The sequence below is a fragment of the Sphaeramia orbicularis genome, chromosome 2 (assembly GCF_902148855.1).
Source record: "Sphaeramia orbicularis chromosome 2, fSphaOr1.1, whole genome shotgun sequence".
Classification (NCBI taxonomy): Eukaryota; Metazoa; Chordata; class Actinopteri; order Kurtiformes; family Apogonidae; genus Sphaeramia; species Sphaeramia orbicularis.
Window position 1 is genome coordinate 19442249 of NC_043958.1, and position 72089 is coordinate 19514337.

Here is a 72089-nt window from a genome sequence, read left to right on the forward strand (position 1 = left end):
CAAAACATTGTTCAATAAAACCGAAAATGTATCCCCCAACACTCATTAGCATATGTGAAATCTCACTGCATTTTCTGCTGGGCTTAGTCGGCGCAAATCTCATCAGCTGACGACAGCAAGGGGGAGGACTCGGGGATTTGGAAGGCGAGATTTTAGGGGGAAAAAAAAGCTCAGTGTCCAGCTGAGTGGACATTTTTATAACCCCATGAAAAATAGTTTGATGAAAAAAATTAAATTGCATTGTTTTCTGTTTTTTTTTGTTTTTTTCATGCCTAAAGAGGAATAAAAACACACAGGAAAAAAAAAAAAATCATGATTAAGGTTCTCATAAATTGTGCATGAAAGGGTTAAATTGACCAAAAATGAGTATAACATCCTTGATTGTGAATATCTTCAGTGTCATTTTTGCATTTCACAAATTCATCCCACGGGCCAGTTTTGGCCCCTGGCCTCATGTTTGACACCTGTGGTCTAGATCAGGGGTGTCAAACTCATATTCGTTCAGGGGCCACATTCGGCCACTTTGCTCTCAAGTGGGCCGAACCAGTAGAATAAGAGCATAATAACCTATAAATAATGACAACTCCAAACTTTTCTCTTTGTTTTAGTGCAAAAAAATAACATTAAAATAATGAAAATATGTATTTTTACAAACTACCCAAACAAAAAAAGACTAAAATAACCTGAAAAAACTGAAATTTCTTTCGAAAACTAAGTGCAATTTTACAAATTTTATGCCTCATTGTATCATTTATACATTCACAAAGACACAAAACATTTAGTAAAAAGCAGAATATTGTTAAAATTGCCCACAATTTTCTTAAGAAATTTCAGTTTTTTCAGGTTATTGTCATCTTTTTTGTTTGGGTAGTATGTAAAACTAAATATTTTCATGATTTAATGTTTTTTGTTTTTTTTTTTTCACTAAAACAAAACAAATATTTGGTGTAATATTTATAGGCGTATTGTAAAATTTTGGTTTTTCACATTAAACCAAGAAGGATATTTGGAGTCATAGGTTATTTTCCTATTATCTTACTGGAGATCATATTGGTCAGTGTGTGGCCCCTGAACTAAAACGAGTTCGACATAATTGGTTGTTCATATCTTCAGTGTCACTTTTGCACTTTGCAAATTCATCCCGCGGGCCGGATTGGACCCTTTGGCGGGCCGATTTTGGCCCCCGGGCCACATGTTTGACACCTGTGGTCTAGATGGTTCCATTTTCAGGTCTAAAGATGCAAAACATTGTTCAATAAAACCGAAAATGTATCCCCCAACACTCATTAGCATATGTGAAATCTCACTGCATTTTCTGCTGGGCTTAGTCGGCGCAAATCTCATCAGCTGACGACAGCAAGGGGGAGGACTCGGGGATTTGGAAGGCGAGATTTTAGGGGGAAAAAAAAAGCTCAGTGTCCAGCTGAGTGGACATTTTTATAACCCCATGAAAAATAGTTTGATGAAAAAAATTAAATTGCATTGTTTTCTGGTTTTTTTGTTTTTTTCATGCCTAAAGAGGAATAAAAACACACAGGAAAAAAAAAAAAAATCATGATTAAGGTTCTCATAAATTGTGCATGAAAGGGTTAAATTGACCAAAAATTAGTATAACATCCTTGATTGTGAATATCTTCAGTGTCATTTTTGCATTTCACAAATTCATCCCACGGGCCAGTTTTGGCCCCTGGCCTCATGTTTGACACCTGTGGTCTAGATCAGGGGTGTCAAACTCATATTCGTTCAGGGGCCACATTCGGCCACTTTGCTCTCAAGTGGGCCGAACCAGTAGAATAAGAGCATAATAACCTATAAATAATGACAACTCCAAACTTTTCTCTTTGTTTTAGTGCAAAAAAATAACATTAAAATAATGAAAATATGTATTTTTACAAACTACCCAAACAAAAAAAAGACTAAAATAACCTGAAAAAACTGAAATTTCTTTCGAAAACTAAGTGCAATTTTACAAATTTTATGCCTCATTGTATCATTTATACATTCACAAAGACACAAAACATTTAGTAAAAAGCAGAATATTGTTAAAATTGCCCATAATTTTCTTAAGAAATTTCAGTTTTTTCAGGTTATTGTCATCTTTTTTGTTTGGGTAGTATGTAAAACTAAATATTTTCATGATTTAATGTTTTTTGTTTTTTTTTTTTTTCACTAAAACAAAACAAATATTTGGTGTAATATTTATAGGCGTATTGTAAAATTTTGGTTTTTCACATTAAACCAAGAAGGATATTTGGAGTCATAGGTTATTTTCCTATTATCTTACTGGAGATCATATTGGTCAGTGTGTGGCCCCTGAACTAAAACGAGTTCGACATAATTGGTTGTTCATATCTTCAGTGTCACTTTTGCACTTTGCAAATTCATCCCGCGGGCCGGATTGGACCCTTTGGCGGGCCGATTTTGGCCCCCGGGCCACATGTTTGACACCTGTGGTCGAGATGGTTCCATTTTCAAGTCTAAAGATGCAAAACATTGTTCAATAAAACCGAAAATGTATCCCCCAACACTCATTAGCATATGTGAAATCTCACTGCATTTTCTGCTGGGCTTAGTCGGCGCAAATGTCATCAGTAAGGGGGAGGACTCGGGGATTTGGAAGGCAAGATTTTCAGGGGGAAAAAAAAAAAAAAAAAAAAAAAAAAAAAAAGCTCTGGCTGGTGTGAAAACAACAGACGTGGGAAACACAACATGTGCCCCCTGGTCCCATCTGTAAGCAGTGTGGTCTGCAGAGTAATTTGAGATGATGCACTCAGCGGTGAGTGCACATTTTACATTTATCATGGGCCCAGTAATGCAATAACACACAGAGAGTTATTATTATTATTATTATTATTATTATTATTAGAAGGGAGAGGGGTAGGGATGAGACAGCCCATCCGGTGAATACGCTGCTGGGGATGAATCTGAATCTGAGGAGGTGAATGGAAGTGCAAGTATCAAATCTACAAGTGTCATTGAATGCGAGTTGACAGCTGTATAAACACCCGGCTTTATCAGATGATTTATACGAGCACACAAGAGGGCAGTGGCGACGGTAAAACCATCTTATAGCAATTCATAATATCTGCTACTCTGTCACAATCAATCAGCTCCCAGAGTCACTTCACTCTTTTACTAGCGCACACACACATATACACAAAGTCAATGGGCGAATTAAAGGAGATAACGCCGCAAAACTTCGAGGCAAGATGCTATTTTTTTTTTTTTTTTGTTAAATCCGAGTTCGACTGCGTAGCCGAAAACATCTTTGACCTGATGTTTCTCTCCCAGCTTGACAGCACAACGGAGCTGGCATCATTATCAGAACTTATCCACTTCTGTGAAATTGCCTTCTGCCTGTGAAATTAATGACGGGCATTTGTACAGTGACAGGCGGCACCCAATACAACTGTAATCTCTCTCCGACTGTGTCGCGACGCTGCAGAGGACATGAGGAAAACAAATGGAGAGACAACAAGGCTTGTCATTAGTCTTGGCAATGGCTCAAGGACGCACAAGGGTTGCAATCGTAGCTGAAAATGGGGGGGGGGGGGGGGGGGGGGGGGGAACAATCTCCCGACTGTTTTTATTTTTAATTATAATATTCATTTAGGAATGGAAATCTGAAGGTGACCAAGGAGGTATCGCTCTCTGCAAAAGCACATTTTAATATGGCCTGTTGAATATGAGTCACAGAGCAAAATATGCAGCTGACTGCACTGTAAAAAAAAATTAAAAAAAAAGGGTAAAAAAAAAAAAACAGGGGTGCAAAAAAATACTGTTAAATAACGGAAAATAACCATCTTATAAAAAAAAAAAATATGGTAATTTTCCATAATTAAAAATACAGTTTTTTGCCCTAACTTTACAGGAGATGTTGCATATTTTAATTTTTTTTTTTTAATATTTAATAAAAAATATTTTCCAGTATCCCGTCCAGCAAGGCCTTTACTAAGCACCAAGTGTGCTTTTTTCGCACACTTGTGGAATAATTCCCCCCCCCCCCCCCCCCCCCAAAAAAAAAAAAAACAAAATTCATACAGTTTGTTTTTAATTCATTTACACTTTTTTTTCTATTTCACCAACTTAAGCCATAAATTAAAACACCAAATACTCAATCATTGTCATGTTTTTTAACCCCTTAAATGCCACGTTTGTAATGTAAACAAACCTTTTTTTTTTTTTGATGCAAAAAACACACACAAAAATATTTTTTTTCAATAAACTACATAAAAAAAATTGTGGATCACGTATTATTTGATTTTTTCATCCTGGCATATGTCAATAATTAACTCCAACACTGGTTAATTTGCATTATTATTTTTGGCGCTAGGTCAAGTGTTCAAAAACACTAGCATCTGTCACCAAGTGTGCCAAAAAGGCACACCTATAAATCAAACTGTTAAATATTATATATTGATTTATTTTTCTGCTCTAATTTGATTTTATTTTTGTAAATCAAAGTCAGCCCTAATCATACAGATCAAATGGAAGAAATAGTGCGTTTTAGGCACACTTGGGAGACAGATGCTAGTCTTGTAATTTTCTTTTGTTTACAATGTGCACATTTTAGTTGGTGGCCAGAATTTTAAAGATCATGCAAAAATGAACAACTTTTGAATTCTAACCTTATTTAAATTGTGAAAAATAATATGAAGTTTTTTTTAGAACAAAGTGCAAAGTGTGTCTAAAAGGCGCACCAGGATACCGGAGGGTTAAAACATTCAAATGACCTGTATATATATATATATATATATATATATATATATATATATAAAGTTTTCAGTGAGACTAAGTTGTACAATCCACTAATAAAAACTGTATTTGGACAGTTTATCAGTGCTTATACATGTTATACATTCACAAAAATACATTTATTCCACATTTTTGTTGTGAAACCTCCCATAATTACACAAGATATTTGTCAATTAACAAACAAGTCTTGTTAAACTTACAAAACAAATACTTCTTTAATGGTTAATTGTCAGTAATTTTATCTCGTTTTATTATTATTTTTTTAACAATATTAAATTTTAAATTAACAGTCTAATCTCAAACACAAAATAAATATTTGCGAAATTATGATACATTTGCAAATGTATTTTAACTGTATTTTTCCGTGAAAAAAGAAACAAATTGAAAAATTGAAATTTTTTGGTAATTCACAGTTTTTTCATGTTATTTTACATTTGACATGTAAAATCACAGTTTTTGTCATTTTAGATTCAGATCAGATTCAAGTTTGTCATTTCAGCATATAAAAAAATACACAGATACAAAATATTGTACTCAGGTCCCCAACTGTCAGCAGCATTTAGTAAAAATAGTATAAGTTACTGATAAAATAATTAAAAAAAAAAAAAAATAATAATAATAATTAAAACATAATAAAAATAATAATTTCATTGATATTTTCCTGTATCTTAAAAATACAGGAAAAATCTATAAAATAAACGGTGAGAATTCTGTTAAATTACAGATTTTTTTTTTTAATTTACCTCTGCATGAACAGTGTGTGTACCTGCTTTGTTAGGTACCGTGAAGTAATGGTACTAATGTAAGGAATGATGTTCAAAGGGATAATGTGGATGTGGACAGGGGTCTGGATCTGCACTTATGTTCTAAAAGTGATGTTCCTTTGACCTTACATGTGTTTTTCTTGTATTTTTTTTTTTTTTTTTAATACAACTTGGTTAAATTATTTCAGTGTGTGTATATGTACTTATTGAACATTTTCAGCCTATTTCAACAATACCATGATAATGATAACTGATAACTCATTTCGTTACATCTCTAGTTTCCGTTGCACTTTTGCACTACACTTCTATATCGAAACATCTCAAAAACCACCTCAAGACCATAAAAACTTTTTTGCGACATTTCCATTACTAATTTTCTATTGCACAATTTACATTTTGCACATTTCTGTGGGTAATGGAAACCCATGTAGAGACTGTGGAGGAACATCTACAGCTGTGTTTCCAACATGAGAACAGGACTAAGGACCTTGTGAAGGCAGGCATCATACTGTGAACATTAGGGATGAATAAGTTAAAAGACTATCATCGTCGCAGTATGAAGCTGTAATTCTTTGATAAAAGCGAAATATGTCAAAACACACCGTTAAAAATGAAGTACTGTGGTGCCAGAGATGTGCAATACAATTCTCCAGATGTAAGAAAACAACGCATCATCATTCAGTTTGATATTTTTTTTTAGGGAAAATGAAATGCAAAAAAAAAAAAAAAACGACTATTCATACTGAAATTGTGATTCATTTTGCAATCACAATATGATTTTTTTTTTTTTTTTTTTGTATTATTTTCCATCCTGTCAAAACTCCTGGAACGCTGTGAATAAACTATGAACAAAGTGTACAGTGAGCCTGTGGGGATGCTCAGTCACCTACTTTTGTAGTATCGACAAAAAAAATAAAGTTGTCAGAAGTGAAGTAGTGACAGAAAGTTGTCTCCTGTTAGACATTTTGAGATAAACATGTTTCTAGCTTAAATACAGTTCGTGCTGTATATGTAACTGATTTAAAAGTGTATGTCTCCTTTATGGGTGGAAGTAAATACTGAAAACGGATGAATTCTCTAAAATATTTGCTGCTAGTAGTGCTACGATCAAAGCGAAAAACAAAGGCTATGCATCTTATTTATACATTTATTCATTTATTTAGTCTGAGCTAATCCAATACACTCCAGTTATAATAAAAAAAATCAACTGCATCATAGAATAAAGCAACACATTTCAATTTAGAAGAGTGATGTAAGTGAACAAAAAGGTAGTCTGTATAAAATTGAAATCATCACGACATGGGTCAGATACATAACATTTAGTACAAACCCAAAAATTAAGAATTTACAAATCTTTATTTTGTTAGTATATAATTCAGGGGTGTCAAACTCATTTATTCCAGGGGCCATATTAAGGCATAGTTTGACCTAAAGTGGGCCGGACCAGTAAAATAATAGTACAATGACAGCTCCAAGGTTCTCGTTTTGTTTTAGTCCAGTAAAAAATATTAAATTATGAAAATATTTACATTTACCAACTATCATTTTACCAAAAAAAAGATGTGAATAACTGGAAAAAAAACTGGATTTTTTTGAGAAAAAGTGCAATTTTAACAATATTATACTTCAATTTAGCATTTGTACATCTGCATTACACAGAATATTCCACAAACATTTGAAAACAGGCATAATACTGAACCGAATAATACTTGAAGTTTGGAATTTTAAACTAAAATAAGAAGAATTTGTACAATATTATGTCAACTTTTGTGCATTTTTTCTGTATTTTTACACACATTTATTGTTCTTGTTTTGAGGAGAATAAAATGTTATTTCATAAGAAAATGTTTTATTTTCTTCTTCATTTTTAGGCTACAGACTAGTCCACATAATGTACTGTGATGTTTTTTGTCAAATTCCAGCATTTGCCTAATGTCACCTCTCATGTCATGTATTTAGCCCACACATTTTAACTAACTATTCTTTTTTACGGTAAGATACGTCAATTAAACACCTTTAAAATGTAATGTCAATCATCACATGTAGCCTATTTAGTCATTAAAACATTGGTGTTTCAAAATAATGCAAAAAACATAAAAGAGACAGTCTTTTGAACGGCTCTTTTCAGTGAACGGCTCCTTTCAAAGAGCCAAAAGTCCCATCACTAGCTTTTTCAGCTCTCCAAAACCTACAAAAATTAAATACTTAAGCTGTTGCAAACCAGTTGGATATATATAAAATATTGGCGAAAACGTAGGATATGTATATGGTGCAACATATTACAAAACTTGTAGTTTGGTTTTTGAATCACGGATCAGACTACTTTTTGGATCAGAAAAAAAAAAAGTGGGGTCAAAAAGGATTGAAATCTACATTTTCTCTGCCATTTATCACTCAAGAAATTAAAACAGCTGTTAAAGAACAGAAAACAATACTCAATATATCTAGGGTTTGAAAAAAAAATGAATATTCAGTATCCATTTTCAATATGAAACCTGATGAAACCTGTAATAAAGAAGGTTCTAGCCAATATTTTTGCCGCTTTTCTTGAAAATTGTAATTGTGTGTTCATAATAAAACACTAACATTATATCACTGTACAAAATAATTTACAGAACTTATTATTCCACTTAAACTATTCTCCAAATAAAGCTTATATCTCAACTTGCTAAGTCTTCTCTCATTTGTAGTTATCCGTTTTTCACTGTCGCTGCAGGATTATGCCAAAACTAATGAGCACATTTTTGTCAGACTTGGTCAAAGGGCAGAACTGGAGTTACAGACGAATCCATAAAAAAGCAGATTCCTCCGGCAAGGCAGATCAGTAGGCCCCCGTGCCCCTCCCCCTAAAATTTAATCATTTCTTCCTTGTGCCAGTATCAACATTTCCTGACAATTTCATGAAAATCCGTCCATAATTTTTTGAGTTATCTTGCTAACAAACAAACAAACACGCACACAAAGCAAAGCGATCACAATTTTTACCTCCACCAGGTAGTAAAAATATCACACCCTGAACATTGTTTTCAATGAGTATTGTTGTGTGTACTGGATCCTCTGTAGTGTTTGCATAGAGTTGTGATACAGTACAGTAGTGTACAGGGTGACCCAAAAAAACGGGAATTTTTGAAGTGCGTATCGGCAGACATGAGCAAGTGGAGGCACTGCGAGACAGTGACCTTGAGCAAGTAAACACCCCCCCATTTTAGTAACCATGGATTAGTGGTATGGGCAACAGCGTACGTTAGCCATAAAAATGTTTTATAAAACGGTGATAGTTTGACAGCTGCGCAGAGGGAGTTCCGACGTTTTTACAACTTAGGATGTCATGGTGCTGTTCCATCAAAACGCGATAAAATGTTGGATTAATAACTTTGAAGAGACTGGATCTGCCCTAAAGAAGAAACCAACAGGACGACCAAGAAGTGCTCGTACTCCGCAGAACATTGATGTTGTACGCGAGTCTGTCTTACGGAGCTCACGGCGTTCAATTCGTAAGCAAGCAGCTGCAGTTGAAATGTCCCGGGAGAGTGTTCGCAGAATTCTTACTTTAGATTTGAAGTTTCATCCATACAAGCTGCAGATAGTGCAACAACTGAGGGAAAACAATTACCAGCAACAAATGATAACAAACATAAACAATGACGATGAATTTCTAAGCAATGAAATGAAAATTCCATCATTGTTTCTTAAATGGCATGTTTTAAGGTTTCAATTACTATGAATAAAATATTTTTCTTCCATCACTCTTGGTTTTATTGGATTGTTAAAAAGTTCCCGTTTTTTGTGTCACCCTGTACATACTGTATTTTCTGTAGATTTACATACTGTTCATATGAAACACACATCTATGAAGGCCCGATACTTTACAGTGATATATTCTGAGTACAGATGCTGTAAGATTTCTAAAAAATATGCTTTGGCAGTTGTGGAAAAAAAGAGAACATTCTCACACACTGAACACTGTGTTTTCAGTTGTTTTTTTTGTCGTGTGTAATGATGTGTACAGTGTTTAAAGTTTTGTACAGGGTGGGGAAGCAAAATGTACAATATTTTGAGGCAGGGATTGAAAGACAGTGTATGACCAATTAGTTTATTGAAAGTCATGAGAATTTATTTGCCACAAGAAAATTGACATAATAGAAAATGTTTTTGTTCTACTGTATGTGTCCTCCTTCTTTCTCAATAACTGCCTTCACACGCTTCCTGAAACTTGCGCAAGTGTTCCTCAAATATTCGGGTGACAACTTCTCCCATTCTTCTTTAATAGTATCTTTAAGAAAGTCCACATTGCTGTGTGATGTTCTATTGGTAGCATGTTCTAAAATGCCCCAAACAGCAGAATCCAGAGGGTTTAGATCTGGGCTAGAAGGCGGCCATAAACATGATTCCCAAAAATTGCTAAAGTTGGATTTGTTGCTGTTGTCAACAAGTGTTTTGGTGTTCTTGTGTAAGATTTTAACTTCAAATCATATTTTACTGCATTTCTAACGCTCTTGTTGTCTACCTCAAGTTCAATTGCCGTTTTTCTCATGGATTTGGTTGGATCCTTTAGGATTTTGGATTTGAGAGCTTTAATAAAAGCTTTGGTACGTTTTTTGTTGCTTCCTCCACTTCCAGACTTTCTCGTAATAGTTTTGCTCATAGTCATTCTCTTCTTTCCATTATAAACAGTCTTTATGGACACTCCAACTATTTTTGAAATCTCCTTTGGTGTGACGAGTGCATTCGGCAAATCACACACTCTTTGACGTTTGCTTTCCTGATTACTCATATGGGCAAAAGTTTCTGAAAAGGTATGGATAATAGTGTTAGGTATGATTATGACATCAATATATGTTTGGTTTCAAAACAATTGACGTAGTGCCTGCTGAGAAAAAACAACTAAATGTTCATTGTAAATTTTGCTTCCCCACCCTGTAGGTTTGAGCAGCTGTTTTGGAGTGAAATTTTGAATTTTGAAGAGAGAAAGTGTAGTTGTGTTCATGTAGCTTTAGAAAAATGTGCTGTGTTTAGAGTTTTGGAAAAATGGAGGAAAATTTTGTCAAACGTGTTTAAGCTGTTGAGAAAAACTGTAATATTTGCTTTGTTTACCTTTCATTATAAAACTTAAATACCAATAAAACTATTGTGAGAAAAAAAACAAAAAACAAAAACCAAAACACTAGAACAACCAGGAACACAGCTACTGATCAAACCTGTCATGTGTTGTCGCTGTACAATAACTACGTTTTAGTTTTGCAGAACTTTGATTAGATCAGTCGTTTTAGGTGGAACTGATTGCGTTTACATCCATATCCTGGATATTTGAAGTACGTCGTCTTTGTGTTTTAAATAGTCACACTAAGCATCATGAAAACACGGATCCGAGTATCAAGGCTTTTCTATGTGTCATGTAAATTCCACACCTTGCATATGATCAAAACTGGGCTAAGCCTAAACAGTCATAGACACCTGAAAAAAAAAAATAATAATAATACCTCATAAAATAAGAATTGATTCCCTTTTTACAGTTAGTTTGATGTTTGTTTGTTTTTTGACTCATTCATGCATTAATTAATACACTCCCTTTGATTTTCACTTTCATATGTCTTTATTTAGTCATTTACTGCTTAAAAATTTAATGTTCAGAGCAGTAAATGATGTCAGTTCCAGACAGCGGGATTTTTATTCATGTAGTGAGTGATATTTGTACGTTAATCAGCTTTTTCTAGTGATGTGACGTTCACGAACGAATCGAATCTTTTGAATGGGTCTTTGAAATGAACTATGGGAACCAAGTCTTTGTAAAGAGCCATTCTTTTTTTTTTTTTTTGATTAATAACTGATTAATCACTGTTGTGTTTTGTGCAATTTTTTCCATATGTTCACATACATTTATTGTTCTTGTTCTGAGGGAAAATGTACTACAGTTGTTAAGGTAGTTAAATAATTGCGGCGATTAATTACTGTTGTGTTTTGTGCATTTTTTTCTGTATGTTTAGACACATTTATTGTTCTTGTTTTGAGGAGACTAAAATGTCATTTCATAAGAAAATGTTTTATTTTCTTCTTCGTTTTTTAGGCTACAGACTAGTCCACATAATGTACCGTGATGTTTTTTTTGTCAAATTCCAGCATTTGCCTATTTTCACCTCTCATGTCATGTATTTAGCCCACACATTTTAACTAACTATTCTTTTTTACGTTTTTTACTGTTTTTTTCTGTTTTGAAAAAGGACCAAAAATGACGAAGATATGGTCAGAAATATAACGCTTGCTTTAAATTGCTATAATAACACTATATCATTTGTTTGCTCAGGTTTCAAACCGTCATATCTCTGGTTGTATTTGCTCTGTCAACATCAAATAAAAAGTGGAAGAGTGTTTCAAGTCTGCCCTTTCGAATCCAATTGTCCCCAGTGGTCAACTTAACCGACTTCAGACGCTACGACGTGTTGAAAATGCCATTTGACTCAGTCACAGGGCCGTGACCGTGGAGCCCTAAGGGTTAAATTGTATTTTATTGTATTTTTAAATGGTATTTTAATTGAATTTTGCACTGTAAAGCCCTTTGTGACTGTCTGTGAAAACTGCTGTATAAATAAAATTAAAAAATTTACTTACTTACTATTACATCGAATATCTGCATTTTTTTAGCCCCCAATTTTGGTATCAGCCCAAAAAATCCAATATCAGTCAGGCTCTATCTAATACAAACACAAAAAGCCTTCACAAGTTGTGTTCAGTTTACAGAAACTATACAAAACTAGAAAAGCACTCTGAGAGCGTAGACCTCCGCCAAGGCAGATCAGTGCCCCCCCCCCCCCCATCACCACCAAAATTTAATCATTTGTTCCTTGTGCCAGTATCAATATTTCCTGAAATTTTCATCCAAATCTGTCCAGAACTTTTTGAAAGATCCGCATCAGTCTTTGCCATTTGATAGAACACCCCATTGTAAATCCCTGAGTCAAATTGCATGAGATTTGCACAATTCCCCCATATTGTGATTTCCACCATAAATATTAGTCCCATATTTATTTGACCTATATTTTAAGATTCCTTGACCATGAAAACATACCATTAGCAACTGGATTCATAATTATATCCTTATTAGTTCAGTAGTTATTCACGAAAATCACATTTCTCGTAATGGTGGTTTTCTTCTGGATCTAGCTCCTTAAGTATTAAAGCTACATGAAATCCGGTGGCATACTCCCGATGCGGAACTGACTGAGCTACACGATGGCGCTTGTCAGAAATTTCTACCTTTAATATTAAAGGCACAGTAGGCCAAAAAGTAAGGGCACCCCCATTTTTTATATAAATTGAGCTAAAATCCGCCTTCTGGATCAGATCCGGATCAGCCTTTGAAATGTGATAGAGGACCCCATTGTCAATTCCTGAGTTAAATTTCATGAGTTTTGGTCAATAATTAAGCGAGATATTGGGAAACGAAAATTTTGGCCCCATTTACCACAATGTTAACGAAAATTTCAAAGTGATCCAGAATCCAGGATTTCTTCCGGATTACCCCCAAAAGTTAATCATTTCTTCCTTATCCCATTTCCAACAAACCCTGAAAATTTCATCAAAATCTGTCCATAACTTTTTGAGTTATGTTGCACACTAATGGACAGACAAACAGACAAACAAACAAACCCTGGCAAAAACATAACCTCCTTTGCGGAGGTAACTACACACAAACTTGTTGTAACTCACCAACATTTGATTAAATGTGTAAAAACACGTAGACTCAAGGATCTAAGGAAGAGACTGTTGTTCCAATATTTTTTTATATTTGTTCCACCAAAAGTGTACCTTCGCTACTTTAGGAAATTTCTACGTGATGCAAAGGACAAAACAGTGTCTCTTTATCTTCCCAGGAGCCCCATAGAATCTAAGGAGCCAGGGTAAAAACCCCAACTGCTGGGAATGGGAGGTACCCTACAATTTAAAAAAGGACTTACCACTTGTAGCCGGTGTCGGGGGAACACAACAGGAGAATGAAGAAAAAGTCGCCAAGAGAAGGGTTGAGTTTTAAAAAAAAGTGTAGTCCAGAATCTGGTTTATTAAAACAGCAAAAGTTTACAAAAAATCAAAACTTGTGAATTATCAGAGAAGGCAGTTTACCACTAGTTTCTCGATAAAACACACACTTGTCAAAACAAAACCCCCTCTAGGGCGTCTCCTTCATTGCGTTTTATAGTCTTTAGTGACTGTTGGAGACTCCCATTTCCTTGTGACCTCATTAGTACAAGACTCACAATTGGTTAATAATAACACATGGGCAAAGCATACCCATTATACGTCATTTGTTCAGCATTATTTCTAAGAAGAGCTTACAGGGTGAGTCAGAAAAAACGCTCTTTCCATTTAAAGAAATTGTCCTGCTAAAACGGAAACACTGATTTTTCTTTTGACCATACAGTCATATTGATGTGGTTATTGAGCATGTCTGGTGATGTAGTCATAGATTTATTGCATTGCATAAGAGAGAGAAGGTTCATTGTTTATTGGGCACTGAAATACCTGCCAACACAATGTATGCCACAGTGAACAAACTTGAAATTGACAACAATTACAGGAGTCGGGGCTTTGCTTTCACACTCAGGACATAGGCCTACATGACAGTGCCCAGGGAGTTTTCATCATGGCAAGACCACAGCGATTGCAGGTATTATTTCCTCATCGAGTTGTCTGTTTGGGTCAGGAGAAAGAGTGGCCACCTAGATTCCCGGACTTGACCCCCCTTGATTTTTTCTTGTGGGGGTATCTTAAAAACCGTGTGTATCAGACTGTTCCACAAACTCTTCAGTAACTCCGAAATCGCATCACGGCTGAAATCCAAGCCCTACGACGAACACGAATGGCGAGAAGAGCTGTGTTAGAGATGCGACAACGAGCACAGATTTGCATCAATCTGAACGGTAGCCAGGTTGAAGGTCGTGCCGGACGACTTCGTTGAGACAAAACATTTTGATGGCGAGTAAACATGCTGTAATGGTTGACAATTTCAATTTCATTCACGGTGGCATAAACTGTGTTGGCAGATATTTCGGTGCACAATAAACAATGGACATTCCCTCTGTTATGCTATGCCATAAATCAATGATTCAACCACCAGACATGCTCAATAACCACATCAATATGACTGTATAATCAAAAGAAAAATAAGCATTTCCATTTCAGTGGTACAATTTCTTTAAATGAAAAGAGCATTTTTTCTGACTCACCCTGTATAACAAAAGTTCATCTAATTTCAGCGTGTGCTGTGTACGCCTGTCAATCAACCTTGGTTAGACATCTAAGCCCAAAAAACCCATAAAATAACTCTCTTTCCACATAGTCTAACTGCAAAGCGATCTAAGTCTCAACACCTGCACTGTTAGGCTAGCATGTCTTGACCACAAAAATCGCCTAGTTCATATTCAGTTTTTTTCTGCTCTACACTCTCTTTACCACAACTACTTTCTAAAGATGTAAAAATAGATCTTTTAGGTAGAATATGACCTGTGCTCTGAGTTTATCGCAGGCAGGTATTAGTTCAATCAAAACCACACACACACACACACGAATCAAACCTGACTGTTCAGTACCTCTTAAAATAAAAATACAAGATACAGTTGGAAAATATAACTCAGAATATAATTTAAGATTAGCAAAATTAAAAAGACTCTTCAAGCAAAATCATTCTGTAATGTAAAGATTAAGCGGATAACTAATGATGTTACTTTTCCTCTCCATTTTGGTTCATGATGCATGATGTATGATATTCACCTGACATTGTAAAATTTAAAGTCACATTCAACTACCATTTAAAAAGATCCGTTTAACAAATGTAAGAAAATTCCTTCTTTTGTCCAAATCGTCCAGCCTTATTCTCATTAAAAAACCCACATTTGACAAACACCATATCTAGGAGTAAAAAGTAAAAATGTGAAATGTATGTAATGATAAAAATAGAATCAAAAACAATAACAGGAACAATATACACATGAGCTCCTGCAGACACAAAACATACAAGCATGGCAACAAATATTCAACACCAAAGAGAAATGCTGTCAGTACTTAATCCCTCCATCTTTTTTTTTTTTTTTTTCCTTTCACCTTTGATATCAGCTTCAGAAAAGAAAGATATAATACAAAAGAAAGGAGGGGGCTGCTTCCTGTTGCCTAGCAACATCTCTCCAGGGAAAGAAGTCTGTGCGTTTGAGCAGATGCGAGTGTATATGTGTGTTAGAGCTATCTGTATGTTAGAACATCTATATAGGCTAATGTAAGTGCAAGTGGGCTGTGCTGCTTTGTTTATTTGTGAACGCAGGGGTGATTCAGTGTTGTCGGACAAAGAGCGCGGGGCAGGTTGGAGTGCCACGCTGCAGTGCCCCGTTGTAAAAGCCCTTCAGACAAAAGGGGATAGGTATTTCAAAGATCCAATTAGGCCTGGACGTGTCGCCCATAAATCATTAGAGCTGAAGAGGCTCCGACACATAGATGGGTAAGACTCTTTTCGCTTATGAGTCATCGTTAGAACCGGTTATTATCCCCGTTCCAATTCAAAGGAGCACTTCGGAAGAGTTTTCATCTAAATTCTGAAATTAGGAAAACGTGGGTAAGTGAAAAGTTTGGTGCGAATCAACAGTCTATGAATTTTTTATCGTCTAAATGACATTTACATTTACTGCTGAATGGATAAACGGGCTGGTTCTATGTAGTACTGGTATTCCAAACTATGAGCAGGTGGGCGGAGTCATGTACCAGAACACACTTAAGTCCGAAACCACCAGTTAATGAATTAAAGCTATGTATCCATGGACTGTATCAGGTTCAGATCAAGCGAAAATGAAAAGTAGTCGGTTTTCCATTGACCCTCAAATTGCACAAATATGACTTGCGCTTAAAAATTTACCTAATGGAAAAATGACAATTTCGCCAAAAGTTTCGTTTTTCGATTAAAAGTTTTTACACTGGTTTTCAGGGTGAAGCGCAAATGGTATATCACGCAAAACTGCAATGGAAAGACCTTTTTTCGCAACTAGAGTCAGGTGAATTAAAAAACCGGATGTTGACGCAAGTTACACCAAGCGTAGACAAAGAAGACGAAATATGTTGTGGTATGCGTGGACACACCAGGAAACCCAATCAGTTTTTAATTAAGTACGAGATAGAGGAGTAATATATATATATATATATATATATATATATATGTAATGAATATATCTGTAAATCAACACCATATTTACGTTCGTCGCCATTTTTATGAAATGGCTTCTCGTGTCATCTCACGATAATAAACAAATCATGGCATTTGTGATTTAATGGTAAAAAAACGACATTACGCACTTGTGTTTTTTTTTTTTTTTTACATTTAGTAAATATCGGTAAAGTTTTGCGCAGATGTCCAATGGAAAAGCGACGAGTGTGAGCCTGTGACAGGTGACAGGAGTGTGAGTGAGTGGTGCTGTCCGTGGTGCTGAAATGGTGTTTTCCCACAATTTACAATTTATATGTATGTTTTTGTTTTTTTTTTCATTAGGTCAAAACTTGCTTACTGTCATTTATTTTCATAAACTTTTCAGACGCATTTCCAGCTTTATGTTTTTCACAAATCGCACTCTGGGTTTATTGTTGTAGCAGGTGCACGGACTTTAAGCTGATGCTCCAAATGCAATCTGAGGTAACACTGATGAAAGTTTTCACCATCTCCTGTACGTCCAGCTGTTCCACAGTGTCTGCGTGCATGTGCGTCAGTCTCTTCTGGGTCATGCTGCTCCTCAACCAGGTTTTAAAGCAGCTTAAGTCATGCTCACATAAACTAGGAAACCTTAAATCTACAGGGTGTCCCATAAGTCTCCATACACAGGAGACATAATACATTCCATACATATATGGTTCTAACATGTATTTCTTTATATTTCAGATAACCCAAAGAATGCATTTGAATAAAGAGCAACGAACTGAAATCATCCTGATGGCCGGTTCAGCAAGCAGTCGTATGGTTGCAAGCGCATTTAACAGAAAAAGGGGACGAGTATCACACGCGACACTGTGGCAAAACTTATTGTCAAGTTAAAAAAAACAGGAAGTGTTTTGGATCAAATTGTTCCTGACAAAATGGCAGTCATATAGAGCATATTATATAAATAAAAATGGTTTATGTCAAGAAACGTTTATTTTTCCTATGTATGGAGACTTATGGGACACCCTGTACAATAAAAAACCTCGGCCTGAATTAAACTGACATTAGAATACTAACCAACAAACAATAATGAGATCATAACTCTTTAGTGTTTTACTTTATTACCTCCGCCAAGGAGGTTATGTTTTTGCCAGGGTTTGTTTGTTTGTTTGTTTGTTTGTCTGTCCGTTAGTGTGCAACATAACTCAAAAAGTTATGGACAGATTTGGATGAAATTTTCAGGGTTTGTTGGAAATGGGATGAGGAAGAAATGATAAAATTTTGGTGGTGATCGGGGGTGGGGGGGCCCACGAGGGGGGGCCACTGATCGTTAGTGTGCAACATAACTCAAAAAGTTATGGACAGATTTGGATGAAATTTTCAGGGTTTGTTGGAAATGGGATAAGGAAGAAATGATTAAATTTTGGTGTTGATCGGGGGTGGGGGGGCCCACGGGGGGGGGGGCACTGATCAGCCTTGGCAGAGGTCTGCGCTCTCCGAGTGCTTCTAGTTTAATTATTTAACCCCTTTAGCCCTATCGGCCCACCCGCGGGCCTAAAAAACTATATTAATATTAATCTACTACAAAAATATAATAAATCAGGACAATGGATGTTTTTTTTCAACTTTTGCTCAAAGTTTAGACCCTAATGTTAATAAAAGTACATCAAAAGTGTATTTTAGTGCAAACTTTAATGTTCAAACATGATTTTTAATCTTTGTGGGGTGAAATATACGCTATTAAAAATCTCCGAAACGAACAATTAATTTATGCATATCGTCGTCAATCCAAAAAAAAATAGGCGAGGATAAAAAAATTCTAATTTCTCTTTTAGTTTGTTACAGTTTACTCAGGCATAGTAATAGATACAATATTTTAGACAATAATAATGAATAGATTCTGTGAGGTCTCTAAATGTCCATAGACACCAAGAACATCCATATGAACCTTATTACTGTGAAGTAATTCTTCATTTACTTTGGGTATGTCTTTTTAGGCGTTTTATCCCTGAAAATATGGTCAGGGTTAAACAGGTTAATAAAAATTTGGAATGTTTTGTCATGTGATCCATGTGACCCTGTGCACCTCCACTTCCCACAGCCTTGGTTTCACCTATCATTTCTCAAATTGGCAAATTTTTTAGCTTAACTGAACTTTATTTTATCGAACTGTTCACTTGTAAAAGATACATTTCTGGTTCTTACTGAAGGAACAAATGAGGCTATTCCCTATTTAACCCTTTCATGCATAGTGGTCACTACAGTGGACAGCTGTACAAAGGGGTTCTCTTATATACTTAAAGATTTGGTTGTTTTAGTTCCATATCAGCCAACACAGTGGACGCTTATGTATCGTCCCATACACTGTAATTCATACCATTACTGTAAATTTGCTGTTCTAGATAAATCTGATCTGCAGTAACATGTTTGACTGTAAAAAAAAAAAAAAAAAAAAAAAGCGAATTGTTATTAAACTGTAATTAACACTTTTGGGTTTTTTTGCGTATTATCTATATGCAGGTATTGTTAAAATGTGAGAAAACATCAAATTAGCAGCATTAAAAATGATTTTACCTCATAGTATATCAATAAATACATGTTTCTTTACTTTTAAAATTAAATGCATGATGTCCAGTTGAGGGGACATTTTTTGTAATTCCATGAAAAATAGCTTAATTAAAAAAAATTCAATCACATTGTTTTTTTTTTCATGCCTATCGAGCAGGGGTGTCAAAGTCATTTTAGTTCAGGGGCCACATTCAGCTAAATTTGTTCTGCAGTGGGCCGAACCAGTAAAATAATAACACAATAATATGTAAATAATGTCAACTCCTAACTTTTCTCTATGTTTTAGAGCGAAAAAAAATAAATTTGCATTATGTAAAGGCTTACATCTACAAACTATCCTTTCAAAAGATGTGAATAACATGAACAAACTGAAAAAAATAAGTGTAATTTTAACAATATGCTACCTCAGTTTATCATTTACACATATACATTATAACTTACAGATCACAGTGGATCTACAAACACACAAAACATTTAATAACAAGCAGAATATTGTTAAAATTATACTTAATTCTCTTAAGACATTTCAGGTTATTCACATTTTTTTTTGCAAAATTATACTTTTTTTTGTGTAAATACATGAAAATATTTACATTTACAAAGAGAAACATTTGAAGTTGTCAGTATTTATATGTTATTATGATAGCATTTTACTGGTCCTGCCCACTTGAGATTGAATTGTTCTGAATGTGGAACCTGAACTAAAAGGAATGTTCATATTTTAGTGTAATTTTTGCATTTCACAAATTCATCCCAAGGGCCGGACTGGACCCTTTGGAGGGCCGGATTTGGCCCCCGGGCCACATGTTTGACACCTGTGCTATAGAGGTGAAAAAAATCTTGACTGAGGTTCTCATAATTCGTGCATGAAAGGGTTAATAAGTCGTATCATAAATGTTATTCAGTACTGCTTTGACTAATCTCTGACAGATATAGAGTCCAAAAGAAGCCAGTGGTGTTAACTTTAAAAGTGTTGCATGCGTAATATAAACAGTTCTAATACAAAATGGCGATGCTAAGGTTGTGCCACAAGACAGCCATAGCGGCAGACAAAGTGTTTAAAAGGCAACCATGAAAGCATGAAATGTATACGCATCTGTTTGATACGTGTGGAGAAGTTGCAGTGTCATTTGTAACGGCAGACATTTTTTTTCTCTACCTTCGTTCCTTCGCCGGACGACACCGTGCAAATGTAAAGCTGATTCCATGCCCTTTTCGCTCCAGCTGAATTGCCAATGAATACCTGCTGCATTGTCACAGGGGATTTGACGGGTGTTTAAGATGTGCTAAGCCTGCAAAGGTTTTTTTTTTTTTTTGCCAAATGCAGAGTTGTAAAGTGTCATAAAATATCAGCTCCAAAACTCAGTACTTTCACAGCTTTGGGTGGAATTTAATGGAAAAAGGAACCGGAGTTTCAGCTTCATATAAAGCACAGGTGTCAAACATGAGGCCCGGGGGCCAAATCCGGCCCGCCAAAGAGTCCAGTCCGGCCCTTGGGATGAATTTGTGAAATGCAAAAATTACAATAAGATATTAACAATCCTTTTAGTTCAGGTTCCACATTCAGACCAATTCAATCTAAAGTGAGCGGGACCAGTAAAATATTATCATAATAACATAGAAATCCAAATTTTTCTCTTTGTAAATGCAAATATTTTCATGTATTTACACTAAAATAAAGTATAATTTTGCAAAAAAATGTAAATAACCTGAACAAATATGAACAAACCTGAAATTTCTTAAGAAAAGTAAGTACAATTTTAACAATATTCTGTTTGTTATTAAATGTTTTGTGTGTTTGTAGATCCACTCTGATCTGTAAGTTATAAATAATGTACATGTGTAAATGATAAACTGAGGCAGAATATAGTTAAAATTACACTTATTTTTTCAGTTTGTTCATGTTATTTACACCTTTTGAAAGGATAATTTGTAGCTGTAAACTTTTTTTCATAATATAAATTTGCTTTTTTCGCTCTAAAACAGAAAAAAAAGTTTGGAGTTGACATTATTTACATATTATTATCTTATTAATTTACTTGTCCGGCCCTCTTTAGCTCAAATTTAGCTGAATGTGGCCCCTGAACTAAAATGAGTTTGACACCCCTGATATAAAGGTAACCTGTCACTTTTTTGTTCAAAGTGCAGTGGTTGCAAGAGTTTTTGTTTTTCGGGTGGGATTTTAAAATTACAAATATGCAGTATTGGAAGTAATGTGTTACAAAAGTAATGCATTACAGTAACGGGTTACTTTTTAGTTTTGCTGTAGTTTAAGGCATTACCGTGGTGTGGTTTGTTGGGGGGTTGGGGGAGATCAACCCTCCCTCTGGTTTTTACATCCCTACTTCTGCTCAGAGTAAATTCAAAGGTTACTGAATCAGAAACAGTGAAAAAGTGACTTTTTCAACAAATTTATCATGAATAAAGTCTCTCCATCCACTATCATTGATCCAACTCCATAGGTTTTACTGGTGAATCAATGTTGTAGAAGATGACGGTGTTTCCACGGTAACTACGAAGCCTCTGAACATCCAAATGGGTCATATCTGATGACCATGAAAAGATGAAAAACTGTATTTGACACAAATTTTTTACATTTTCATGGAGTTACAAAAAAAAAAAAAAAAAATGTCCAGCTGAGTGGACTTTTTTTTTTTTAAACTCCACTGAATAAAATAGGTTCATAAAAAACAATTAATTGCGTTGTTCTTTTCATGCCTGAAGAGGAATAAAATCACTCAAGAAAAAAAAAAAAAAAAAAAAATGACTAAGGTTCTCATAATTCATGCATGAAAGGGTTAATTGCCATTCCAACATTTATTTCAATAAAAAGTAGCTCATTGTTTTGGATAATCCCTTATGGTCCAACTACAGCAAAAATGAACTTAAAAGTAAAAATTTGGGTCATTTAGCAACACTAATCTGTCAAATTGTCTCTAAAATATCCCATCCGAGATATTTCAAATACCATGTTTTGACTTTTGGGGGGGTGGGTTCTACCATTTATGACAAGAGTCTGTAATACAGGCGTCATGTACACATTGGTGACAGTAATATATAAAGCAGGGGTGTCAAACTCATTTTAGTTAAGGGGCCACATTCATCTAAATTGGATTTGCAGTGGGCCAGACCATTAAAATAACAACATAATAATATAGAGATAGTGTCAACTCCAAATTTTATCTACATTTAAGAGTGAAAAAAGTTATTTTACATTATGGAAAAGTTTACATCTACAAACTATCCTTTAAAACAATGTGAGTAGCATAAACAAACTGAAAAAAATAAGAGGAATTTTATTTTGTTTAACGTCATCGGCTGAAAATAAATGTCATATCTATAAAACCATAACAGCACAAACAAAACTTTAAACAACACTAACTAGCACAAACGAAGCACAAACAAACACAACCATCTCCACTCAATTTAGAGGAAGTGGGGGGGCTGTGTGACGTCATCGGCTGAAAATCTTGTAATATCTATAAAACCATAATAGCACAAACGACAGTTTTAATTGCACAAACCAGCACTAACGTAGCACAAACAAACGCCACCATTTCGGTTAAATTTGGAGTAAGTGGGGGGCTGAGTGACCTCTGAATGACCTTTCAAAGAATTGTTAATAACTCAATAACCATAATAGCACAAACGACAATTTTAACGGCACTAACCAGCACTAACTAGCACAAACAAACGCAACCATTTCTGCTCGATTTAGAGGAAGTGGGGGGCTGCGTGACGTCATCGGCCGAAAATAAATCTTGTAATATCTATAAAACCATAATAGCACAAACGACAATTTTAATTGCACAAACCAGCACTAATGAAGCACAAACAAACGCCATCATTTCGGTGAATTTTGGAACAAGTGGGGGGCTGGCTGACCTCAGAATGACCTTTCAAAGAATTGTTAATAACTCAATAACTACAATAGCACAAACGACAATTTTAACTGCACAAACCAGCACTAACGAAGCACAAACGAATGAGAATATTTATCCAGAGATTTTCGTTGGGTGGGGGGCCAACTTCACGCAGGTTGCCTCAGTTTATCATTTACACATGTACATTATAATATAAACTAGAAAAGCACTCTGAGAGTGCAGACCTCCGCCAAGGCAGATCAGTGCCCCCCCCCCAACCCCCCGATCACCACCAAAATTTAATCATTTGTTCCTTGTGCCAGTATCAATATTTCCTGAATTTTTCATCCAAATCTGTCCATAACTTTTTGAAAGATCCGGATCAGTCTTTGCCATTTGATAGAACACCCCATTGTAAATCCCTGAGTCAAATTGCATGAGATTTGCACAATTCCCCCATATTGTGATTTCCACCATAAATGTTAGTCCCATATTTATTTGACCTATATTTTAAGATTCCTTGACCATGAAAACATACCATTAGCAACTGGATTCATAATTATATCCTTATTAGTTCAGTAGTTATTCATGAAAATCACATTTCACGTAATGGTTTTCTTCTGGATCTAGCTCCTTAAGTATTAAAGCTACATGAAATCCGGTGGCATACTCCCGATGCGGAACTGACTGAGCTACACGATGGCGCTTGTCAGAAATTTCTACCTTTAATATTAAAGGCACAGTAGGCCAAAAAGTAAGGGCACCCCCATTTTTTATATAAATTGAGCTAAAATCCGCCTTCTGGATCAGATCCGGATCAGCCTTTGAAATGTGATAGAGGACCCCATTGTCAATTCCTGAGTTAAATTTCATGAGTTTTGGTCAATAATTAAGCGAGATATTGGGAAACGAAAATTTTGGCCCCATTTACCACAATGTTAACGAAAATTTCAAAGTGATCCAGAATCCAGGAATTCATCCGGATCACCCCCAAAAGTTAATAATTTCTTCCTTATCCCATTTCCAACAAACCCTGAAAATTTCATCAAAATCTGTCCATAACTTTTTGAGTTATGTTGCACACTAACGGACAGACAAACAGACAAACAAACAAACCCTGGCAAAAACATAACCTCCTTGGCGGAGGTAAAAATACACAAAACATTCAGTAACGGGCAAAATCTTGTTAAAATTGTACTCACTTCTTTTAAGACATTTCAGGTTGTTCATATTTGTTCAGGTTATTCAATTTTTTTTTTTTTTTTTGCAAAATTATACTTTGTTTTAGTGTAAATACATGAAAATATTTACATTTACAAAGAGAAAATTTTTAAGTTGTCATTATTTATATGTTATTATGATCATATTTTACTGTTCCTGCCTGCTTGAGATTGAATAAGTCTGAATGTGGAACCTGAACTAAAAGGATTGTGAACGTCTTAGTGTAATTTTTGCATTTCACAAATTCATCCCAAGGGCCAGACTGAACCTTTTGGCGGGCCAGATTTGGCCCCCAGACCGCATGTTTGACACCTGTGATATAAGGTAAGAAACTACTTCTAAATAACAGTAACAAGTAATCTGTAATGTATTACAGTTCGGATTTAACTTGCGCCACACTGGTAATACGCAGTGAAGCAGCTGGTACTCGTAGACAAATGGAAATATTCCCTTTTGTCTTCAAGTGACTGGGTGAAAGAAGACTGATTAGACCGCTGGGTGCTGGGCACTGGCCACAGAGAACAAAGAACTACACTCAAATCATCAAAAAGGATATGTGAAAGGGATTTTTTAATAACTCTTATCTACACTCGAATGCGTTCTAGGTACATGTTGGAGTTCACTTCAGTAAAAACAGATAGGAAAGGACTTGTGTCTGATTTAAGATCAAACATCTCAGCTTGATGAAACACGTTTTTATCAAATGGAGTTCAGGCATCGGTAACAACGCACCCATTGGCTTTTCTCTAAAGTGACATATTATTTTAATTTAGACAGTTGAAGTCTTAAGTTTAACATTATTCGGATTTAGTTGTTAATGCTTTAAGATAGGATTCCTTTGTTTCTCTTGGTAATTTTTTTCAAATAGTATGGGTTGGTTGTAACATTTTGATCAGCACACCAAGCTGACAGATTTATGAACCCTTAGACATACATTTAACCCTTTTATGCATGAATTATGAAAACCTAAATCAAGATTTTTTTTTTTTTTTTTCCTGAGTTTTTTTTTATGTATCTTTAGGCATGAAAAAAACAAAACAAAAAAACAAACAAACAATGCAATTGATTTTTTTTTTTTTTAGTGAACCTATTTTTCATGGAGTTGCAAAAATGTCACTATGCGTTTAATTTTTTGAAGCCAAGAAAGATGTATTTACCGATATATTGTGTGAAAACTATGAAATATAAACATTTTTAATTCTGCTAATCTGATGTTTTCTCACATTTTAACATACTCTAATGCTAGTGACTACTCACTTCATGGAGATAATAATAATAATAATAATAATAATAATACGTTCTAATAACAAAAACAAGCACTTATTTTACACTCAAACATGTTACTGCAGATCAGGTTTATCAAGAAGAGCAAAGTTACAGTAATGGTATAAATGCCAGTGTAATAATTTGTAATAAATTTGCTATTTTTAAAATGTAATAGGCCAATAACGTAATATCTGGCCAATAACGTAATAATAGTCCTCAATCGACAACGTAATAGCGTTTGGTCAATAAGGTTATAACTTATTACGTTATTGGCTCAGTTATTACATTTGCAAAGTTTTTTTTTTTTTTTTTCTCTCTTTTTTGTTTTTTTTTTAAACCAGGCTAATAACGTAATAACCAGCCAATAAGTTATAATGTTATTGGCCGAAAGTTATTATGTTATCGGTTCTGTACTTTTATTATGTTATTTGCCACATATTACGTTATTGGCTTATTACATTTTAAAAATGGCAAATTTATTATGTTATCGGCCGTCAAATCAAGTCAAATTAAATGTATAAAAATGAGACCGAGATGAATTCTGACTTATTCGTGGAGCTTCCGACAAAAGAACACAGTAACAAAAGTCATTATTAATGCCTAATGAAATGTTAACTAGTATTAATCAACATAATAAATTTGTAATAAATTTGCTATTTTTAAAATGTAATCGGCTAATAACGTAATATCGGGCCAATAATTTAATAATAGTCCTGAACAGATAACGCAATAGCTTTTGGTCAACAACATTGTAACTTATTACGTTACTGGCTCAGTTATTACATTTGCAAAGTTTTTTTTTTTTTTTTTAAACCAGGCCAATAACGTAATAACCGGCCAATAAGTTATAATATTATTGGCCAAAAGTTATTATGTTATTGGTTCTGTACTTTTATTACACTATTGGCCACATATTATGTTATTGGCTCATTACATTTTAAAAATGGCAAATTTATTATGTTATCGACCGTCAAATCAAGTCAAATTAAACGAACAAAAATTAGACCGAAACAAATCCTGACCTTTTCGTGGAGCTTCTGACAAAAGAACACAGTAACAAAACTCATTATTAATGCCTACTGAAATGTTAACTAGCATTAATCAACATAATATATTTGTAATAAATTTGCTATTTTTAAAATGTAATAGGCTAATAACGTAATATCGGGCCAATAACGTAATAATACTCCTGAATCGATAACGTAATAGCTTTTGGTCAACAACGTTATAACTTATTACGTTACTGGCTCAGTTATTACATTTGCAAAGATTTTTTTTTTTTTTTTTTTTTTACCAGGCCAATAACGTAATAACCTGCCAATAAGTTATGTTATTGACCAAAAGTTATTATGTTATCGGTTCAGTACTTTTATTATGTTATTGGCCACATATTACATTATTGGCTTATTACATTTTAAAAATGGCAAATTTATTACGTTATCGACCGTCAAATAAAGTCAAATTAAATGTATAAAAATTAGACCGAAACAAATCCTGACTTATTCGTGGAGCTTCCAACAAAAGAACACAGTAACAAAAGTCATTATTAATGCCTGATGAAATGTTAACTAGCATTAATCAACATAATAAATTTGTAATAAATTTGCTATTTTTAAAATGTAATAGGCTAATAATGTAATATCTCGCTAATAATGTAATAATAGTCCTGAACTGATAACATAATAGCTTTTGGTCAATAACGTTACAATTTATTATATTATAGGCTCAGTTATTACATTTGCAAATATTTTTTTTTTTTTTTTTTTTAACCAGGCCAATAACGTAATAACCGGCCAATAAGTTATAATGTTATTGGCCAAAAGTTATTATGTTATTGGTTCTGTACTTTTATTGTGTCATTGGCCACATATTATGTTATTGGCTTATTACATTTTAAAAATGGCAAATTTATTATGTTATCGAGTCAAATTAAGCGTACAAAAATTAGACCGAGAAAAATCCTGACTTATTCTTGGAGCTTCCGACAAAACAACACATTCACAAAAATAATTATTAATGCCTAATGAAATGTTGACTAGCATTAATCAACATAATATATTTGTAATAAATTTGCTATTTTTAGAATGTAATAGGCTAACAACGTAATATCTGGCCAATAATGTAATAATAGTCCTGAATCGATAACGTAATAGCTTTTGGTCAATAACGTTACAACTTATTATGTTACTGGCTCAGTTATTACATTTGCAAAGATTTTTTTTTTTTTTTTTTTTTTTTATCCAGGCCAATAAGTTATAATGTTATTGGCCAAAAGTTATTATGTTATTGGTTCAGTACTTTTATTATGTTACTGGCCACATATTACATTATTGGCTTATTACATTTTAAAAATGGCAAATTTATTACGTTATCGAGTCAAATTAAACGTACAAAAATTAGACCGAGAAAAATCCTGACTTATTCTTGGAGCTTCCGACAAAAGAACACATTAACAAAACTCATTATTAATGCCTAATGAAATGCTAACTAGCATTAATCAACACAAAGACGACAGAATTAACTTCTTCAAGACTGGAATAACTAAAGAAAAATCAGTCGGCGGTGTGGAATTAATTAACAATCTTTGTGAAATAAACAGTTGTTTCCTGGCGCTTCGTCAACCCGGCACGACTTGGCATTTGGACTTAATCAGATAATGGTTTCCCAGATGAGCGTAAACACATCATTCTGATCATTATTCTGGGAGAAAGGCTGATCCTGTGCACATGTCATGCTTCAGATACCTCCAGTTACACTCGTTCGCACCTGGAGGCTGCCCTGGGCAACCACGCAAATCTACTGAGGAGCTCGAACCGAGCGGCAGGGTGCTTCGCTCGGGGGCGACTGGGAGTTAATTGCCAACCGATGGCCTGGCCGCGCATCTTTCCATCAGTCACGGAATTACACCCCTTTTCTCCCCCCCAAACCACCAGACCTCCATTTATAACCAACCAAATCTATTGACACAAGACGAAGCCTTCGTTTTGACAGGTTCCCTTTGCATGCCATCTGCGGTTTAAGCCTGTTGCCTTTCCACCGTTAGAAGCTTAATTAGTGTTTCTCCGAGGCTTCCCAGCCAGCCACTGCTCTCGCCTCCATACGCTTTATGCCATGATCACACACTTGGGCATTGGGCAGCTGGTATACTCTCAGAGCAATGAGTCATAGCAGATGAAAATGTTTCACACTCAAACAAGGGCAAAACAGAGATAATGGCCGACTCCCGTGCAAAAGGACGGGGACGAAACCCAGAGAGTGTGCCAGTGTGCGATTCTGCGTCCGTCCACAGTTGATAAATGAGGTAAAGGTAAATCGTAGTGCTGAGCTTGCTTGTCTTCTTTTGTATTGTGATGGGTAGACATTGTTCCTTTGTGCGTTACTTTATTTGTGTCTATGCACGAGGAGCAAACTACTCTCCCAACATCTAAGCACTTGTGTTCTTACTTCATTTGTTTATGCCTCGTGCATCCGAAGCCCACTCAGCATCGCACGTAAGCGCAGACATTCAGAGCCCGCATCCACAGCCTTGTTAAACCCCTGAAGGCCATTTCACATAAGGCGAGCTGCGCATTGCTGGGCTTAAACTTGCCTTATTTATGCGACACCTCGGGCTAGCTGTCAGCCGGCTTAGCGTTCCCCTATGTATCCACTCTGGTGCTACCTACAGTGACACGGTGGATCGCAAACAGTTGTATTCGACACATATACTCTCCTACTTTCCTCAGCTAACTCCCCTTTAGGTCCGTGGAGGATGAGGACATCGCAATTTCATTGAATTTTGAGCAGGTTTGGTGTATTACAAACAAACAAACAAACAAAAAACAGAATAAAAACAACTGCAGAATAAATTTAGTTACATATTTACCAAAGCCAATCCAGTGGTGATGGGTTTTGTTTTGATACTACCCTTGCTGAAACTGGTTATTAATCCAGTACTGTCTACAGTTATTTGCACAAGACCTATATAATTATAATGACCTATGTAATTATATAGTTGGTTATGTTTTCATTGGGGTTTGTCTGTTTGTCTGTTAGCGAGATAACTCAAAAAGTTATGGATGGATTTTCAGGAAATTTTCAGGAAATGTTAACACTAGCGCAAGGAAGAAATTATTAAATTTTGGTGGTGATTGGGGGGGGGCAGATTTTTTGTTTGTTCGTCCATCTGTTAGCAAGATAACTCAAAAAACTTATGGATGGATTTGGATGAAATTTTCAGGAAATGTTGATACTGGCACAACGAAAAAATTACACTGGGTTACAAAAAAAAGTTTTTTGCAAGTTGTCTAGGTTTTTTCAACTGAATTAGGACCATTTTGCACTGCTAAATCCAAAAATGACATCTGTTTTTCTCAATCAGGTCAGGTTTTTTTTGGCTAATTTGATTTTGAAAAATTTGATCTTCTCACAAAATATAATAATTAATACCAAAATAAGATTGGTAAGCACACTTTATGAAACTTGTGACTTGATTCCTGTTAGGTACAATGGTGTATTCACCGCAGATGTAGTAGAATACGTCAGGCTTATTTTTGCAAGATCTTCTAATCGAAGCCATTTCATTCACCTGTAATATTAAAAAAAAAAAACAATCATAAATTGGCAAAAGCAAAATCTTCAGAACCCGTTTATTGCAAGAAATATGAAAGAATTTTGTATCATATGATGTGAAAATGCCCATAAATGTAAGTAAAAATGTTAAAAAGCCAATATGTAGCATAGTTCAGAAAGTTGACCTGATTGAGCAAAATTAATGTTATTTTTGGATTCAGCACACCAAAATTATCCTAAATCAGCTCAAAAAACTTAAACAATAAATTTGTTGTTGACCAGTGTTATAATAACCTATGTAATTATATAATTGGTTATGTTTTCATTGGGGTTTGTCTGTTTGTCTGTTAGCAAGATAACTCAAAAAGTTATGGATGGATTTTCAGGAAATTTTCAGGAAATGTTAACACTAGCGCAAGGAACAAATTATTAAATTTTGGTGGTGATTGGGGGGAGCAGATTTTTTGTTTGTTCGTCCGTCTGTTAGCAAGATAAGTCAAAAAACTTATGGATGGATTTGAATGAAATTTTCAGGAAATGTTGATACTGGCTCAACATTTCAATGATTCAATGATTAAATTTTGGTGGTGATGTGTGTGTGTGTGTGTGTGTGTGTGCGGGGGGGGTTGATGAAATTAGATACTGGTTCAAGGAACAAATGATTAAATTTTGGTGGTGATTTGTGGGGGGGGGGGTTGTTTGTTGGTCTCTCTGTTAGCAAGATAACTCAAAAAACTTATAGATAGATTTGGATGAAATTTTCAGGAAATGTTGATACTGGCACAAGGAACATATGACGACATTTTGGTGGTGATGGGGGGGTTTAATGAAATTTTCAGGAAATGTTGATACTAGCACAAGGAGTAAATGATAAAAATTTGGTGTTAATTGGGGGGTGGGGGGGGGGCAGATTTTTTGTTTGTTCGTCTGTCTGTTAACGAGATAACTCAAAAACATTTTGCTGAAATTTTCAGGAAATGTTGATACTGGCTCAACATTTCAATGATTCAATGATTAAATTTTGGTGGTGATGTGGGGGGGGGGGGGGGGGGGGGGGTTGATGAAATTAGATACTGGCTCAAGGAACCAATGATTAAATTTTGGTGGTGATGGGGGGGGGGTGGTGTTTGTTTGTTGGTCTCTCTGTTAGCAAGATAACTCAGAAACTTATGGACAGATTTGGATGAAATTTTCAGGAAATGTTGAGACTAGCACAAGGAACAAATTATTAAATTTTGGTGTTAAATTAGGGGGTGGGGGGGGCAGATTTTATGTTTGTTCGTCCGTCTGTTAGCAAGGTAACTCAAAAAACTTGTAGATGGATTTGGATGAAATTTTCAGGAAATGTTGATACTGGCACAAGGAACATATGATGACATTTTGGTGGTGATGGGGGGGTTTAATGACATTTTCAGGAAATGTTGATACTAGCACAAGGAACAAATGATTAAATTTAGGTGGTGATGGGGGGGGGGTTGTTTGTTTGTTGGTCTGTTAGCAAGATAACTAAAAAACTGATGCATGGATTTGGATGAAATTTTCAGGAAATTTTGATACTGGCACAAGGAACAAATGATTACATTTTGGTGGTGATGGGGGGGGGGGTAGATTTTTTGTTTGTTCATCCGTCTGTTAGCAAGATAACTCAAAAACTTATGAACGAATTTGGATGAAATTTTCAGGAAATGTTGATACTGGCACAAGGAACAAATGATAAAATTTTGGTGGTGATGTGGAGGGGGGGGGGGATCTGCCTTGGTGGAGGTCTGCACTCTCTGAGTGCTCTTCTAGTTGATATATAAATAATATTCTGCAATAGAAAAGTGCAACAGCATTATTTTTTGTATATCGCACATTTGTTCCTGTTTGTACTTAATTGATTTTCTACTGCATATAGACTCTGTGATAAAAAATGTTCTTTTTAACGCTGTTGACCACTCTTGGCCTTAGGGTTGGTTTGGGCATGGGGGAAAAAATAATATAAAAGGCAACATATAATGCATGCACTGTAATTCCACTTCTTTGTATGTACTGTTCGATTGCTCAAAAAAGAAAAAACGCAACAGCATTGTTTTGAACTGATCACTCCTTGTTAGTAATGATAGTAATGTGAAACATAATTACGACAAAGGAAAATAATCTTTCCCTCATCATGTTTAATATATAACCAAATGCTGAGCTTTAATAGTGTTTTGACAGTTTGCCTACAGCCTCCAGAGTTCTAAATCCTCCTATTGCAAAACTATGAACGACACAACAGATGATGCTCTGATTATTTCACATCAAATTTATGAACAGACCCGTATCAAAACAATCAGTCACTTCTAATCATTGACTTGAGTTTGTATTTGGGCTCCGGGCTGGTAGCGAAGAGGTACGTAACATAGCCGGGACAACAGTAGACTAACTACCAGCTCTGAAGAAAACTGTGCACTTGTCTGCCTCGACTTCACGGTCTTTTCTATGTTCTACTTATTTTCTGCAGAAATATGTCAGACTTCTTACACTTGTGTCGACGAGGGAACACGGGACGCTGTCACTAAGATGTTTTTGTGTTTTTGAGAAGCAGTGTGTGACCCCTCAGAGACTCAAACCCAGGCCTCTGATCTGGACTGAAATATGTACAAGACAAATGAGACTGAAACAGAGTTGGTGAGAAAATCTGCGAGATTTTCCTTTCTCCAGTACTGTTTAGTAGGCCTATAAAGGTACAAAGTGATAATAATAAATAATTAGGTTAATTTATTTGTCAGTGTTTCTCTTCAGTTTGTTAAAAGTGAATACCAGTTTGCACTCTTCTTAATGTTGCACTTCATGTGGAATTTTTTTGTTGTTATTTTTATGCAGAATGTAAACTGACAGAACTGTGATTAGATTTTGTTTTCAGGGAAAAGTGCAATGCTAATGTTTCAAATACATTAACTAATATTTTATTTATTTTATTTTCTATTTGATTTATACCAGCAGAATTATATTATTCCTGTTTTTTATATTCTATTGTCTCCAAAAATTGGTGGAAAAATGTTCAAAAATTCATAAATGCATTAAAGACATTTTGAGGGGTTTTCTTTCTTCCCGGACCAAACCGAAAAAAACAAAACAAAACACAACAAAAAAAAACAAAAAAACAAAAATGTGGCTTTCAAAACCAAAAACGTGGCAAACCGACAATTTTTATGTACTGTTACAGGCCTACTGTTTAGCAATGTCCTGATCTGGATTTTTTTTGCTTCTGATCAGATTTTTTTTTTTTTGGGATTAGTTTTGCCGATACCGATCCAATACAGACTTTTTATAATGAAATTTTGGAGTCATTATTTAGAGGTTATTATACTATTATTTTACTTGACATCACAATTGGGCTGAATGTGGAACCTGAACTAAAACTAACAGAACTGCGATTAGATTTTGTTTTCAGGAAAAAGTGCAATGCTAATGTTTCAAATACATTAACTAATATTTTATTTATTTTATTTTCTATTTGATTTATAGCAGCAGAATTATATTATTCCTGTTTTTTATATTCTATTGTCTCCAAAAATTGGTGGAAAAATGTTCAAAAATTCATAAATGCATTAAAGACATTTTGAGGGGTTTTCTTTCTTCCCGTACCAAACCGAAAAAGAAACAAAGCAAAAAAAAAAAACAAAAAAAAAACGTGGCTTTCAAAACTAAAAACGTAGCGAACCAAAAATTTTGTGTACCATTACAGGCCTGCTGTTTAGTGATGTCCTGATCTGGATTTTTTTTGCTTCTGATCAGATTTTTTTTTTTTGGGATTAGTTTTGCCGATACCGATCCAATACAGACTTTTTATAATGAAATTTTGGAGTCATTATTTAGAGGTTATTATACTATTATTTTACTTGACATCACAATTGGGCTGAATGTGGAACCTGAACTAAAACTAACAGAACTGCGATTAGATTTTGTTTTCAGGAAAAAGTGCAATGCTAATGTTTCAAATACATTAACTAATATTTTATTTATTTTATTTTCTATTTGATTTATAGCAGCAGAATTATATTATTCCGTTTTTTTTTTTTTTATTCTATTGTCTCCAAAAATTGGTGGAAAAATGTTCAAAAATTCATAAATGCATTAAAGACATTTTGAGGGGTTTTCTTTCTTCCCGTACCAAACCAAAAAAAAACCAAAAACAAAACACACACAAAAAAAAAAAAAAAAAAAAAATGTAGCTTTCAAAACCAAAAACGTGGTGAACCGACAATTTTTATGTACTGTTACAGGCCTACTGTTTAGCGATGTCCTGATCTGGATTTTTTTTTGCTTCTGATCAGATTTTTCTTTTTTTGGGATTAGTTTTGCCAATACCGATCCAATACAGACTTTTTATAATGAAATTTTGGAGTCATTATTTAGAGGTTATTATACTATTATTGTACTTGACATCACAATTGGGCTGAATGTGGAACCTGAACTAAAACTAACAGAACTGCGATTAGATTTTGTTTTCAGGGAAAAGTGCAATGCTAATGTTTCAAATACATTAACTAATATTTTATTTATTTTATTTTCTATTTGATTTATAGCAGCAGAATTATATTATTCCTGTTTTTTATATTCTATTGTCTCCAAAAATTGGTGGAAAAATGTTCAAAAATTCATAAATGCATTTAAGACATTTTGAGGGGTTTTCTTTCTTCCTGTATCGAATCGAAAAAAAAACAAAAAAAACAAAAAACAAAAAAACAAACAAAAAAAACAAAAAAAACAAAACGTGGCTTTCAAAACCAAAAACGTAGCGAACCAAAAATTTTGTGTACCGTTACAGGCCTTCTTATTTAGTGATGTCCTGATCTGGATTTTTTTTGCGTCCGATCAGATTTTTTTGGGGATTTTTTTTTTTGTCAATACCGATCCAATACAGACTTTTTATAATGAAATTTTGGAGTCATTATTTAGAGGTTATTATACTATTATTTTACTTGATATCACAATTGGGCTGAATGTAGAATCTGAACTAAAACAACTATGACACCTTTGACTCTTAATAACTTTGGTAAAATTTTTGCACTTTCCGAATTCATACTGTGGCCCAAATTAGAACAGGGGTCTCAAACATGCGGCCCAGAGATATGACGGTTTTAAAAAGGACAAAAATATGACGAAGATAAGCTGACGAAGATCATTTTCATACTTTTATTCACGTTTCTTTGTTCCAGTTTCAAATCGTCATATCTCCGGTTGTATTTGCTCTATCAACATCAAATAAAAAGTGGGAGAGTCTTTCAAGTCCGCAATTTCAAATGCAATTACCCCTAGTGGTCTACGTGACTGACTTCTGACATTGCGATGTGTTGGAAATGTCGTGTGATGCAGTCATGGGGCCATGACCGTGGACCCCTAAGAGTTAAAAAAAAAAAAAATCAACAAAAACACCAGATTCTTTTCTCACAGAACAGAGCATCCCACTGTTTTTCCTTAAACAATAAAAAAATATGTGTAAGAAGAAGACATGACTTGTGAAATCGCTCTATTAGGAGGAGCTGTGTGATATGAGACAGATGTTACAGCTATATTTTTCTGTTAATTAATCCAGGTAATGAACCGGACCTACATTAAATCCATAGGCGGTTTTGTAAATACTGTATTGCACTGGTGTCAAACATGCGGCCCGGGGGCCAAATCTGGCCCGCCAAAGGTTCCATTCCAGCCCGTGGGATGAAAGTACAAGAATGAACCTGAACAGTCCAGGATGTCCAAATCATTTTGGTTCAGGTTCCACATACAGACCAATGTGATCTACAGTAAAAATAACAACACAATAACCCATAAATAATGAGAACTACAAATTTTCTTTGTGAAAAATTATGTGGAAAAAATTTAAGTGAAAAACATAACATTACACTGTGAAAATATTTACATTTACAAAACTATTCTTTCACAATAAAAACCATAAATAATGATAACTACAAATTTTCTTTGTGAAAAATATGTGGAAAAAATTTTAGTGAAAAAAATAACATTACACTGTGAAAATATTTACATTTACAAAACTATTCTTTCACAATAAAAACCATAAATAATGATAACTACAAATTTTCTTTGTGAAAAATGTGGAAAAAATTTAAGTGAAAAAAATAACATTACACTGTGAAAATATTTACATTTACAAAACTATTCTTTCACAATAAAAACCATAAATAATAACTACAAATTTTCTTTGTGAAAAATGTGGAAAAAATTTAAGTGAAAAAAATAACATTACATTGTGAAAATATTTACATTTACAAAACTATTCTTTCACAATAAAAACCATAAATAATGATAACTACAAATTTTCTTTGTGAAAAATGTGGAAAAAATTTAAGTGAAAAAAATAACATTACATTGTGAAAATATTTACATTTACAAAACTATTCTTTCACAATAAAAACCATAAATAATAACTACAAATTTTCTTTGTGAAAAATATGTGGAAAAAATTTTAGTGAAAAAAATAACATTACACTGTGAAAATATTTACATTTACAAAACTATTCTTTCACAATAAAAACCATAAATAATGATAACTACAAATTTTCTTTGTGAAAAATGTGGAAAAAATTTAAGTGAAAAAAATAACATTACATTGTGAAAATATTTACATTTACAAAACTATTCTTTCACAATAAAAACCATAAATAATGATAACTACAAATTTTCTTTGTGAAAAATGTGGAAAAAATTTCAGTGAAAAAAATAACATTACATTGTGAAAATATTTACATTTACAAAACTATTCTTTCACAATAAAAAACATAAATAATAACTACAAATTTTCTTTGTGAAAAATATGTGGAAAAAATTTTAGTGAAAAAAATAACATTACACTGTGAAAATATTTACATTTACAAAACTATTCTTTCACAATAAAAACCATAAATAATGATAACTACAAATTTTCTTTGTGAAAAATTATGTGGAAAAAATTTAAGTGAAAAACATAACATTACATTGTGAAAATATTTACATTTACAAAACTATTCTTTCACAATAAAAACCATAAATAATGATAACTACAAATTTTCTTTGTGAAAAATATGTGGAAAAAATTTTAGTGAAAAAAATAACATTACACTGTGAAAATATTTACATTTACAAAACTATTCTTTCACAATAAAAACCATAAATAATGATAACTACAAATTTTCTTTGTGAAAAATGTGGAAAAAATTTAAGTGAAAAAAATAACATTACATTGTGAAAATATTTACATTTACAAAACTATTCTTTCACAATAAAAACCATAAATAATGATAACTACAAATTTTCTTTGTGAAAAATGTGGAAAAAATTTCAGTGAAAAAAATAACATTACATTGTGAAAATATTTACATTTACAAAACTATTCTTTCACAATAAAAACCATAAATAATAACTACAAATTTTCTTTGTGAAAAATATGTGGAAAAAATTTTAGTGAAAAAAATAACATTACACTGTGAAAATATTTACATTTACAAAACTATTCTTTCACAATAAAAACCATAAATAATGATAACTACAAATTTTCTTTGTGAAAAATGTGGAAAAAATTTAAGTGAAAAAAATAACATTACACTGTGAAAATATTTACATTTACAAAACTATTCTTTCACAATAAAAACCATAAATAATAACTACAAATTTTCTTTGTGAAAAATGTGGAAAAAATTTAAGTGAAAAAAATAACATTACACTGTGAAAATATTTACATTTACAAAACTATTCTTTCACAATAAAAACCATAAATAATGATAACTACAAATTTTCTTTGTGAAAAATGTGGAAAAAATTTAAGTGAAAAAAATAACATTACATTGTGAAAATATTTACATTTACAAAACTATTCTTTCACAATAAAAACCATAAATAATGATAACTACAAATTTTCTTTGTGAAAAATGTGGAAAAAATTTAAGTGAAAAAAATAACATTACATTGTGAAAATATTTACATTTACAAAACTATTCTTTCACAATAAAAACCATAAATAATAACTACAAATTTTCTTTGTGAAAAATGTGGAAAAAATCTAAGTGAAAAAAATAACTTTACATTGTGAAAATATTTACATTTACAAAACTATTCTTTCACAATAAAAACCATAAATAATAACTACAAATTTTCTTTGTGAAAAATATGTGGAAAAAATTTTAGTGAAAAAAATAACATTACACTGTGAAAATATTTACATTTACAAAACTATTCTTTCACAATAAAAACCATAAATAATGATAACTACAAATTTTCATTGTGAAAAATGTGGAAAAAATTTAAGTGAAAAAAATAACATTACACTGTGAAAATATTTACATTTACAAAACTATTCTTTCACAATAAAAACCATAAATAATAACTACAAATTTTCTTTGTGAAAAATGTGGAAAAAATCTAAGTGAAAAAAATAACTTTACATTGTGAAAATATTTACATTTACAAAACTATTCTTTCACAATAAAATGCAAATAAATACATAAATAAAAACAAAGATAAACAACCCGAAATGTGCAATTTTAACAATATTCTGCCTGTTACTAAATGTTTTGTGCATTTATGGATTCACTGTGATCTTTAGTTGCGTTAATAATAATAAGAGATGGAATATTGTAGAAACTGTTAAAATTTTAGTTCCAAACTCCAAAATTTTAACAATATTCTGCCTGTTACCAAATATTTATGTAACATTGTGTGTAAATGCACATGTATAAATAATAAGTGGAGGCATAATATTGTTAAAATGGCACTAATTTTTCAAATGAAATTTCTGTTTTTTCGGGGTATTCACATCTTTTTTGTAAAACGTAAATATTTTCATAATTTGTTTGGGGGGTTTTGTGCTAAAACAAGAAGAAAAACTTGGATTTGTCATTATTTACTGGTTACTAAGTCATTATTTTACTGGTCTGGCCCGCTAAATATGGCCCCTGAACCAAAATGAGTTTGACACCCCTGCTGTATTGTATAGTCCATTGTAAGTGTTTTAGAGCGACTGCAGATCCAACCAAAGAACACTCAGGATGGAAAAGTAAAAGATGGCATAAGTTTTAATATCCATTATACGCGATAACAATGTGTGTTCATTAAAAAATGAAAGCGAAGCCATTTGAAAGGAGTCTGAAGCCACCTTTGCCCTCATTCCTGTAATGATAAGTAGTTAAAACAGGACCTGAGGTGATTAATGAGCCTAATGTATTTGGAAGCACTTGCACTAATTCTATACCTCGACTCGAAAGACAAAATGAGCCTTTTTGTCCAAATTGGATGTATCTTCTTTATCAACACACTATCCTCATTTGCATTCTAGCTTTCTAATTTAATGGCCACATCTGGTTTCAGAATGCAGAACAAACAAACCAATTTCTTTTCTGTTTTGGAGAGATTCTATTTATTGTCCTGTGAAATAGAAAATGCAAATCAAACCACTTTTTCGATGTCACTCATCACTTTGCGACCATGAAAAAGACTAAATGCCTTGTATTTCAATTATTTTTGTAATTTTTTTTTTTCGGTGATAAGACAACCAAATCACAAGGTGTTTGCTCTGGATCCAAATAAAAATTCCAGACTTTTTCAAAACTGCTTTTTTTTTTTTTTCCCCCATGACCTTGACTTTATGTACTTTTATACTTGCGTGCCTACTTTTTTGGTTAAGATTGTGTATAGTAGAAAAGATAATTTTGTTATTAAACTTTTTATTAGAAGAAAATTAGGTTATACATGTTGCTCTTCAGTACATGACAGTAAGTCATAAAGTATATAATGAAAAGAAAGTAGACAAAGTTAAAATAAAACAACAAATTAATAAAAAAAATAATAAAAAAAAAAAGGAAAAATTTATATTTATACATATACGATATATATACACATACATACACATCATTAGAAAAGGGCCCACACTTTCTCCTATCATGGTATTCCAATACAGTTTCTGAACTGGTAGGCAAGTTACGAATCAAAAAACAAAAGAAAATGCTAACTAGAAAACAGATTAAAAAAAAAAAAAGTATATACATATCAGTAATAACAGCTGTAAAATTAGTCATTTTGATCCCTATTCATAACTTCTCCTGCAAACGAAACGATCATTTTAATAAATGTATGAATGAACGAATGCATAATTCATAGTAAATTACATTTTACTGACAGAAACATTTTCAAAACATCTGAAAATCGCAAAAGTGCACCCAAACAAGTTTCACTGGACTCATTCCAGTATCGACCGGTTAGCGAAATATTACATTTTTTATATTTTTTTTTCACGTATTTCTTAGCATACTCTAAAATTCTACAATGAGAGAAACATTTTTCCACATTTTAACACTTTTAAGACCTCCACAAGCACCCTGAAATAACCACTATTTCTATTTATTTAGGTTTCTGAAAATAAAATCCAACAATCAAAACATTTATTATCATTTCATCATTTATATCATTTATTATTATTACATTTATCATTATTTATTATAGGTTCCAATTCGGCCCGTAGGAGGAATTTGCAGAGTGCAATAAATTCCACAGTCAAGGCTGTGGAACTCATTTTAGTTCAGGTTCCACATACAGACCAATATGATCTACAGTCAAATAATATCATAATAGCCTAAAAAAAATGACTCCATATTTTCTTTTTAGTTTGATGTGAAAAAATTAATATTACACTATGCCTATGAATAATGACAACTTCAAATTTTTGTCTTTGTTTTAGTGCAAAAAATAAGATTAAATTATGAAAATATTCACATTTACAAACTATCCTGTAACAGTAAAATGTGAATAACCTCAACAAATATGAACAACCTGAAATGTCTAAAGCACAGGTGTCAAACATGCGGCCCGGGGGCCAAATCTGGCCCGCCAAAGGGTCCAGTCTGGCCCTTTGGATGAATTTGTGGAATGCAAAAATTACACTAAGATATTAACAGTCCTTTTAGTTCAGGTTCCACATTCAGAACAATTAAATCTCTAGTGGGCAGGACCAGTAAAATACTATCATAATAACATATAAATAATGACAACTCCAAATGTTTCTCTCTGTAAATGTAAATATTTTCATGTATTTACACTAAAACAAAGCATAATTTTGCGAAAAATGAGAATAACCTGAACAAATATGGACAACGTGAAATGTATTCAGAGAAGTAAGTATAATTTTAACAAGATTCTGTCTGTTATTAAATGTTTTGTGTGTTTGTAGATCCACTGTGATCTTTAAGTTATAATGTACATGTGTAAATGATAAACTGAAGCATAATATTGTTAAAATTACACTTATTTTTTCAGTTTTTTCATGTTATTCACATCATTTGAAAGGGTAGTTTGTAGATGTAAACCTTTTCATAATGTAAATTTACTTTTTTTTTTCGCTCTAAAACATAGAGAAAAGTTTGGAGTTGACATTATTTATATATTATTATGTTATATTGTTATATATGTTATATTATTTGACTGGTTCGGCCCACTTCAGATCAAATTTAGCTGAATGTGGCCCCTGAACTAAAATGAGTTTGACACCCCTGCCTTAGGGGGTCCACGGTCACATATTTCTGACCATATCTTCGCCATTTTTTTGTCTTTTTTCAAAACAGAAACAACTGGCTGAATCTGTGGATTCTAATCCACAGACTGCATTAGCGTTACAGGTAAGAGTGAGGATGACCCCCACCTGAACCAGGGGTGGGGGGTGAGAAAACCAGAGAAAACGCCTATGTAAACATATACTTCTATGTCAAATATTTGAGTATAGTTTTAATTTATTACAATTTTAATTTTATATACCTAATATTTGGAACCATTCTGCTCGATTTGATCTCAAGTGGGCCGGACCAGTAAAATAATAGCATAATAACCAATAAATAATGACAACTCCCAGTTTTTTTCTTTGTTTTAGTGCAAAAAAATGCATTAAATTATGAAAATACTTACTTTTATAAACTATCCAAACAAAAAAAGATGTGAATAACCTGAAAAAACGGAAATTTCTTCAGAAAAATTATTGCAATTTTAACAATGTTGTACCTCAACTTATCAACTTTCTACATGTGCATTATGGATCGGATCTACAAAGACGCTAAACACTTAGTAACAGGCGGAAAATTGTTAAAATTGCGCTTAATTTTCTTTTTGCACTAAAACAGACAAAAATTTGAAGTTGTCATTATTTAAAAGCATAGTGTAATATTTTTTTCACATCAAACCAAGACAAAAATACGGAGTGATTATTTTTTGTAAGTTATTATCAGGGCTGTGTATTGGCAAGAATTTGGCAATACGATACAAATCGCAATACTAGGATCACGATACGATATATCACAATATATCACGATAGTGTTAACAAGGCAATATTTTTTTGTTTTGTTTCATTTTTTTTTATATTATTTCCTAGAAAAACAAACTAGAAACAAAAATCACACAAATAAATAAATAAATAAATCATGTTTTGCAGAGATAACAGTTTAGGATCCTGCTTAAATATTTATATTCTTTTGCGAAATGAATACATGGTGTTCGGTTCCTAAATCGTCTAACATCAGAACATTATTTTTGTGCATTCTCAGTAAAAAAAATTTAAATAAATAATAACATTTGCCTGTTTCAGACATTAAAAAGTGCTTTTAGGATGCTTGAAATTACCATTATCAATTTAAAAAAAACTACCTGCAATATCACAATACTTCTTTTGTAGTATATATGCAAAATACTCGTGAATATAGAAATCAAAGAGCATGATAAACAAAAAAAGAAAAACAAAAATGAATCTCCGCCATGTCTGCACTTGAATAAATACTTAAAAATATCAATACAATACTTTTTAATACTGATACAGTATCATGAAGTGAAGTATCACGATATACCGCAGAACCGATATTTTCTCACACCCCTGGTTATTATGCTATTATTTTACTGTAGATCATATTGGTCTGTATTAGGGATGTAATGATTACCAGTCTAACAATGCAGATGGTTAGTATTACTGTTTAAATTCCAATTATCATGATAACCGTGTTTGATTATCGTACTTTTAGCGGAAAAAAACGCTATGTAAAGATCTGCTTTTATGTCAAATATTTGAGTATAGTATAAATGTATTAGAATTTTAATTGTATATACCCAATATTTGGAACCAATATTGACTTTTAACCCTTTCATGCATGCAATTATGAGAACCTTAATCGTGATTTTTCTCCCGTTTTTATTCCTCTTTAGGCATGAAAAAAAATGAAATTGACAGCTTTTTATGAACCTATTTTTCATGGAGCTGCAAAAATGTCCACTCAAATGGATACGATGCATTTAATTTTTGAAGCAAAGAAACATGTATTTACTGATATACAGTGAAAACTATGAAATATAAACACTTTTAATGCTGCTAATCTGATGTTTTCTCATATTTTAAACAAACTCTAATATTAGTTCTTACTCACTTCATGGAGATAATATACAAAAAACCCATTTTGTTAAAGAAAAAATGATAATTACAGTCTAATAACAATGGATTTACACTCAAACATGTTACTGCAGATCAGGTTTATCAAGAACAGCAAAGTTACTTATGCATAAGTGTCCACTGTGTTGGGTGATATGGAACTAAAACAACAAAACCCATGAATATACAAGAGAACAGCTGGAGAAGAACTGTCCACTGGAGTGATCAGTACGCATGACAGGGTTAAAGTCTTTGAAAAGGTTCATTAAGCATCTGTGTGTTATTTATGCAAAAAATTCTATACATTTTTCAAATTGGATTTTACATTTTTTTTATTTTTATTTTTTGTCCTTTTGTATTGGTATAGTAGGTTAAAGTGAAAAAAATAATAGACAGATGAGATAGATGAAGTACCGAAAAAAATAAAATAAAATAAAAGAAACATGGGTATAGTAAACATTTCTTTATATAGTATATAAGGCAAAATCAAAAGTGCTCAAAAACAGCCGAAATCAGCTCAAAAGTAGCAAATACTTATGCGCAAGAATCCAGTGAAATATATTTCCAATGTATTTTGTGGCTATGAAAATAAGCTCAAACCTGTAAAATCCAATTCTACCTGGAACACAGTGAATGCAGCACCTTTCTATAATCCTCATAATCTTTGACACTAGCGCTGTGTGTCCTCATCAGCAGAGAGATCCTGTCTAACCCCTGGAGACCAGAACGTCTCCAACCCAACACCTTTTACTTATTCTGCTCCTCTTCAGCTCCTCTGGTCCTCCTTAACGACAGACGAGTCAACCCGCTGTCAAATACCTCCTGCTCGGAATTTTACAGCTGGATCTTCTCATTCTAAATGACCTATGACTTCCCTAGAGTTCATGCTCCAGAATAAATCGGCTTCACAATTGCTTGGATTTTATTTTACCACCTCTAACATAACAAGTCGGTGTTGGTGCTCGGTATAAATATGCCTATTTTTTTTTTTTTTTTTAGTGTGCCACTGCTCTCTGCTGTATTCTTATCTGAAAGTTAACTTTTCTCCATTTCTGTTGTCACCTTATTACACAATAGTCGCTTTTCCACTGACCTTCAAATTGCGCAAATATAACTTGCGCATAAAAATTGACCTAATGGAAAAACTACAATTTCATCAAAAGTCTCATTTTTCCATTAAAAGTTTTTGCGCTGGCAAGAGGTGGTTTTTCGGGCGTAGCGCAAATCATAATATATCACGCAAAACTGCAATGGAGAGACTTTTTTTCGCAACTAGAATTCAGGTGAATAAAAAAAAAACGGATGTTGACGTAAGTTACAACAAGCGAAGAAGAAGAAGAAATATGTCGTGGTATGTGTGGACACACCAGGAAACCTGATCATTTTTTAATTTAGTACGAGATAGAGGGGTAATATAATAATAATACTAATACTACTAATAATAATAATAATAATAATAATAATAATAATAATAATAATCATGAATATATCTGGAAATCAACACCATATTTACGTTCGTCGCCATGTTTATGGAATGACTTCTTGTATCATCTCGCGATAAATAATTAAAAAATAATCGCATTTGTGATTTAATGGAAAAACGACACTAAGCACTTCTTTTTTTTTATGTATTATTTATTTTTTTTACATGTAGTAAATACTGGTAAAGTTTTGTGCAGATGTCCAATGGAAAAGTGACTAGTGTTATGGTCAATGTCATGTGAGAAATAAAGATTCTATTCTATTCTATTCTATTCTATTCTATTCTATTCTATTCTATTCTTTTTTCTACCAAATATGACATGTCAGTTTTGACATTTTATTTTTGACCAGTCCCATACTTGGCTTCTGGTCTTTTTTTTTTTTTTAAGATTCAAGATTTTTATTTGTTATTAGTGCATATGCAGTCAATTTAAAAAAAAAAAAAGTAAAAAGCCAAAAAATACTTAATAAGTGCTTAAAAAAATTGGTAAATAAAAAACAATAATAATTATAATTGCTGCAGCTGAGGTGTGACAACTATATTAAAAAAAAAAAAAAAAAAGATAAAAATGTACACATAGTGAACCTGTAACGTGCAAATATTATGCACAATAGAAGGATTATTGCACAGACTAGTCACACAAGAAGCAGAAACATTATTGCATTTGTTTATAAATAGTTAATATTTCACTTTCATTTTCAATACCTACCTCTAACTTATAAACATTTTCGTCCGATGCTTTATTTGTCATGGTAACTGCTTTACAAAAATGCACAAAAGCTATAAATAATTAAAGTCACCGTAATTCCACCAGATATCTTTTTTTTTTTTTTTGAAAATTGCAAATGCGTTGTGTGTGTTTATGTGTTGCTTCTTTTCGCATTTAGTAAATATCGGTAAAGTTTTGCGCAGAAATCCAAATGGAAAAGTGACTAGCGCAATGCGATAGATGAATAGACGTAGTTTTTTTTTTTTTTTTCTGCTTTTGTTTTTGAAGAATTACATTTCTGTACAAAATACAGCAGTATTTACTTTTGCTTTATGTGCTTTGTAAAACTTCAGAAAGCCATGTTGTTTATTTAATTTATTAAACATTGCTGTTGATAAGAAATACTGCTGGGAACTTTTTTTTTTAAGAGAATGTTGAATAGTTTATTTGTAATTAATCAGACGCTCAAACGTATTTCTGACTGTTTTAATATTGGTGATCCAATTCTAAATTTAAATTTCTTTTATTTTTTGAAAATTGCTAAAGCGTTGGTGTTTACATGTTGCTTCTTTTCGCATTTAGTAAATATCGGTAAAGTTTTACGCAGATGTCCAAATGGAAAAAGCGACTAGTGCGATGCGATACATTAATAGACATAGTTTTGTTTTGTTTTTTTCTGCTTTTTTTTTTGAAGACTTACATTTCTGTGCAAAATACAGCAGTATTTATTTTTGCTTTATGTGTTTCGTAAAACTTCAGGAAGTCATGATGTTTATGTAATTTATGAAACATTGCTATTAATAAGAAAACTGTATTTTAAGAGAATGTTGAAAAGGTCACTTGTAATTAATCAGACGCTCAAAGGTATTTCCGAATGTTGTTTTAATATTTAATATTTTTCCAATTCTAAATTTAGATTTTTTTTTTTTTTTTTTTAAATTGCTAATGCGTCGGTGACTCAATACAAAACTTCAAATCAGTATTCAAAACTCACCTGTTCAAACTTGCATTTTCTTGAGTCTCTTGTTTTTTTTCTCTCTGTTCTTTTTGTTTTGTTTGTGAAGCGTCTTTGAGTGTCCAAAAAAGTGCTATATAAGTGTCATGTATTATTATTATTATTATTATTATTATTATTAGTAGTAGTAGTAGTAGTAGTAGTAGTAGTAGTAGTAGTAGTAGTAGTAGTAGTAGTATGTTGCTTCTTTTCGCATTTAGTAAATGTTGGTAAAGTTTCGTGCAGATGTCCGAATGGAAAAGCGACTAGCGCGATGCGATACATGAATAGATGTCGGTGTAGCCTGTACTGACACTGTTTGGCGTTGGAATAAAAGTTGCCGCTTGCCTCAGTGTGAAATCCGAGCTGATTCTGGATCAAAAGAAGTTTTTTTTTTCTGTTTTTAAAAGCTGTTAAAAGTTTAATTTTAGCCTGGCATAAAATTTCTTTTATTTTTTGAAAATTGCTAATGCGTCGGTGACTCAATACAAAACTTCACATCACTATTCAAAACTTACCTGTTCAAACTTGCATTTTCTTGAGCCTCTTTTTTTCTCTCTGTTCTTTTTGTTTTGTTTGTGAAGCATCTTTGAGTGTCCAAAAAAAGCGCTATATAAGTGTAATGTATTATTATTATTATTATTATTATTATTAATAATACTAGTAGTAGTAGTAGTAGTAGTAGTATGTTGCTTCTTTTCGCATTTAGTAAATGTCGGTCAAGTTTCGCGCAGATGTCCGAATGGAAAAGCGACTAGCGCGATACGATACATGACTAGATGTCGGTTAGCCTGTACTGACACTTTTTGGCGTTGGAATAAAAGTTGCCGCTTGCCTCAGTGTGAAATCCGAGCTGATACTGGATCAAAAGAAGTTTTTTTTTTCTGTTTTTAAAAGCTGTTAAAAGTTTAATTTTAGCCTGGCATAAAATTGCGAAAATGTGTTTGTTTGCCGTGGTTAACTTCGCCAACTCCCGCAGACTAACTGGGTTTTCTCCAGCGCATGTACACATAAACCTCCTCTGTTCTCTCGCTGCTCTTCCTCACCATCTGGGACCGATGGGAGTGATGTGCTGCGATCAGCTCCCTGGTGCCGGAGCGCACAGGAACGCCGAGCCAAGCAAACTCCCGCTTCCCCACCCCACCCCCCACCCCCTGACATTTTTGGAAGCTCCTAGCTGGCTCGCCATGACTTGATTAATGATCTAGAGAGGCATGGCGCTCATGGGTGACACAGTGTTGCACATGCACAGACGCGCACAGACGTGACGCACGGTGATTAATGGAAGGGTTAATATGATAAGAAAATTACTATAAAAACTGCTGCTCACTTGGGTGCCGTAGATACAGATTTTTTTGCGCGCTTTGGCCCTTTTAGTGTTCGGATGAATCGGGAAACCCTCAATAGAGGCCTGCGGTGATTAGATTCAATCAATGGCTTTATAAATACATTTATTTGCTGAAAAACAAAACATGAGGAAGAGCTGTGTTACGGTACACATCTACATTCAAGGTTGACTGATTCCTGGAATGGCTGATTATTGGATTATAGCAGGGGTCTTAAACATGAGGCCCGGGGGCCAAATGTGGCCCGCCAAAGGTTCCAATCCGGTCCGTGGGATGAATTGACCAAGTGCAAAAATTCCACAGTCAAGGCTGTCGAACTCATTTTTGTTCAGGTTCCACAAACAGACTAAGAATGTATTGATGTGAAGATTTCATATCACGGTCATTGTGACCAAAATTATCACGGTTATCATTATTATTGCGGTATTGTTGAAATTGTGCTCAAAAAGTACTTATACACACACTGAAATAATTTAACCAACTTGTGTTTTGAAAGAAAAAAAAAAATAAATAATAATAATAATAATAATAATAATAATAATAATAATAATAATAATAATCATTATTGAATAATAATAATAATAATAATAATAATAATAATAATAATAATAATAATAATAATAATAATCATTATTGAATAATAATAATAATAATAATAATAATAATAATAATAATAATAATAATAAAATACATAAGTAAGTAAGTAAGTAAGTAAATAAATAAATAAATAAATAAAAATAAATAAAAATAAATAAATAAATAAGTAAATAAATAACTGGTACAATGCACCTCCTGTTGCAGAAATGTTCAAATATTAACCCTTACTGGTCTGAGCCTATTTTGTCTGTTTTTCAGTCCTTTTGATTTTGCCTTTATATACTATATAAACAAATGTTTACTATACCCATGTTTGGGATCTGTTTTTTCAGCACAACTTCATCTATATCATCTGTTCTTTTTTTTCACTTTAACCTACTATAAAAAACATAAAAGGACAAAAAACACAAAATATGTAAAATCCGATTTGAAAAATGTATATAATTTATTGCATAAATAACACAAAGATGCTTAACGAACCTTTAAAAGTGAATATTGGTTCCAAATATTAAGTATATACAATTAAAATTCTAATAAATTCAAACTATACTCAAATATTTGATATAAAAGCAAATCTTTACATAGGGTTTTTTTTTTTTTTCCCTAAAAGTGCGATAATCAAACATGGTTATCATGATAATCAGAATTTAAACGGTAACACTAACCGTTTGCAATTTTACCGTGGTTTATAGTTATACCGGTAATCGTTACATCCCTAATACAGACCAATATGATCTACAGTAAAATAACAGCATGACAACCAGGGGTGTGAGAAAATATCGGTTCCGCAGTATATCACGATACTTCACTTCATGATATATTATATATTCATGATATATTCATCAATATTAAAAAGTATTGTATTGATATTTTTAAGTATTTATTCAAGTGCAGACATGGCGGAGATTCATTTTTGTTTTTCTTTTTTGTTCATCATGCTCTTTTATTTCTATATTCACATGAGTATTTTGCTCTGTTTGTATACTACAAAAGAAGTACTGTGATATTGCAGGTAGTTTTTTGAAATTGATAATGGTAAAGCTGGTTATCTCCAATCAAGTAATCCACTTTTTGTAGAACCTGGTTTACTAAAATTTCTTGACATTGTATATTTAAAAACAATGGAATTTATGTTTCGCGTTAAAAGTAAAAACCTTCCTTTTTGTATTCAGAAAACTTTTAAGTTAAGAGAAGGACATTATAATTTAAGAGGGATGTTTGTGTTTGAAAAAGGTAAAGTAAGAACAAACGTTAAATATCACAGTGTTTCAGTTATTGGTGTCAAGCTGTGGAACGAATTGAAGGATGAAGTGAAATTGTGTAGCTCACTGTTGAGGTTCAAAAAGAAATTAATTTGTCAAATTCTGAAGGGCTATGAAAGTAATATGGTTACAAAATGATTTATAACACTGAATGTAGTATAATTTGTGTTTAAGTATTTACCTGCTGCAACTACGGGTGTGGACTTGAATTAAGGATGTGAATAGGAGAAGCAGAAATATGCCTCCGGCTTCAGCTTCTGCCTTTTTCAGTTACAAAATGTGTTAATTTTATGTTTGTTTGTTTTTTAATATGTATGTGTTTTGTTTTGTTGTTGTTGTTGTTGTTGTTTTTTTTTTAATATGTATATGTTTTGTATTTAACTGAAATAAACATTCATTCATTCATTCATTCATTTCAAGCATCCTAAAAGCACTTTTTACTGTCTGAAAAAGGAAAATGTTAGTTTTTTTTTTTTTTTTTTAATTGGGAATGCACAAAAATAATGTTCTGATGTTAGACGATTTAGGGACTGAACACCATGTAGTCTTTTTGCAAAAGAATGCAAACATTTAAGCAGGATCTTAAACTGTTATCTCTGCAAAAACATTATTTATTTATTTATTTATTTAGTGATTTGTGTACTGGTAAAGCCTCATATTAAAACTTCATTTATCCAAATGCTCTACTGGAAGTTTTTCCAGGAAATAATCTTTAAAAAAAGACACAAAACAAAAAATAGTATTGTGATATATTGCGATATATCGTATCATGATCCTAGTATTGCAATTTGTATCGTACTGTCAAATTCTTGCTAATACATAGCCCGGATAATAACTTACAAAAAAAATAATGACTCAATTTTTGTCTTGGTTTGATGTGAAAAAATATTACACTATGCCTATAAATAATGACAACTTCAATTTTTTGTCTGTTTTAGTGCAAAAAATAACATTAAATTATGAAAATACTTCCATTTACAAACTATCCTGTAACAATAAAATGTGAATAACCTGAACAAATATAAACATGAAATGTCTAAAGAAAAATTAAGCACATTTTTGACAATTTTCCGCCTGTTTAGTGTCTTTGTAGATCCGATCCATAATGCACATGTAGAAATGATAAAATGAGGCAGAAAATTCTTAAAATTGCAATAATTTTTCTTACGAAATTTCAGTTTTTTCAGGTTATTCACATCTTTTTTTTGCTTGGACAGTTTATAAAAGTAACTATTTTGATAATTTAATGTGTTTTTTTGCACTAAAACAAAGACAAAAATTGGGAGTTGTCATTATTTATCGAATATTATGCTATTATTTTACCGGTCCAGCCCACTTGAGATGAAATCGGGCTGAATGTGGCTGCTGAAAGACAATGAGTTTTAGACCCCTGGATTATAGATTGTGAATTTTTACAGTTATCAGTTTTATTTTTAAATAAATTGATGTAAAAATACATTAGTTTGGCTCAGATGGAGTTGCCCACTCTTTACTTGTAGTCACCCGTCTTTGGCACAATGAGAAACTACAATCTGGCACTGCGACTAATGAAGACTTACATTTCTGTACAAAATACAAGCAGTATTTATTTTTGCTTTATGTGTTTTGTAAAACTTCAGGAAGCCATGTTGTTTATTTAATTTATTAAACGTTGCCGTTAATAAGAAATATTGCTGGGAGCTTTGTCTTTTAAGAGAATGTTGAAAAGTTCATTTGCAATTAATCAGACGCTCAAAGGCATTTCTGAGTGTTGTTTTAATATTTGTGATCCAATTGTAAATTTAGACACTAAGACAGATTATCATTAGTATTCCAACTTTGGAGGAAAGTATTATTTAAAAAAAATAATAATAATAATAATAAAGCAATAGATCAATTTTTTATAATTAATTTGAAATTCAGTTAGTTAATTTCCAGCTTTTTTTTTTTTGATTATAAATGGTATTCCAACTTTGGAGGATAGTATTATTTAAAGAAAAAACAAAAACTGATAAATCAATCTTTTACAATTAATTAGACATTCAGTCAGTTAGTTTTTTTTTTTGTCTATCATTAGTATTCCTACTTTGGAGGAAATTATTATTATTAAAAAAAAAAAAAGATCGGTCGTTTACAATAAATTTGACATTCAGTTAGTTAATTTCCAGCAGTTTTTTTTTGTTTGTTTGTTTGTTTGTTTGCTTGTTTTTTATTGTCATTAGTATTCCAACTTTGAAGGAAAGTATTATTTAAAGAAAAAAAAAAAAAAAAAGTGATAGATCAGTCTTTTACAATTAATTTGACATTCAGTCAGTTAATTTCCAGCAGTTTTTTTTTTTTTTTTTCTTTTGCTTTGTTTTGTTTTGTTTTAATTATCATTAGTATCCCAACTTTGGAGGAAAGTATTATGAAAAAAAAAAAAAAAAAAAGTGATAGATCAGTCTTTTACAGTTAATTTAGCATTCAGTTAGTTAATTCCAGCAGTTTTTTTTTTTTATTATTATTATTATTATTATTATCATTAGTATTCCAACTTTGGAGGAAAGTATTATTAAAAAAGATTAAAACAAACAAACAAACAAACAAAAAAAATGCTAGATCAATCTTTTACAGTTAATTTGACATTCAGTTAGTTTATTTCCAGCAGTTTTTTTTTTTTGTTGTTGTCATTAGTATTCCAACTTTGAAGGAAAATATTATTTAAAAAAAAAAGTCATAGATGAATCTTTTACAGTTAATTTGACATTCAGCGAGTGAATTTCCTGCAGCTTTTTTTTTTTTTTTTTTAAGGGAGTCGTTTTATATCAGTCCATTAATTTCCTGGTCATAAATTCTATGATTAGAGCAGGCTTTAAAAATCCACTTACACTGTAAATCTAAATCTGTTCCAATTATGAGCTACCTCCTTGATTTTTAATAAAGTATGGAGAAAAAAAAACACTATTAGTTAAAAATTATGTGTATAGTGACACTGGTTGTGTTTCTGTTCACGCGTCTTCACCCACTTAACCCGACAGTGTAACTATGTGATAAACGTATTTTTTTTACTTCACACATGATATAGTTTTACAGCATATCACATTATATAACACATACCTCTGAAACTGATGCCACATTCCAGCATAGTTCCATAGAAATGTATGACTCTACTTTATATGTTTAATTTTAATATTAACAAATGTCATTAATATCCCCGAAACTTGATTTTACCCCAACAATATCCTTCGTGTAAACGCGATAACTCGCGATAACATATTTAGTTGGATTTAGTTGGGGGTGGGGCGGGCAGAAGAAGGAGTGGACTCACATCATCAGAATGAACACAAATGAAGGAAAAAATGAACAAAATGCACAGAAATGATGAAAATTAAAATAAATAAATAAATACATTAAGACAAATAAAGAAAATAATGAACAAAATTCACAAAAATGAAAAAAATACAAAAATTAAATGAACACAAATGAAGGAAAAAATTAACAAAATGCAGAAAAATTAAGAAAATATAAAAATAAAATGAACACAAATGAAGAAAATAATGAACAAAATGCACAATAATGAAGAAAATATAAAAATAAAATGAACACAAATGAAGAAAAAATGAAGAAAATGCACAAAGATGATGAAAAAAAAACAAATGAAGACAGAAAATAATGAACAAAATTCACAAAAATGAAGAAAATACAAAAATTAAATGAACACGAAGGGAAAAAAATGAACAAAATGCACAAAAATGAAAAAAAATACAGAAATTAAATGAACACAAATGAAGGAAATAATGAACAAAATGCACAAAAATTAAGAAGATATAAAAATAAAATGAACACAAATGAAGAAAATAATGAACAAAATGCATAAAAATGAAATAAATATAAAAAAAACAAAATGAACATAAATGAAGAAAACATAAATATTGAACAAAATTAAGAAAAATGGATATAAAAACACAATGAAGAAAAATTAAGAAAATACAAAAACAAAATGAAGGAAAATTAAGAAAATATAAAAACAAAATGAAGGAAAATGAAGAAAATATAAAAACAAAATGAAGGAAAATGAAGAAAATAATGAACAAAATGAAGAAAAATGAAGAAAATAATGAACAAAAATAAATGGGGTGGGGGGTGCAGGTCTCTCTTGGTGGAGGTCTGCGCTCTCTGAGTGCTTTCCTTGTTCTAACATGTGTCTCATGTCTCAGTTAAATATCCTACAAAGAAACCATACACCTCCTGCACATGTTTTTGCTACACTTTGCTCTCAGTGTTATGAGCAAACTCGCAAAACACTGGCGCCAAGAATTCCCATAATGCAATTCAGCAGTAACTTCCAAAAAGATCTGGTCTGCCTGGTTAAAAACCCAGACCTTTAATACTCCTCGCTCTTAGATTAAAAGCCAAAATCTGAATGCTGAGAAGAAATAACCCTGGTGACATCCCCGCGAGCATCAGAGGTTATACTTCCAGACTTCACAGAGCTCACTGCTTGTCCCCTTCAGGCATTCGCTCACATTTTTGCGTAAAAATGCATTTCCTGCGAGAGCCCCGGCTGCAACTCGCATCTTCACACACAAACACACAAACAGGCTGAAATGTTTTGGTCCAAAGTCGGAAGGTCACAGAGGCCTCCGCGTCAAAACTCTTGAGCCGTTTCATCCATCTGTAAGAGCGATGAATCGGATTTAAATAAATTACAATTCCTGCTACGTTGTATGTCGTTTCAGGTGAGCAAAATAAGGTTAAATATTCCGTAGTACAGACACGACGGGAACATCGCTCAACACAAGTGACATATCTATCCCACTGTAATGCGGTTTAGGCTTGAGAATTGGTTTGAGAGGTGTAATAACGTCATACTTCATCGCGCGTAGTATTTCACTTTCTTTCGAAGCGAAGAAAAACAATTCACACAAGAGACATGCATTATTTCTGACCGGCTTTTAAGAAGGCTGATCCTCCTGTTTTGTATTTGTATTTGTTTTTATTTATTTAGCACAATAAAAAAAAACAGTTCAGGGAGGGAATGAAGCCCAAAGGGCTTGTACAGAGTTCCACTCCCATCATCTATTGTAAAATAAAAAAAATAGAATGTACAAACATAAGAAAACAATAATTAAACAACAATTAACAATATAGAAAACGCTGAAAAAGTCAGGACAGGAGATGTTTTTTCAGTGACTTTTTGAAAGATGTAAATGACATCTGGTATCAAATCCCACCAGCTCATTTAGAAAAGATTCAATCCAACGAATATTAACTATAGACTTGCTCCATCAAAGGTAAGTGGTTCTTTTTGGAAGCAGAAGGATAAAATAAAAAGAGAAAATAACAGATGATGACTATTTTCCCCTGGACTTAACCCCATACAGAACGGGAACGGAGGTCACCTGATGCTTCTACCAACACTGCCAGAACCCCATTCTGCTCCAGTTGTTCATTTCTAAAGGTAATTGTGATTTTATCAACGAAACTGTGGCATTTTGGGTTCACTAAACATTAAATTGCCTCCATAAACTGCGTTCACACCGGACGCAACTTGCACGGTATAACATGCGTGATAATACTGCTTCACATTTCGGGGTGTTAATCGTATGTAGCAAACATGCAGCTAATTTAAGTTGAAGCATACTTGCTAGCTGCGAAGTGGAAACAGTTAAATTAAACAGCGTGTCAATTTACGTAGTTATGTTATAATATCATCTCTTGAGCTTTTTCTAGCAATGTTCATGATTTTGTATTTTAAAATGTAATTTAAAATCCTAGCTTTTCACTGTGTTATACCGTAAATATACTAGTCAACATTTGCTAGGGATCAGTTTTATATTTACACAATAATTGATGTTGTATAATATTTTGGGTGACTTCATATATTATGTGTGTACTTTGGCTAGTCATGTAAAGAAAAATGGACCAAAAGGTAAAAAAAACATAAATTTTTATTGCACTTTCAGGCAAAAGGATGATACAACCCTAGAAATTAGAGTTCACAACAATTACTCTTCCAATTTTGTTTTCACTGAAACCACTCAGAATGTTCTGAAACACATACGGTGTGATGTCAATAATGTGTGTGGCCACCATCCGCATCCACAGGCTGTACTCCACTGGGAAAATAAACTGTCACGTTTCCAGAATTACACCCCCGAATATAGCAAAGTTATAGTCCTGATCCCTAGCAAATGTTGACTAGTGTATTACATTAAATACGTTTGGCAGTAATATATTTTTTCTTGGAAAACGGCATTTACTGTAAAATGCAGCAACTGTGGCTAACAGTATTTTACTGTAAAAGGTACATTATGTACAGCCCAGTACCGTATTACTTAACTACAGTAAGAAACTGTAGTTGTAGATTACAGTAGAGATACTGTAGAATAACAGTAACATGCTGGCAACTCTAGCTGCCAGTATTTTACAGGTTGGGGAAGCAAAATTTACAATATTTTGAGGCAGGGATTGAAAGACAGTGTATGACCAATTAGTTTATTGAAAGTCATGAGAATTTATTTGCCACAAGAAAATTGACATAATAGAAAATGTTTTTATTCTATGTGTCCTCCTTCTTTCTCAATAACTGCCTTCACACGCTTCCTGAAACTTGCGCGAGTGTTCCTCAAATATTCGGGTGACAACTTCTCCCATTCTTCTTTAATAGTATCTTCCAGACTTTCTCGTCATAGTTTTGCTCATAGTCATTCTCTTCTTTCCATTATAAACAGTCTTTATGGACACTCCGACTATTTTTGAAATCTCCTTTGGTGTGACGAGTGCATTCAGCAAATCACACACTCTTTGACGTTTGCTTTCCTGATTACTCATATGGGCAAAAGTTTCTGAAAAGGTATGGATAATAGTGTTAGGTATGATTATGACATCAATATATGTTTGGTTTCAAAACAATTGATGTAGTGCCTGCTGAGAAAAAAACAACTAAATGTTCATTGTAAATTTTGCTTCCCCACCCTGTACTGTTATTTAATGGTAAAATTTGTTACAGTGTACGGTTGTATTTGCTCTATAATCATCAAATAAAAAGTGGGAGAGTGTTTCAAGTCCGCACTTTCAAATATAATTGTCCCCAATGGTCTACATGACTGACTTCTAATGCTATGATGTGTTGAAAATGTCATGTGATTCAGTCACAGGGGGACCCCTAAGGGTTAAATTTGGAGGTAATGTACAATAAGACGCCTGAGAATTCCAATTAATTATCCATCTTGCTGATTAAATTGACACTTTCTGCTCATTCATTTTGCTGTATGATATTCTACGGGCGTACTACACAGGTTCAAATGTCTTTTGTGAGTATTATGGAATAGGCCGACTCTCTTTTCTCCCTGTTCGCCTCCTGCAGACAGCTTTACCCAGGGGCTAACTAATGAACAGGCCTGCTCGATGAACCAAAACAACTAAATGACTTGTTGTTCCTGTGCCGCTCATCAAAGCCAGGTGCATTTATAGCACTGGAGACAATGCGGCGGAGGAGATTGGAGGCGTCCTGCTTGTTAGTGTCAGCGTGTCAGCTTTCAGCGGGGTGAAGAAAGAAATACCAAGGCGAGAGGATCAACCACTGTTGCAATGTTAAAGGTAATAAAAGCAAACCGGAACCGAGGTGTCGGGAAGGAACTGTGGCCCGACCCCTGCGGCAGCGAGACTGAAGTTATTTTTATTGTCGTTATCGATGGTAAGGTAAATGTCATGTTGTGGCAAAGAGCGTGTGTTATCTGTGTTAAGGTTAACAGGAAAAATGTGGAGCGAAAGCGAGCGGAGAGTGAATCCAAGCACTTTTAACAGGTAAATTAACCCTTTCATGTATTAATTGTGAGAACCTTAGTCAAGATTTTTTTTCCTTCAGTGGTTTTATTCCTCTTTAGGCATGAAAAAAACAATGCGATCCAGTTTTTTTTTTTTTTTTTTTCTTCCTGTGGAGTTGCAAAAAATATCCATGCATTTAATTTCTGAGGTAAAGAAACGTGTTTAAAACCCAATATCAGAGAGGGATATGAAAACAATGAAATAAAAACATGTTTAACCCTTTCATGCACGAATTATGAGAACCTTAATCAAATTTTTTTTTTTTTTCCCGAGTGTTTTTATTCCTCTTTAGGCATGAAAAAAACAATGCAATCCAGTTTTTTTGTTTGTTTTTTTTCCTGTGGAGTTGCAAAAAATATCCATGCATTTAATTTCTGAGGTAAAGAAACATGTTGAAAACCCAATATCAGAGAGGGATATGAAAACAATGAAATAAAAACATGTGTAACCCTTTCATGCACGAATTATGAGAACCTTAATCAAATTTTTTTCCTGAGTGTTTTTATTCCTCTTTAGGCATGAAAAAAACCATGCGATCCAGTTTTTTTGTTTTTTTTTTTCTTTGGATTTGCAAAAACATCCATGCATTTAATGTTTGAAGTTAAGAAACGTGATTAAAACCCAATATCAGAGAGGGATATGAAATGAAAAAAAATCTTTTTTTTTTTTTTCCCCTGTGGAGTTGCAAAAAATATCCATGCATTTAATTTCTGAGGTAAAGAAACGTGTTTAAAACCCAATATCAGAGAGGGATATGAAAATAATGAAATAAAAACATGTTTAACCCTTTCATGCACAAATTATGAGAACCATAATCATTTTTTTTTTTTTTTTTCCCCCGAGTGTTTTTATTCCTCTTTAGGCATGAAAAAAACAATGCAATCCAGTTTTTTTGTTTGTTTTTTTTTCCTGTGGAGTTGCAAAAATATCCATGCATTTAATTTCTGAGGTAAAGAAACATGTTGAAAACCCAATATCAGAGAGGGATATGAAAACAATGAAATAAAAACATGTGTAACCCTTTCATGCACAAATTATGAGAACCTTAATCTTTTTTTTTTTTTTTCCTGAGTGTTTTTATTCCTCTTCAGGCCTGAAAAAAACAATGTGATCCAGTTTTTTTGTTGGTTGTTTTTTTTTTTTTTCCTGTGGAGTTGCAAAAATATCCATGCATTTAATTTCTGAGGTAAAGAAACATGTTGAAAACCCAATATCAGAGAGGGATATGAAAACAATGAAATAAAAACATGTGTAACCCTTTCATGCACGAATTATGAGAACCTTAATCAAATTTTTTTTCCTGAGTGTTTTTATTCCTCTTTAGGCATGAAAAAAACCATGCGATCCAGTTTTTTTGTTTTTTTTTTTTCTTTGGATTTGCAAAAACATCCATGCATTTAATGTTTGAAGTTAAGAAACGTGATTAAAACCCAATATCAGAGAGGGATATGAAATGAAAAAAAATCTTTTTTTTTTTTCCCCTGTGGAGTTGCAAAAAATATCCATGCATTTAATTTCTGAGGTAAAGAAACGTGTTTAAAACCCAATATCAGAGAGGGATATGAAAATAATGAAATAAAAACATGTTTAACCCTTTCATGCACAAATTATGAGAACCTTAATCAAATTTTTTTTTTTTTTTTCCCGAGTGTTTTTATTCCTCTTTAGGCATGAAAAAAAAAATGCAATCCAGTTTTTTTGTTTTTTTTTTTTTCCTGTGGAGTTGCAAAAATATCCATGCATTTAATTTCTGAGGTAAAGAAACATGTTTAAAACCCAATATCAGAGAGGGATATGAAAACAATGAAATAAAAACATGTTTAACCCTTTCATGCACAAATTATGAGAACCTTAATCAAATTTTTTTCCTGAGTGTTTTTATTCCTCTTTAGGCATGAAAAAAAACATGCGATCCAGTTTTTTTTTTTTTTTTTTTTTCTTTGGATTTGCAAAAACATCCATGCATTTAATGTTTGAAGTTAAGAAACGTGATTAAAACCCAATATCAGAGAGGGATATGAAATGAAAAAAAATCTTTTTTTTTTTTTTCCCCTGTGGAGTTGCAAAAAATATCCATGCATTTAATTTCTGAGGTAAAGAAACGTGTTTAAAACCCAATATCAGAGAGGGATATGAAAATAATGAAATAAAAACATGTTTAACCCTTTCATGCACAAATTATGAGAACCATAATCAATTTTTTTTTTTTTTTTCCCCCCGAGTGTTTTTATTCCTCTTTAGGCATGAAAAAAACAATGCAATCCAGTTTTTTTGTTTGTTTTTTTTTTCCTGTGGAGTTGCAAAAATATCCATGCATTTAATTTCTGAGGTAAAGAAACATGTTGAAAACCCAATATCAGAGAGGGATATGAAAACAATGAAATAAAAACATGTGTAACCCTTTCATGCACAAATTATGAGAACCTTAATCTTTTTTTTTTTTTTTCCTGAGTGTTTTTATTCCTCTTCAGGCCTGAAAAAAACAATGTGATCCAGTTTTTTTGTTGGTTGTTTTTTTTTTTTTTTCCTGTGGAGTTGCAAAAATATCCATGCATTTAATTTCTGAGGTAAAGAAACATGTTGAAAACCCAATATCAGAGAGGGATATGAAAACAATGAAATAAAAACATGTTTAACCCTTTCATGCACGAATTATGAGAACCTTAATCAAATTTTTTTTCCTGAGTGTTTTTATTCCTCTTTAGGCATGAAAAAAACCATGCGATCCAGTTTTTTTTGTTTTTTTTTTTCTTTGGATTTGCAAAAACATCCATGCATTTAATGTTTGAAGTTAAGAAACGTGATTAAAACCCAATATCAGAGAGGGATATGAAATGAAAAAAAATCTTTTTTTTTTTTTTCCCCTGTGGAGTTGCAAAAAATATCCATGCATTTAATTTCTGAGGTAAAGAAACGTGTTTAAAACCCAATATCAGAGAGGGATATGAAAACAATGAAATAAAAACATGTTTAACCCTTTCATGCACGAATTATGAGAACCTTAATCAAATTTTTTTTCCTGAGTGTTTTTATTCCTCTTTAGGCATGAAAAAAACCATGCGATCCAGTTTTTTTGTTTTTTTTTTTCTTTGGATTTGCAAAAACATCCATGCATTTAATGTTTGAAGTTAAGAAACGTGATTAAAACCCCATATCAGAGGGATATGAAATGAAAAAATTTTTTTTTTTTTTTTCCCCTGTGGAGTTGCAAAAAATATCCATGCATTTAATTTCTGAGGTAAAGAAATGTGTTTAAAACCCAATATCAGAGAGGGATATGAAAATAATGAAATAAAAACATGTTTAACCCTTTCATGCACAAATTATGAGAACCTTAATCAAATTTTTTTTTTTTTTTCCCGAGTGTTTTTATTCCTCTTTAGGCATGAAAAAAACAATGCAATCCAGTTTTTTTGTTTTTTTTTTTTTTTCCTGTGGAGTTGCAAAAATATCCATGCATTTAATTTCTGAGGTAAAGAAACATGTTGAAAACCCAATATCAGAGAGGGATATGAAAACAATGAAATAAAAACATGTTTAACCCTTTCATGCACAAATTATGAGAACCTTAATCAAATTTTTTTCCTGAGTGTTTTTATTCCTCTTTAGGCATGAAAAAAAACATGCGATCCAGTTTTTTTGTTTTTTTTTTTCTTTGGATTTGCAAAAACATCCATGCATTAAATTTTTGAAGTTAAGAAACGTGATTAAAACCCAATATCAGAGAGGGATATGAAAATAATGAAATAAAAACATGTTTAACCCTTTCATGCACAAATTATGAGAACCATAATCAATTTTTTTTTTTTTATCCCGAGTGTTTTTATTCCTCTTTAGGCATGAAAAAAACAATACAATCCAGTTTTTTTGTTTTGTTTTTTTTCCTGTGGAGTTGCAAAAATATCCATGCATTTAATTTCTGAGGTAAAGAAACGTGTTTAAAACCCAATATCAGAGAGGGATATGAAAACAATGAAATAAAAACATGTTTAACCCTTTCATGCACGAATTATGAGAACCTTAATCAAATTTTTTTCCTGAGTGTTTTTATTCCTCTTTAGGCATGAAAAAAACCATGCGATCCAGTTTTTTTGTTTTTTTTTTTTCTTTGGATTTGCAAAAACATCCATGCATTTAATGTTTGAAGTTAAGAAACATGATTAAAACCCAATATCAGAGAGGGATATGAAATGAAAAAAAAAAATATTTTTTTTTTCCCCTGTGGAGTTGCAAAAAATATCCATGCATTTAATTTCTGAGGTAAAGAAACGTGTTTAAAACCCAATATCAGAGAGGGATATGAAAATAATGAAATAAAAACATGTTTAACCCTTTCATGCACAAATTATGAGAACCATAATCAATTTTTTTTTTTTTTTTTCTGAGTGTTTTTTATTCCTCTTTAGGCATGAAAAAAACAATGCAATCCAGTTTTTTTGTTTTTTTTTTTCCTGTGGAGTTGCAAAAATATCCATGCATTTAATTTCTGAGGTAAAGAAACGTGTTTAAAACCCAATATCAGAGAGGGATATGAAAACAATGAAATAAAAACATGTTTAACCCTTTCATGCACGAATTATGAGAACCTTAATCAAATTTTTTTCCTGAGTGTTTTTATTCCTCTTTAGGCATGAAAAAAACCATGCGATCCAGTTTTTTTGTTTTTTTTTTTTCTTTGGATTTGCAAAACATCCATGCATTTAATGTTTGAAGTTAAGAAACGTGATTAAAACCCCATATCAGAGAGGGATATGAAATGAAAAATTTTTTTTTTTTTTTTCCCCTGTGGAGTTGCAAAAAATATCCATGCATTTAATTTCTGAGGTAAAGAAATGTGTTTAAAACCCAATATCAGAGAGGGATATGAAAATAATGAAATAAAAACATGTTTAACCCTTTCATGCACAAATTATGAGAACCTTAATCAAATTTTTTTTTTTTTTTTCCCCGAGTGTTTTTATTCCTCTTTAGGCATGAAAAAAACAATGCAATCCAGTTTTTTTGTTTTTTTTTTTTTTCCTGTGGAGTTGCAAAAATATCCATGCATTTAATTTCTGAGGTAAAGAAACATGTTGAAAACCCAATATCAGAGAGGGATATGAAAACAATGAAATAAAAACATGTTTAACCCTTTCATGCACAAATTATGAGAACCTTAATCAAATTTTTTTCCTGAGTGTTTTTATTCCTCTTTAGGCATGAAAAAAACCATGCGATCCAGTTTTTTTTTTTTTTTTTTTCTTTGGATTTGCAAAAACATCCATGCATTTAATGTTTGAAGTTAAGAAACGTGATTAAACCCAATATCAGAGAGGGATATGAAATGAAAAAAAAATCTTTTTTTTTTTTTTTCCCCTGTGGAGTTGCAAAAAATATCCATGCATTTAATTTCTGAGGTAAAGAAACGTGTTTAAAACCCAATATCAGAGAGGGATATGAAAACAATGAAATAAAAACATGTTTAACCCTTTCATGCACAAATTATGAGAACCATAATCAATTTTTTTTTTTTTTCCCGAGTGTTTTTATTCCTCTTTAGGCATGAAAAAAACAATGCAATCCAGTTTTTTTGTTTGTTTTTTTTCCTGTGGAGTTGCAAAAATATCCATGCATTTAATTTCTGAGGTAAAGAAACATGTTGAAAACCCAATATCAGAGAGGGATATGAAAACAATGAAATAAAAACATGTGTAACCCTTTCATGCACGAATTATGAGAACCTTAATCAATTTTTTTTTTTTTTCCCCGAGTGTTTTTATTCCTCTTTAGGCATGAAAAAAACAATGCAATCCAGTTTTTTTGTTTGTTTTTTTTTTCCTGTGGAGTTGCAAAAATATCCATGCATTTAATTTCTGAGGTAAAGAAACATGTTGAAAACCCAATATCAGAGAGGGATATGAAAACAATGAAATAAAAACATGTTTAACCCTTTCATGCACGAATTATGAGAACCTTAATCAAATTTTTTTTCCTGAGTGTTTTTATTCCTCTTTAGGCATGAAAAAAACCATGCGATCCAGTTTTTTTGTTTTTTTTTTTCTTTGGATTTGCAAAAACATCCATGCATTTAATGTTTGAAGTTAAGAAACGTGATTAAAACCCCATATCAGAGGGATATGAAATGAAAAAATTTTTTTTTTTTTTTTCCCCTGTGGAGTTGCAAAAAATATCCATGCATTTAATTTCTGAGGTAAAGAAACGTGTTTAAAACCCAATATCAGAGAGGGATATGAAAATAATGAAATAAAAACATGTTTAACCCTTTCATGCACAAATTATGAGAACCATAATCAATTTTTTGTTTTTTTTCCTGAGTGTTTTTATTCCTCTTTAGGCATGAAAAAAACAATGCAATCCAGTTTTTTTGTTTTTTTTTTTCCTGTGGAGTTGCAAAAATATCCATGCATTTAATTTCTGAGGTAAAGAAACGTGTTTAAAACCCAATATCAGAGAGGGATATGAAAACAATGAAATAAAAACATGTGTAACCCTTTCATGCACGAATTATGAGAACCTTAATCAAATTTTTTTCCTGAGTGTTTTTATTCCTCTTTAGGCATGAAAAAAACCATGCGATCCAGTTTTTTTGTTTTTTTTTTTCTTTGGATTTGCAAAAACATCCATGCATTTAATGTTTGAAGTTAAGAAACGTGATTAAAACCCCATATCAGAGAGGGATATGAAATGAAAAATTTTTTTTTTTTTTTTTCCCCTGTGGAGTTGCAAAAAATATCCATGCATTTAATTTCTGAGGTAAAGAAATGTGTTTAAAACCCAATATCAGAGAGGGATATGAAAATAATGAAATAAAAACATGTTTAACCCTTTCATGCACAAATTATGAGAACCTTAATCAAATTTTTTTTTTTTTTTCCCGAGTGTTTTTATTCCTCTTTAGGCATGAAAAAAACAATGCAATCCAGTTTTTTTGTTTTTTTTTTTTTTCCTGTGGAGTTGCAAAAATATCCATGCATTTAATTTCTGAGGTAAAGAAACATGTTGAAAACCCAATATCAGAGAGGGATATGAAAACAATGAAATAAAAACATGTTTAACCCTTTCATGCACAAATTATGAGAACCTTAATCAAATTTTTTTCCTGAGTGTTTTTATTCCTCTTTAGGCATGAAAAAAACCATGCGATCCAGTTTTTTTTTTTTTTTTTTTTCTTTGGATTTGCAAAAACATCCATGCATTTAATGTTTGAAGTTAAGAAACGTGATTAAAACCCAATATCAGAGAGGGATATGAAATGAAAAAAAATCTTTTTTTTTTTTTTTCCCCTGTGGAGTTGCAAAAAATATCCATGCATTTAATTTCTGAGGTAAAGAAACGTGTTTAAAACCCAATATCAGAGAGGGATATGAAAACAATGAAATAAAAACATGTTTAACCCTTTCATGCACAAATTATGAGAACCATAATCAATTTTTTTTTTTTTTTCCCGAGTGTTTTTATTCCTCTTTAGGCATGAAAAAAACAATGCAATCCAGTTTTTTTGTTTGTTTTTTTTCCTGTGGAGTTGCAAAAATATCCATGCATTTAATTTCTGAGGTAAAGAAACATGTTGAAAACCCAATATCAGAGAGGGATATGAAAACAATGAAATAAAAACATGTGTAACCCTTTCATGCACGAATTATGAGAACCTTAATCAATTTTTTTTTTTTTTCCCCGAGTGTTTTTATTCCTCTTTAGGCATGAAAAAAACAATGCAATCCAGTTTTTTTGTTTGTTTTTTTTTCCTGTGGAGTTGCAAAAATATCCATGCATTTAATTTCTGAGGTAAAGAAACATGTTGAAAACCCAATATCAGAGAGGGATATGAAAACAATGAAATAAAAACATGTGTAACCCTTTCATGCACGAATTATGAGAACCTTAATCAAATTTTTTTCCTGAGTGTTTTTATTCCTCTTTAGGCATGAAAAAAACCATGCGATCCAGTTTTTTTTTTTTCTTTGGATTTGCAAAAACATCCATGCATTTAATGTTTGAAGTTAAGAAACGTGATTAAAACCCAATATCAGAGAGGGATATGAAATGAAAAAAAATCTTTTTTTTTTTTTTTCCCCTGTGGAGTTGCAAAAAATATCCATGCATTTAATTTCTGAGGTAAAGAAACGTGTTTAAAACCCAATATCAGAGAGGGATATGAAAATAATGAAATAAAAACATGTTTAACCCTTTCATGCACAAATTATGAGAACCATAATCAATTTTTTTTTTTTTTCCCGAGTGTTTTTATTCCTCTTTAGGCATGAAAAAAACAATGCAATCCAGTTTTTTTGTTTTTTTTTTTTTTCCTGTGGAGTTGCAAAAATATCCATGCATTTAATTTCTGAGGTAAAGAAACATGTTGAAAACCCAATATCAGAGAGGGATATGAAAACAATGAAATAAAAACATGTGTAACCCTTTCATGCACGAATTATGAGAACCTTAATCAAATTTTTTTTCCTGAGTGTTTTTATTCCTCTTTAGGCATGAAAAAAACCATGCGATCCAGTTTTTTTGTTTTTTTTTTTCTTTGGATTTGCAAAAACATCCATGCATTTAATGTTTGAAGTTAAGAAACGTGATTAAAACCCAATATCAGAGAGGGATATGAAAATAATGAAATAAAAACATGTTTAACCCTTTCATGCACAAATTATGAGAACCATAATCAATTTTTTTTTTTTTTTTCCCCCGAGTGTTTTTATTCCTCTTTAGGCATGAAAAAAACAATGCAATCCAGTTTTTTTGTTTGTTTTTTTTTTCCTGTGGAGTTGCAAAAATATCCATGCATTTAATTTCTGAGGTAAAGAAACATGTTGAAAACCCAATATCAGAGAGGGATATGAAAACAATGAAATAAAAACATGTGTAACCCTTTCATGCACAAATTATGAGAACCTTAATCTTTTTTTTTTTTTTTTCCTGAGTGTTTTTATTCCTCTTCAGGCCTGAAAAAAACAATGTGATCCAGTTTTTTTGTTGGTTGTTTTTTTTTTTTTTTCTGTGGAGTTGCAAAAATATCCATGCATTCAATTTTTGAAGTAAAGAAACATGTGTTTAAAACCCAATATCAGAGAGGGATATGAAAACAATGAAATAAAAACATGTTTAACCCTTTCATGTACGAATTATGAGAACCTTAATCAATTTTTTTTTTTTTTTTTCCTGAGGGTTTTTATTCCTCTTTAGGCATGAAAACAACAATGCGATTGAAAATGTTCTTCTGAAAAATAAATTAAAAAATAAAATAAAAAATAACTTTTTTTTTTTAAATACGTAAAAAAAAAAAAAAAAAAAAAATAATAATAAAATTCTTATGAACCTATTTTCCATGAAGTTGCAAAAATATCCATTCAGCTGGACACCACACATTTAATTTTTGACGCACAGAAACGTGTATTTACTGATAAATTGTGTGAAAACTATGGGGAGGGCTTGTGATTCTGGGGGTTTATGCTCAGAAGAGATTTACATAATTTTACCAATTCATGTCAGAAAAGAAATGTAGTGTCTTAAAACTTTAATAAAGATATGCATAAAAAATAAATAAATAAATAAATGTAAAAAATCCATGAAAATACAAGAGAACAGCTGTAGAGTAGCTGTTCACTGTAGTAACCAGTATACATGAAAGGGTTAATGCTGCTAATCTGACGTCTTCTCAAATTTTAACATATTCTAATGCTATTAATTCCTCATTTCATCGGGATAATGTGCAAAAAAAAAAAAAACTTCTTGTCTAACAAATAACAATTGATTTCCACTCAAACATGTTAGTGCAGATCAGGTTCATCAAGAACAGCAAAGTTACAGTAAATGTTCTGAATGTCAGGAAACGAGATGATGCATAAGTGTCCACTGTGTTGGCTGATATGGAACTAAAACAACTAAACCCATGAATATACAAGAGAACAGCTGGAGAAGAACTGTCCGCTGGAGTGACTTATGCATGAAAGGGTTAATGACTAAAAGGTTTTGCACATCTTTAATGTAAAAACGTGGCATTTTATTTGTTTTATCTGACGGTAAAGCAATTAATTTTGGATTATTAGGAGATTAATCAACAGTGAGAATAAAAATCAGTTACCTGGATTTGTGCCGCCGTATTTAGTTATTATTAGTTTCATCTGCATCAGCGTGACATCTTTGTAAAATTAATAAATGATGTGAACTGTAGAAACGCACCAGGTTCCACACATCCACTGATTTCTAGTGGCATTTATCTAATTAGTTCATGAAGCAGCAGCTGGATTAAAGCACTGAACCGCAGGCGCACGAGAAAGAAATAACAGATACGAGGAATGTTACACTGTTAGTTTGGTGACCTGATGGAAGTCGGAGAGAAAAAGAACTGGAAAGAGGATTGGAAAATGAAAAACTACAGCTAAAGACCCCCCCGGTTTGTCTTTAGTTTGGGCTAGGGATGCACCGATACCGATACTGGGGCCTTGCCTATCAGTTAAAACCGAAATCATTAATCGCTTTTCCGTTGACCCTCAAATTGCGCAAATATAACTTGCGCATAAAAATTTACCTAATGGAAAACAACAATTTTGCCCTTGAAATCCGATGAGAACACATTGAGTTCATTTGCCTCCTACACTGAAGTAGGCAAATAGAGGCATTTTTTTTTTTTTACTTCCAATCCGATTTTTTTTAGGATTAGTTTTGCCAATATCAATTTTTTACAAATAAATTTTGATTTAAATTCAGAGTCACTATTTATAGGTTATGCTATTAATTTAGTTGAGATCACAATAGAGATACATGTGGAACAAATATAGTTGCTTTTCCATTGATCCTCAAATTGTGCAAATATAACTTGCGCATAAAAATTTGCCTGAAGGAAAAACAACAATTTTGCCCTTGAAATCAGATGAGAACACATTGAGTTCATTTGCCTCCTACACTGAAGTAGGCAAATAGAGGCATTTTTTTTTTACTTCTGATCCGATTTTTTTTAGGATTACTTTTGCCCATACCAATCTGATACCAACTTTTTACAAAGAAATTTTGATTTAAATTTGGAGTCATTATTTATAGGTTATGCTATTAATTTACTTGAGATCACAATTGAGATAAATGTGGAACAAATATCGTCGCTTTTCCATTGACCCTCAAATTGCGCAAATATAACTTGCGCATAAAAATTTGCCTGAAGGAAAAACAACAATTTTGCCCTTGAAATCAGATGAGAACACATTGAGTTCATTTGCCTCCTGCATTGAAGTAGGCAAATAGAGGCATTTTTTTTTTTACTTCTGATCCAATTTTTTTTAGAACTAGTTTTGCCTATACCGATCCGATACCAACTTTTTACAAAGATCTTTTGATTTAAATTCGGAGTCATTATTTATAGATTATGCTATTAATTTACTTGAGATCACAATTGAGATGAATGTGGAACAAATATAGTCGCTTTTCCATTGACCCTCAAATTGCGCAAATATAACTTGCGCATAAAAATTTGCCTAATGGAAAAACAACAATTTTGCCCTTGAAATCAGATGAGAACACATTGAGTTCATTTGCCTCCTACACTGAAGTAGGCAAATAGAGGCATTTTTTTGCTTCCGATTCGATGTTTTTTTAGGATTACTTTTGCCTATACCGATCCGATACCAACTTTTTACAAAGAAATTTCGATTTAAATTTTGAGTCACTATTTATAGGTTATGCTATTAATTTACTTGAGATCACAATTGAGATGAATGTAGAACAACTACAGTCGCTTTTCCGTTGACCCTCAAATTGCGCAAATATAACTTGTGCATAAAAATTTACCAAATGGAAAAACGACAATTTTGCCACAAGTCTCATATTTCGATTAAAAGTTTTAGCGCTGGCAAGAGGTGGTTTTTCGGGCATAGCGCAAATGGTAGTATATCACGCAAAACTGCAACGGAAAGACCTTTTTTCACAACTAGAGTCAGGCGAATTAAAAAAAAGAAATGGATGTTGATGCATGTTACAACAAGCAAAAAAGAAGAAGAAGAAACATATCGCGGTATGTGTGGACACACCAGGAAACCCAATCAGTTTTTTAATTTAGTACGACATAAAGGGGTAATATATAATAATAATGAATATATCTGTAAATCAACAACGTAAGTTCGTCGCCATGTTTATGGAATGACTTCTCGTGTCATCTTGTGATAATAAATAAACAAATCATCGCATTTGGGATTTAATGGAAAAACCGATATTACGCACTTCTGTTTTTTCACCGTTTAGTAAATATCGGTGAAGTTTTGCGCAGATGTCCAATGGAAAAGCGACTATTCTTGATTTAGAGCAGAGGTTCTCAACTGGGGCGTAAACTCTCCGGGGGGGGTGGGGTTGCGAGTGACATTTTTGCCCGTGAGTGCATGTTCGCGACTACTGTTGTACATCACAACAGTATAAATCACTTGGCACCCTCCCGGCAAGAGGTTCTTTTTCGGGCGTAGCGCAAATGGTCTATCTCGCAAAACTGCAATGGAAAGACCTTTTTTCGCAACGAGAGTCAGGCGAATTAAAAAAACGGATGTTGACGAACGTTACAACAAGCAAAGAAGTAGAAGAAACATGTCGCGGTATGTGTGGACACACCAGGAAATCCGATCATTTTTTAATTTAGTACGAGACAGAGGGGTAAATAGGATAATAATGACAAATTTTTGTCATCTTACCATATATTTTTTATTAGTAAGATGTTTTTTTTTTTTTTTTTTTTTTTTTTTTTTATCAATTTCTAGAAATTTCAGGCAACCCCATTTGAATTCCAGGCGACCCCACGGTTGAAAAACACACTGATTTACATATGTCAGTAGCATAACTTTACATAATCATTTCCATAAAATACGGTTCTTACGATAAAAAATTATCCTATTTGAGAAAGAATAAGTGAAACTTTAGTTTTTGACACTGATGTTCACTTTCGCTTGGTCTGGCCCGTATACATCTATAAACTAGAAAACCTCCACCAAGGCAGATCAGTCCCCCCCCCCCCCCCCCCGCCAACACCACCACCACCACCAAAATTTAATAATTTGTTCCTTGTTCTAGAATCAACATTTCCTGAATATTTCATCCAAATCCGTCCATAACTTTTGGAATTATCTTGCTAACAGACAAACAAACAAAAAATCTGCACCCCCCCCCCGAAAGCCCTGATCACTACCAAAATTTTATCACTGGTTCCTTGTGCCACAATCATCATTTCATGAAAATTTCTTGAAAATCCATCCATAACTTTTTGAGTTATCTTGCTAACAGACAGACAAAACATAACCTCCGCAGTTTCACTTGGCGGAGGTAATAAATAAATAAATAAATAAACAAAAATAAAAACTGGGAAGACAATCAGAGTGTCATTTGGAAAGCCGGGTGCTGGTGGGAAACAGCGGAGAACTGTTGGATTGTATAGCAGGTCGACCGCGTCGCCGGCTGCTCCAATCAACCCTTCCAAGTTAACACCCATGGCTCTGCATAATGAAATAATTAGAAATAACAGAGGCCGGTATCACGTTGATTTGCAAAATTCCAATCTCATTTTAAAAGGGGGATTAGTTTTGTCATCCTTAAACGTCAGCCTGCGTTGGTTCAGTTACACAAATGTAGAGCGAAAAAAGAGATTTTTAATTAATTCCAAAGATTAGTTATGATCGGTGATTACATTTATTAATGGAGTCACGGCACTGGGGGCCTGTCTTTGTTCAAACTCCACTCAGATACAATCAGTTCGGAACCAAATTCAGAAATAGCATCGTCTGCGCTTGGTGGGGAGATTGAATTTATTGTCGTGCTTGATCTGGAATAAAAATGTCAATGGATGATCTGCTGTGTAATCGAGCGACTTAAAGCAGAATAAGACGCTAATTTATGGGCCTCTATGCGGTAAAAGAGTTTGTAAGGGTTGTTCATAAAAAGGCGGATGAAGAACGCAAAGGTTTAGGGCTGGAGTTGGAGTTTTATGGAGACAACTAGTGGAGGACAGAGGAACTGCAAGTCAGTCTGTATGCATTACAGTACCTGATCCAAATTGATAGAACAGGGAGTTTGGTTTGTATCCAAATAAAAACTCCAGACTTTTTCCAAAACTGACATTTTATTTCCACAAGACCTTGACTTTGACCCTAACCCTAACCTAACCTAACCTAACCCGGACCCCTAACCCCCTAACCGCTAACCCTATCCTACTCTATAACCCTAACCCTATCCTAACTGTAACCCTAACCCTCTAACCCTAACCCTAAAACCCTAACCCACTAATCCACTAACCCTAACCCCCCCCCAACCCTAACCCCCTAACCGTACCCTAACCATAACCCTAACCCTCTAACCCTAACCCCCAACCCTAATCAAACCCCTA